At 38.6% G+C, this 70,855-nt stretch overlaps 5 protein-coding genes across 9 annotated transcripts in view; 3 read left to right on the top strand and 2 right to left on the bottom strand.

Moving 5' to 3' along the window:
• Positions 1 to 21,711: 21,711 nt before the first annotated feature.
• LOC131317529 (protein FAR1-RELATED SEQUENCE 5-like) lies at positions 21,712 to 22,458 on the top strand. Its single transcript, XM_058347075.1, has one exon. It carries the CDS (start codon positions 21,712 to 21,714, stop codon positions 22,456 to 22,458), a length of 747 nt encoding a protein of 248 aa, XP_058203058.1.
• Positions 22,459 to 24,843: 2,385 nt separating this feature from the next.
• On the bottom strand, positions 24,844 to 27,039 carry LOC131316121 (uncharacterized). 2 transcript variants are annotated; one of them, XM_058345401.1, is made up of 3 exons: positions 26,217 to 27,039; positions 25,990 to 26,131; positions 24,844 to 25,557 (listed from the first exon to the last, which is right to left on the bottom strand). In XM_058345401.1, exons 1-3 carry the CDS (start codon positions 26,775 to 26,777, stop codon positions 25,541 to 25,543), a joined length of 720 nt encoding a protein of 239 aa, XP_058201384.1. In that variant the 5' UTR covers positions 26,778 to 27,039; the 3' UTR covers positions 24,844 to 25,540. The 2 variants fall into 2 exon arrangements, with proteins under 2 accessions (XP_058201384.1, XP_058201383.1); XM_058345400.1 differs by having other exon boundaries at positions 25,982 to 26,131; positions 26,217 to 27,038.
• Positions 27,040 to 34,049: 7,010 nt separating this feature from the next.
• Positions 34,050 to 41,592, top strand: LOC131315945 (E3 ubiquitin-protein ligase KEG). 2 transcript variants are annotated; one of them, XM_058345192.1, is made up of 5 exons: positions 34,050 to 34,213; positions 35,531 to 35,904; positions 36,039 to 36,130; positions 36,224 to 36,697; positions 40,424 to 41,592. In XM_058345192.1, exons 2-5 carry the CDS (start codon positions 35,539 to 35,541, stop codon positions 41,352 to 41,354), a joined length of 1,863 nt encoding a protein of 620 aa, XP_058201175.1. In that variant the 5' UTR covers positions 34,050 to 34,213; positions 35,531 to 35,538; the 3' UTR covers positions 41,355 to 41,592. The 2 variants fall into 2 exon arrangements, with proteins under 2 accessions (XP_058201175.1, XP_058201176.1); XM_058345193.1 differs by having other exon boundaries at positions 34,053 to 34,213; positions 35,534 to 35,904.
• Positions 41,593 to 54,348: 12,756 nt separating this feature from the next.
• On the top strand, positions 54,349 to 61,597 carry LOC131316483 (adenine phosphoribosyltransferase 5-like). Of its 2 annotated transcripts, none has more exons than XM_058345869.1 (7): positions 54,349 to 54,738; positions 55,375 to 55,485; positions 58,071 to 58,163; positions 58,984 to 59,133; positions 59,982 to 60,040; positions 60,280 to 60,352; positions 61,301 to 61,597. In XM_058345869.1, the coding sequence occupies exons 1-6, from the start codon at positions 54,648 to 54,650 to the stop codon at positions 60,349 to 60,351; spliced, it is 576 nt and encodes a 191-aa protein (XP_058201852.1). In that variant the 5' UTR covers positions 54,349 to 54,647; the 3' UTR covers position 60,352; positions 61,301 to 61,597. The 2 variants fall into 2 exon arrangements, 1 of the variants encoding a protein (XP_058201852.1); XR_009197135.1 differs by having other exon boundaries at positions 54,360 to 54,738; positions 60,280 to 60,423.
• Positions 61,598 to 70,025: 8,428 nt separating this feature from the next.
• The window catches only part of LOC131316360 (protein FAR1-RELATED SEQUENCE 6-like), a 7,511-nt gene continuing 6,681 nt past the window's right edge, over positions 70,026 to 70,855 (bottom strand). For both annotated transcript variants that reach the window (XM_058345694.1, XM_058345695.1), the window contains exon 3: positions 70,026 to 70,855. This exon is cut by the window's right edge and continues 1,472 nt beyond it. In XM_058345694.1, coding sequence (XP_058201677.1) covers positions 70,312 to 70,855 — 544 coding nt within the window. In that variant the 3' untranslated portion in view covers positions 70,026 to 70,311.

Genomic DNA, 70,855 nt, shown 5'->3' on the forward strand with positions numbered 1-70,855 from the left:
GACCATGTTCCACAACATTAGCCTTGGCGGCGTAGGTGCTCCCTACCCTCCTTTCAGCCATCTTATTGTCCTCCTCAATGCGGAGCCTAACAATAAGATCCTCCATAGTCATAGCCTTTCGCTTGTGCTTCAAATACAACTTGAAGTCTTTCCAACCAGGGGGCAACTTTTCTATCATGCATGCCACTTGGAAAGGCTCACACAACAGCATCCCTTCGATAGCAATTTTGTGCAAGATCACTTGGAGTTCTTAGACTTGACTGATCACAGTTTTCGAGTCCACCATCTTGTAGTCCAAAAACCGGCCGACGAAAAATTTTTTTGATCCGGCATCTTCGGTTTTGTACTTTCTGTCTAAGGACTCCCACAGTTCCCTAGCCGACTTCTTTACACAGTACACGCTGTAAAGTGCATCGTGCAAGCAGTTCAGAACATAGTTCTTGCACAAGTAGTCGTTCTCTTTCCAAGTGATTTGGTCCCTCAGGACTTGCATGTCTTGCTCATCTTCAGCAACGACAGGTGCATCCTCACTCAAAAACCTCGCAAGGCTCAGAGTCGTGAGGTAAAACAGCATCTTCTGCTGCCACCTCTTGAAATCCACACCAGTGAATTTCTCGGGTTTCTCCCCGTGGTTCACAGGAACCGCACGCACCGCCATTGGGATTGGAGGATTTTGTGCCAAAATCACGGGAGGTTGCCCATTGTTGCCATTGAGGGTCCCGTTGCCACTTCCATTTCCAGTTTCAGTCGACATCTTTTCTGAAATTAAGATCAAAAACACAAATAAGTGATAAAGATCTTTATTAATCAACCAGAACCCGAAAATTGCTGTGACTGATCGACTAATTAATATAGAAATCAGGATAGTTCCACAAAATCAATAGATATCAGTAGCTTCAGAATCTTGGTTTATAGCCCCGTACTGTGAGATACAAGTTAGTCCAGAAACATGTAACAAAAATATCAATTAAGTCTATTGGTCAAAACAATGAATGTGCACTGATGTATAAACAATAACGGAAAACCTTTTCCTGATACAAATAAAGGCAAAGCTTTGAAAGTCAAAGGTTTTATATCCACGTGTGTTCAATGCACCAAATAAATAGTAATAGTATTTGCCTTTACTCCTAGAAAAACCTTCAACTGTTACAGAAGTTTTTGCAGATTTGAAAAGTCAAATAAAGTATAACTCACTAATATTCAAGTCTATAGCAATGAATATACTGCTTTTAAAAATCAAATGGGGAAAACCGTAACAGTAGTTTTTTTTTTTTTTTTCTGTAACTGGCTAAACCAATTAGATCACAAAAGTTCCACAAATTCAGTAATGAACCAGTAGCATACAATAACTCTCCAATGATGTCAGAAGGAAAACCAAGGAGTATAGTCTAAATAAACACCAAATAAATAATACACTACTGTTACGAAACTGTTCACCCGTGAGCATTATTATTATTATTATTTTTAAAAGCACTACACTGAGAATGTAAAACAATTTAGACACAATTATCGTGCAAAACTAATCAAAAGAAGAGCACGAGATGCAAATCAGTTTTTCACTAGCAAAGAGTAAAAAATCTTAGCCAATGAAAATATTAATCAGAATGGTATCTAAAAGGTTGATGCTAATAAAAATATGGTCACGGTTTCCAAAATCGCAACCTGTTCAAAACCAAACTATACGACAAAGACAGAAAATAGTATGCTAAATTCTCTGTAAAACACACTACTAACCAAACAAGTCAGAGGAATGTCAACTGTAGACACCCCAATCTGGGCTTCCAGATTAGTTTACTTACGGTTTTTGATTCCCCGATGATGAAATGGATCAAGAACACCCCGGGTATGTCGAGTGTTTGAGCTTTGAGTGTTTGAAAAACCCTTGAACCTAACCTAGCCTAAGCCACTTCAAAAACCAAAAACCCTACTGATGTGCGCCAGGGCGCAACCATCCCGCGCCAGGGCGCACCATCGCGCGCTTGACTCACTCCATCGCGCGACAATGCGCCAGGGCGCACCATCGCGCGACACACTCACTCCATCGCGCGACAGTGCGCCAGGGCGCACCATCGCGCGACAGACTCAGACCATCGCGCGATGGTCAAAGCTGTCCCCATCACCTTTATCAGCTGGGTTGCTTAGCCACCAAGCAAACCTCAGCAGGCCTCGTGGACTGGTTGAGCTCCTCTCCTTTCACCAACCAGATTCACCTCCATTCTTCCCTATAAATACCCCCATTCTTCTTCCATTAAAAGGGTTCAAGAATTTCAAAGGTTAAAAAAATCTCAAGAGCATAGCTTGCTCTTTCTCCTCCATTATCAAACATCCAACCACTCAATCAATCCTCAAATCTCAAAGCTCAACACCTTTCAAACTCAAAACCGAAGGTATAGCTTACCTTTGTTCTGTTTTCTGTTCTGATCTCTGAGGGGGGCTGGCAGGGCCAAGGCTGGTAATCAATACCAGTTCTGGTCCTAAAGCTGGCAAGGTTTCAAAAACCGTCGTGGTACGAATCAGCGCGCGACGGACCTACTCACGCGCGCGACTGTTCTAGTCTGTGCTCGCTGGTCCGCGTGGGGATTGGTTCCTACTGTTTTGTGCTTTATTATGTTATAGATCACTGTTGAGCATGATAAAAATCAGTTTACTGCTTTCCTTAGTATAAACAGTTAGTCGTAGTTCAATATGAGTTTCTGCTGTTTTGGAGAACCCAGAAAAGTGTAAACCAAGCACTGGTCTGGTTGCGCCAGGGCGCGGCCATCTCGCGCCAGGGCGCACCATCGCGCGCCGGACTGGCTCCATCGCGCGACAGTGCGCCTGGGCGCATCCTCGCGCGCCAATCTGAAACCATCGCGCGACAGTATGCCTCAGACCAGTGAGTGGCCTTGCACGGGTAGCTTAGTTTTAGGCCATTATGTTGTCCCCACACTGTTTATGGGGTGTTTTATTAATTTGTAGGACTTTAAAACCTTTAAACTGTATATTATGCTGCTATATGAACTGCGTGGTTTGTCCTGGGTGTGCACTGGTCCTTCCAGAGCCCAGATGGTTTGAGAATAAGAGCTGTGGGTTTGAGCTCACCGGCGCGCGCGTGTCTTGGAGTTGTGCGCGCATGAGTAAACAGCATGCAGTGACTCGTTCAGTGCATGCTGGTTTCTTCCTACGCACGTCACTCCAAAACAGGGGCCTCCCAGTTTGTCTAAACTCCCACAGCAGTCTGTTCTCATCCTATACTAATTGTTCATCCATGCATGCTATCTATCACATCCTGCAAACGTGTTACAGTTTTAATCCCCGATTAACTGTTCCCCCGCCCTAATTGGCTAAAAATTGATTAATCAAACAGAATCGCAAACAAACATTTTCGCAAATGCCTAAGTAGAGACCGATCTCCGGATTGGGCGAGAGGGGTGCCATAAAACCCTTCCCCTCTCGTAACCTAGCTCCCGAACCCAGATATGGTTATGACGGACTGGTTCCTTAACTTTTTCAAATCAATCAGCGCGGCAAGTGCTTCGAAATACGGTTCCTTGGGTGTCGGACCTTCAAACCCGAGTGGCGACTCTGTATTTTGCGAGCGCTTGCTTCCCCGCTCGCGCTCCCTCGACCCGGGCATCTCGCGTCTCGGAATCCGGAAATTCCGAAAACGGGCACGCATGCCCACAGTGGCGACTCTGCTGGGGACCGAATCAATATTGGTCTATACTTAGATTTTAATACGCTCGAGAACAATCCCACAAAAGTCTGTCAAAATAGTGAGCTTCGCGCTGCTAAAGAAAGGATTGGTGATTTAACGGGACCTCGTGTCCGGCCATCCAATCTGGGGCTTTTCCGATTGTTCTCTTGTGTAGTTTCTTCTAAGTATTGATCAATAAAGAGAGCCAAATTTGAAAAGGCATTTGCGAATTTGCGATTCTATTCGATTAATCAATTTCTTTAGCATTTTTCATATGCATCGATGTGGGACAAGCCTCGTTGGATCGTTTTGGCAATCCGGCACGGTTTACCGGAGCTCGGGGACCCCGAATGACCAACAACCTTCGACGATGATGAGTCATTCTACCGTTTGACTGTTGCTCTGCGATTACGCGGGCAGCGGGAGGTATATCTTGGCTTTAGTCCGAGGAACCCGTTACAAGCCAAAACCAGCCTTTGCATATACAAAGCATTAGAACTCTCCAAACTAGGACAGGTACCTACAGGGTAAGATTACTTGCATCTAACCCCCATATACTGTCTACGTGTTACTGCTTTCCCTATCGCATGTACTGTACATACGCTATTTTGCATAGGAGCATGCTTAAGGTTGTCTTGTCTTTCAAGTTCGTCATGCGCTGTCTAAGACGTTGTTGGACCCGATGAGGAGTCGTTCATTCTGTCGAATGTTCGTTATCAATCGCAAAGTCCTTAGTTCAATGAGACTTTGAGAAATCAAAATTTACTACATCCTTGGCTCATGCCCGATTAAGGATTCAACCAACAATAAGGAACAACGAAGTAGTGATGCCACGTCATTGGTGCCACCCAGGTTGAAGTGCGAAGTCACTATACACCGCCATGTTCAAGGTTAAGGTGCCATGTCATCACTACCGAGTTGTTCCAAATTCAAAGTTGAACCTTTAAATGGGACTAGTCAAAGATTTAGTCTATTTTGACTTCTTTTAGGATCTGTCGATCTACTCAAGGACACATCGCCGAAAAGAATTCTGAGGATTCCGGCAACGTCTGAAACTCGTGAAGCAAACACGTCTCTGGAACTGTACATACATACATTCTGTTTTGCGTAGGAGCATGCTTAGGGCGGCTTCTAGGTTGTCTCTCTCTTTCGAGTCTGTCTTATGCTTATTAGGACGCTGCTAGACCCGATGAAGAGTCGTGCATCTCGATGGTGCACGTTGTTAATTTTTCAAAGTCCTTAGATCAGCGAGACTTTGAGAAATCAAACCTTATTAAGTCCTTGGCTCATGCCCGATTAAGGATTCAACCGACAATAAGGAACCACAAAGTATTGATGTCGTGACATTGATATCATTCAGGTTACAAGTGCCTTGTCACTTACAACCACCCCGGCCAAAGCACAGCGTTGCTCACGCCACCCCGGTTAAGGTGTCACGCCGTCAATACCGAGTTGTTTCTAATTCAAAGTCGAATTTTCAAATGGGACTAGTCGAAGACTTAGTCTGTTTTGACATCTCTTAGGATCAGTTTGATCCATTCAAAGGATACACCCTCAAAAAGAATTCCGAGGATTCTGGCAGCGTCCGAACATCATGAGACAGACTTGTCTCTAGTTCTAGAGTCTAGGGTTGACACCGACAACGACATGTACATTGCATTTTGCTGTAGGAACACCACTGAGCTTTTGTCTTACTTTGCTGTCCGAAGCTTAAGGCCATTGCATCGTTGGAGAGTACCGAAAAGAAGAGCCAAACCTGCTTGGGAACATTTGCCAGAGCTGTTGCACCTTTGCTTCCAAGGTCATATCACCTGCCTCGTTCATCAATTCAGAATGGCAGTACAAATGGAGCTGGCTGAGCTCAAGAAGGCTGTAGAAGAATTGGGTCACAAGATGGACAAACAGATGATTATGGTCCAGGGACTCGTTGGCCTCATTACCTCCACAGCCCCGCAGCCAGATATGGGGCTAGTCAAAGAACCTTCTCAAGCCTACCACCCTCCGACGGTTGGAATCAACCCGTGCTCAAGAGATATGTTCAAAGACCTGGCTGAGTTTCATGAGGCCAGGACTCACTCGAAGGAGGATGTTGATTCCTTTGTCGAAGCCATTGCCAAAGGGGAGGACATACTTAGTGATGAATTCGGCCCCGAAGGCAAAAGAATGCATCCTATTGATGAGGCAATATGTTGCAACTGCGAAGCAAACAAGGGTTCCGCTTTGGATTCTCAGTTCACTCGCCGAAACCCACCAAGGACTTTCTCACGCTTCTCTACACCTTTGGCCTCAATTTATGAGAAGCTCCTCGATGCTGGTTCCATCAAGCCCCTCAATCCAACTCCTCTACCCAAAAATCCATCACCCAACTTCAAGTATAACCTCTATTGTGCCTACCATCAGATGCCTGGCCATCCTACCAGTGCTTGCTTCCGGCTTCGACATGCCGTTCAAGATCTCGTTGATTGTGGTATCATCACAACCCCACCACCATCAACAGCCGATACCAATCAGGTTCAAAACGCTCAAAGCTTCCGAGCCCGAACCCAACCCCGGAGTTTCTCTGTCTTCGAGGCACCTCTATCTACAGTAATGGAGAAGCTTTTCCAATCCGGGCATCTTAAGCCTTTGACCCCGACTTCCCCACCCAAAGTCTTACCAGCCAACTGCAATGCAAACCATTTCTGTGCCTTCCACCAAATGCCTGGCCATCCCACTGACGCATGCTATCGTCTTCGACATGAGATTCAAGATCTCATTGACAATGGCACAGTTCAAGTTCCACCAAAGCCCAACGTCATTTCCAACTCCTTGCCTCAACACAACTCTGACCCTCTGGTTGGTCAGATATCTATCACCTCCACTCAAATCAACCCGAGCTCCACCATATTCAACCCTAGCCACTATATCGTCCCAGAGAGCCAACCCAAACCAATCGTATCCATCCCGTTCGAACCGGAGATTAACATGATGGCTGTAGGTTGGGCAATTGAGGTCTTCACTGCCGACAACTGGATTGACAGTAATGAGGAACTTACAAAGGAGCAGGCTGACAGGCTGAGGTCCATTGTTCAAAAGAGCACCGAGTAGGTTTGGTCAAAGAAGCTGAGGAAGCCGAAGTGCTGTTGCTTGGGCCTGACACCCGCTGGATCCCACCTCTTTTTGTGGAAGTCAAGGGTAGCTATAAAAGTTGCATTTTCAAACCGCGTCTAGTTTGCATTGGCGTTTTGTCTGAGTCTGACACAGAGTCTTTTGAGTCATCTAAGTCTAGCTCTGAGTCGGAGGTTGTGCCTTTTGGCCCTCCACGTCGTAGCTTTTGTTTCAAATTTTGAGTCTACTGTACTTGGCAACCCCGATGGGCTTTCTTTATGATATGCATTATCTTGCTTCTAAGTACTTCGCTGGCTTTTGAATAAACTGTGTCAACTCCGACGACGAAGGGATAGATTTCGATGGGATCATACCCAAGGAAATGTGTTCCCTCGCTGAAAGGGAAGACAAAAGGCATGCTCAGCCTATTAAAAGGAGAAGTAGTTTCAAATAAACTTGAAAGATGAAGTAGACCTCCAAATGGTTCAAACTGGTTCAACACTGTCCCCAAAGGAGCATTGCGCCCGGTCAAACAAGCATCGATATTTTGACATGGTCTCTCAAATGACATGCCTAACGTAGACCCTGAGATAAAGGAACATCAAATCTTGTTGCTACCGGATGCCAAGCCAAAAAGCAGAAGCTCAAAAGGTCCAGCGCCTCATACATCTTCAAGTTTGTAGGAACAGCGTTCCACCAAGTACAAGTTAGCAAGTTCAAAATTGGTCTGGAACGAGACATGTCAACCGAAGCACACTGAACTCTGCGCTATCAAAGCCGTTTTATCTGAGGCTGTGGCCAGAGATCATCGATCTCGACGACCTCGATGGCAATCAATTTCAAATACCTTGGTCAACATGGATCAATTCAAAAGTCTTTTTCCTGAGAGAAGCTCGTTGGGCTGAAAATCCCAAAGGTGGGCAGTTCCAAGCAAAAGTTAGAGCAGCCTGCTAGACCAAAACCTTTGAAGGTGGTTTAGGCAAAAATGAATAGGCAATATTCAAAAGCTCGCTAGACCGAAAACCCGAATGGGCGGTTCTAGGCAAAAGTTAGAGCGTAAAAGGTGAGGTAAAATACTCGAGTGAACCTCAGCCTGAACTACGTTCTGACCTGATTCCCTAGCTTAGGATACGTAGGCAGTCTCTTTTTGAGACTCGGTCACATTCTATCAATTGGGTCCATGGTTGACATTTTGGTACACATCAAAGGTCGAAGAGGATCGAAGATCAGATCAAGCTGCATTGGAGGAATCAGAAGGGGGAAAACCTTTGTCTTTCAATTTTATTACAAACTGCTTCTTCAATTTACAGGCTGAGCATAAGTCTTAAAATATTTGAAGCATCAAAAACAGAACGAAATGCTAGAGGCCTTAACCGGCTCACAATTTATTCTAAGTTCAGCGAATTCTGGTATAAGCAACCGTAGCGCGTTTGTTCGAAGTGATGCGCGTTGGTCTCAAACCTGCGCACGCTTCTTGCAACAGATAGTAGCAGTTAGCTACTACCCTCGAATGTCATTCCAGGGACTTTTGCCAAGTCTTGTCATACCATGCAAGTCATATGGACTTAATATGATTGCACGGGGGTGTCGGTTTCAGTCCGGGCCTATACGAGTCATTATCTGCGTCTTATGTCCGTTTTTGCGACATTTTTCCAGCTTTTCAATCAACTGTCGTTTCGAGATGCTTTTCTCGGTTTTGTTTGTACAGGTCTTTGTGCCTTTTTGCGTCTTTCGCAAGTGTTAGTTTCACCTGTCTAAGGAATGTTGTGAATTTTTGGCTCATTAATACCCAAAAATTTCATTATGTTCCGTGTGTCTAAGGGTTTGCATTATACCCTGGGGCTCTTTTTCCCTTTTCATTCGAGCTAGGCGAGTCTGTTTATGTGCGCACGTCTGTGTGTCGATTCAAATCACTTGTCAATGCAAATTAGATATTAGTGGTTAGTTTTTGCATTCTCTTCAACACTTGTAAAATAGTGTCAATAAACTGGAAAACGCAATTGTTACATTGCTACCCTAGTATCAGTAATCCGGAAGCAGCGGAATCTCTTGAAGCAGCAAGGGCATGTCGGCCCAAGGCCAAGCAAAGCATATTTCTGGGGCTCGTCTGCCCAAGCATCGAAGAAACGGCACGCAGGCCCAATGCTGTTACCATGTCAATTGGGCACGCCAGCCCGCTCAATGTCTCTCTATCTTGGTGTGCATCTCCAGGGCAAAAGGCAGTAAAGTACTTGGGCTCAGTGGTAGTCCTTAGGCGTCGTTGTCCTCGTAGGAGCCGCCCTTAGCTTGCATCTACATTTTCAATTTGTGCATTTTCTTAGTATGCATCTTTGCATATTGTATATCAAATGTTTAAAGCAGGAAAATTCTATGACGGAATCGCTTCTGTGGGTTAGTGCAAGTATGGGGGAATGACACACGCCACTTTCCGTGTCTCATTTGCCATGGTAACCATCAAGCGCACAACCTCGCTGTCCTGTTCTGTTGGCACTTAGAATGCACTTTGGTGAATCAGAATTCAATCCAATTCAACGGCTCGATCATTCTGCACACTGATCTGCCCGTCTCAAAATCAACGACAGCCGGTCCTGTCCATTTCTCAATAGGCATGATCATTCTGCACACTGATCTGCCCGACTCAAATCAACGACAGCTGGTCCTGTCCATTTCACAACGGCTCGATCATTCTGCCCACGGATCTGCCCGACTCAAATCAACGACAGCCGGTCCTGTCCATTTCACAACGGCTCGATCATTCTGCCCACTGATCTGCCCGACTCAAATCAACGACAGCCGGTCCTGTCCATTTCACAACGGCTCGATCATTCTGCACACTGATCTGCCCGTCTCAAATCAACGACAGCCGGTCCTGTCCATTTCTCAATAGGCATGATCATTCTGCACACTGATCTGCCCGACTCAAATCAACGACAGCCGGTCCTGTCCATTTCACAACGGCTCGATCATTCTGCCCACTGATCTGCCCGACTCAAATCAACGACAGCCGGTCCTGTCCATTTCACAACGGCTCGATCATTCTGCCCACTGATCTGCCCGACTCAAATCAACGACAGCCGGTCCTGTCCATTTCACAACGGCTCGATCATTCTGCACACTGATCTGCCCATCTCAAATCAACGACAGTCGGTCCTGTCCATTTCTCAACGGCATGATCATTCTGCACACTGATCTTCCCGTCTCAAATCAACGACAGCCGGTCCTGTCCATTTCTCAATAGGCATGATCATTCTGCACACTGATCTGCTCGACTCAAATCAACGACAGCCGGTCCTGTCTATTTCACAACGGCTCGATCATTCTGCCCACTGATCTTCCCGTCTCAAATCAACGACAGCCGGTCCTGTCCATTTCTCAACGGCATGATCATTCTGCACACTGATCTTCCCGTCTCAAATCAACGACAGCCGGTCCTGTCCATTTCTCAACGGCATGATCATTCTGCACACTGATCTTCCCGTCTCAAATCAACGATAGCCGGTCCTGTCCATTTCTCAACGGCATGATCATTCTGCACACTGATCTTCCCGTCTCAAATCAACGACAGTCGGTCCTGTCCATTTCTCAACGGCATGATCATTCTGCACACTGATCTTCCCGTCTCAAATCAACGACAGCCGGTCCTGTCCAAATCTCAACGGCATGATCATTCTGCACACTGATCTTCCCGTCTCAAATCAACGACAGCCGGTCCTGTCCAAATCTCAACGGCTCGATCATTCTGCACACTGATCTTCCCCTTTCAAATCAACGACAGCAGGTCTTGTCCAATTTCCAACGGCTTGATAATTTTGCAAAGTGATCTTCCCGTCCATCCAAATCATCGACGACGGTCAGCCATATCGTCCGACTCAATCAACCCGATGGTCAGCCATATCATCAACGACGGTCAGCCATATCGTCCAACTCAATCAACCTGATGGTCAGCCATATCATCAACGACGGTCAGCCATATCGTCCGACTCAATCAACCTGATGGTCAGCCATATCATCAACGACGGTCAGCCATAGCGTCCGACTCAATCAACCTGATGGTCAGCCATATCATCAACGACGGTCAGCCATATCGTCCGACTCAATCAACCTGATGGTCAGCCATATCATCAACGACGGTCAGCCATATCGTCCGACTCAATCAACCTGATGGTCAGCCATATCATCAACGACGGTCAGCCATATCGTCCGACTCAATCAACCTGATGGTCAGCCATATCATCAACGACGGTCAGCCATATCGTCCGACTCAATCAACCCGATGGTCAGCCATATCATCAACGACGGTCAGCCATATCGTCCGACTCAATCAACCTGATGGTCAGCCATATCATCAACGACGGTCAGCCATATCGTCCGACCCAATCAACCTGATGGTCAGCCATATCATCAATGACGGTCAGCCATATCAGTCATTCAACGATGGTCAGCCATATCATCCATGACGGTCAGCCATATCAGTCATTCAACGATGGTCAGCCATATCATCAATGACGGTCAGCCATATCAGTCATTCAACGATGGTCAGCCATATCATCCATGACGGTCATCCATATCAGTCATTCAACGATGGTCAGCCATATCATCCATGACGGTCAGCCATATCAGTCATTCAACGACGGTCAGCCATATCGTCCGACTCAATCAACCCGATGGTCAGCCATATCAGTCATTCAACGATGGTCAGCCATATCATCCATGACGGTCAGCCATATCAGTCATTCAACGATGGTCAGCCATATCATCAATGACGGTCAGCCATATCGGTCATTCAGCGATGGTCAGCCATATCATCCATGACGGTCAGCCATATCGTCTATCTCCACCAAATCAACGGCTTGATCATTCTGCACAATGATCAGCCCGTCTCCTGTCATGTTTGCAACGGTTTGATCATTTATACTGATGATCCTCCCATCCAGACTTCAACGGTTCGATCATTTATACTGATGATCCTTCCATCCTATCTGCAACGGTTTGATCATTTATACTGATGATCTTCCCACCCAGACTTCAACGGTTCGATCGTTTATACTGATGATCCTTCCTGTCAAATCCCCCAACGGCTTGATCTTTCGGTACACTGATCAGCCCATCTCTTGTCAAAGTTCCTCAAATGATCTGATCATTCGGCACATTGATCTCTCTGTCCGCCTTCACGACAGCCGGTCCTGTCAAATCCATAAACAACGACCAGAACATCATTCGATGGTCCTTTCATCTGCAACTGATTGTTCCCTAGGAGAGTCCGTCTTGGCCTGTCCCGAACGACAATCACCCTCAGTCTAGCCGCAAGTGCATCTTCCAGCAGGCTTATTGCTCTGTCTCGGATGGTCTTTGATAAGGAGATTGGCTCTGATTCCTTACAGATGGAATTCAACCTGCCTGACACGACCTACCCGTGTTTGTTGGAATACTTTGTGCTGAGGATAGCTTGATCTCCAGCAACGACGGCCTGTCCCGTCCACATCTGCAACGACAACCTATTCTGTCCAAATTCGATCAACAAGCGGCGATTCACTCGTCCACTTCTACTTCCATCCCCGGCAATGGACAGCCAGTCCATTCCACCAATCAGGTTCCTTAAGTTTACTTGTCTACTTTGCTAGTATGTTCTGCTCTGGATTGCCTTGAGGGGTGTCTAGAATTCTTTGACGTTACTTGTACCAAGTCGATGGTGCTTCAAGTGCCGTCAAAGAGGGGCTACTGTAGACACCCCAATCTGGGCTTCCAGATTAGTTTACTTACGGTTTTTGATTCCCCGATGATGAAATGGATCAAGAACACCCCGGGTATGTCGAGTGTTTGAGCTTTGAGTGTTTGAAAAACCCTTGAACCTAACCTAGCCTAAGCCACTTCAAAAACCAAAAACCCTACTGATGTGCGCCAGGGCGCAACCATCCCGCACCAGGGCGCACCATCGCGCGCTTGACTCACTCCATCGCGCGACAATGCGCCAGGGCGCACCATCGCGCGACACACTCACTCCATCGCGCGACAGTGCGCCAGGGCGCACCATCGCGCGACAGACTCAGACCATCGCGCGATGGTCAAAGCTGTCCCCATCACCTTTATCAGCTGGGTTGCTTAGCCACCAAGCAAACCTCAGCAGGCCTCGTGGACTGGTTGAGCTCCTCTCCTTTCACCAACCAGATTCACCTCCATTCTTCCCTATAAATACCCCCATTCTTCTTCCATTAAAAGGGTTCAAGAATTTCAAAGGTTAAAAAAATCTCAAGAGCATAGCTTGCTCTTTCTCCTCCATTATCAAACATCCAACCACTCAATCAATCCTCAAATCTCAAAGCTCAACACCTTTCAAACTCAAAACCGAAGGTATAGCTTACCTTTGTTCTGTTTTCTGTTCTGATCTCTGAGGGGGGCTGGCAGGGCCAAGGCTGGTAATCAATACTAGTTCTGGTCCTAAAGCTGGCAAGGTTTCAAAAACCGTTGTGGTACGAATCAGCGCGCGACGGACCTACTCACGCGCGCGACTGTTCTAGTCTGTGCTCGCTGGTCCGCGTGGGGATTGGTTCCTACTGTTTTGTGCTTTATTATGTTATAGATCACTGTTGAGCATGATAAAAATCAGTTTACTGCTTTCCTTAGTATAAACTGTTAGTCGTAGTTCAATATGAGTTTCTGCTGTTTTGGAGAACCCAGAAAAGTGTAAACCAAGCACTGGTCTGGTTGCGCCAGGGCGCGGCCATCTCGCGCCAGGGCGCACCATCGCGCGCCGGACTGGCTCCATCGCGCGACAGTGCGCCAGGGCGCACCATCGCGCGACAGTGCGCCTGGGCGCATCCTCGCGCGCCAATCTGAAACCATCGCGCGACAGTATGCCTCAGACCAGTGAGTGGCCTTGCACGGGTAGCTTAGTTTTAGGCCATTATGTTGTCCCCACACTGTTTATGGGGTGTTTTATTAATTTGTAGGACTTTAAAACCTTTAAACTGTATATTATGCTGCTATATGAACTGCGTGGTTTGTCCTGGGTGTGCACTGGTCCTTCCAGAGCCCAGATGGTTTGAGAATAAGAGCTGTGGGTTTGAGCTCACCGGCGCGCGCGTGTCTTGGAGTTGTGCGCGCATGAGTAAACAGCATGCAGTGACTCGTTCAGTGCATGCTGGTTTCTTCCTACGCACGTCACTCCAAAACAGGGGCCTCCCAGTTTGTCTAAACTCCCACAGCAGTCTGTTCTCATCCTATACTAATTGTTCATCCATGCATGCTATCTATCACATCCTGCAAACGTGTTACAGTTTTAATCCCCGATTAACTGTTCCCCCGCCCTAATTAGCTAAAAATTGATTAATCAAACAGAATCGCAAACAAACATTTTCGCAAATGCCTAAGTAGAGACCGATCTCCGGATTGGGCGAGAGGGGTGCCATAAAACCCTTCCCCTCTCGTAACCTAGCTCCCGAACCCAGATATGGTTATGACGGACTGGTTCCTTAACTTTTTCAAATCAATCAGCGCGGCAAGTGCTTCGAAATACGGTTCCTTGGGTGTCGGACCTTCAAACCCGAGTGGCGACTCTGTATTTTGCGAGCGCTTGCTTCCCCGCTCGCGCTCCCTCGACCCGGGCATCTCGCGTCTCGGAATCCGAAAATTCCGAAAACGGGCACGCATGCCCACATCAACATGCAGATTCAAGATAAGTCTAAATCACAATACCACTAGCAAATATATTAGCCAATGAACAGATTGCTCTAACAGATATATAACAAGAGCCAAAGGAAAGTCTAAAGCTTTTTGGAATCAAAACACTGACTTTATGCTTACGGTTTCCAAACCCCACAAACTGTTCTCGGAAAAAGTAAGAAAAACGTATTCTCGCAGAAAGTCAATTTGAAATCCAAAATACAGTTTGAGTGCCCGAAAATATTACGCCACAAATCCGAAACACATACAATTTTGTAAAACCGTATATTTCCCAAAACTGTTTTTAACAATATCCAGAAAACTCAACGTAAACTGTTTGTTTATAAAACCACTATTTTTAACAATATCCAGAAAACTCAACGTAAACTGTTTGTTTTATAAAACCACTATTTTTCCAAAAGAGAGAATTTGTCTTAAGATTGTAGGAAAATAGTGCGGAAAAACAAAAAACGATTTTTCTAATTTCTGAAAATTACAACATGAACATGAATTACAAAATTACAGAATATGAAATGTAGACATAAACTGTAAAAAAGTATTTGCAATTCCAAACCGAGACCCGTTTTGTTCAACGGTGCCCTTAAGACAAATTCGCCGCCTCACCGGTGCTGGAGGTTGTGTCGGTGTTCGTCTCCCAGGGTTGACTCGGTTACCACTCAGCTGCCGGAGCACCGCCGTAGACTGCCGGTCGAACTAACTTGTGTCTGTACTCTCTCTCTCGAAAAGAATAATTGTATTGCAGAAGAATGCTTTGGATTGTTTTCGGTGTGTTGAAACCAAAGGTAGAGGTCCCCTTATATAGCTGAAGGAGGAGCCTCTACCATCAATACGACAATGAATACAAATATTCATGGAGGAGCCAATAATCAATAGGGGAATTGATTTCGCAATTCAATTCTAAAATAAAACTGATACAGTTATTATTCTCAAAATTGAATACATAATCATGGGTAATAACTCTGGGTAATCAACCCAGCTTTGACCATTCAACCGTGCACTGTTGTCGGTCCGAAACCCACTTTGAGAGACAATTTCTCATTCATCTCTCAATGGAATTTGGGCCCACCTCGCGCGGTGTGGGTCCCACCAAATTCTCTTTGGTTAAAATTCCATTTTTCCAACAGAAAGATGAGGAAGGACAAGAGAAGTAACCGTTTGATTTAAACTTAAGGAGGAAACTTCTTCAAGTTTGAATTTTAAGTCGGCCTATAAATACAAGAATCGAAGATATTAAGAACCCCCACTCAATCGCCCAAAGGCTTCTACTTTTTATCTGTACTTTACTTTTCATGCACTAGAATTAGCTTGTAACGTAATCGTCCATTCAACTGTGTTTCCACTGTCGATTGACTTCTACCTTGAAGTGTAATAAAGTCAATTTATTATTCTTCTTCCACCCTCTATTCACTTCACTAAGTTTGCTTCCAGAGAAGTCCTAAAATACGGCAAGGAACCAAACTCAACTATCACAAATATTCACATTCCAGCACACAAACAAATATTTTGTCAATCATCGACATCAAGTAAAACAAACGGTAAACAGCTTGGGCGGCCCAAATGTCGGGGCCGACACTGGCCGCATTTGAGAACTGTCACTTGTAGCCTCTTTTTGGGTCTATCATCATGCAACCTTTTTGCTAGTCTGTCATCATGGGGTGTGGATAGTAAATACGGTTTTGTTAACCCCTGCTTACTAGGCAGATAATAATATACGTATAGTTCCAAATAAGTTCGGATATCAATACATATCTCACAGATATTAGTACACTTTCACAAATATCAATACACCTTTATCGGATATCAATGCACCGTTTTACCTATTATCTTATCCATTTGGGCGGATGTTAAAATAATCTTTGTAAATTTTACACAATGTGGGATGAAATGGATCCCGCTCCGCTCTGATGCCATGTACAAACTTTATATCTATCTTAAACTCAATTAGCAATAAGTAAAGAGGTTCCAACCTATATTAAGGATCACTCATTCTACTCCCAAACAAGATGAGTCTATATTTTCCTTAACAATCATCCATTTTTTCTTCTTTTCTTGGTTTACGGTAGAGTACCAAGTCTCGGTTTTTAATAAACAACTCAGGAGTACTACTTCAAAGGAATTGGAAAATAAAGGTAACCGAACCAAAAGTGGGGAATTGGAAAGTAAAAGGCCATTGTGGTCTTTGTAGAACAAAAATTGTCTTCTCATTTAACTTCTTACATTATTTTCTATAGTAGTGGTTTTAGTTGTTCTCATTTAATAATCTTTTAACATTTGCCCCCAAGGCACACATTAACAAAACAAAAAGCCTTCAAGATGCACATAAAACGTAAAACAAAGTGAAATATGATTGTCAAATCTACGTAATTACTTACTGCTTAACCCATTTTTTTAGCTTATCATAATTTACATGCCCCAAGCATGCATGCCAGAGACCTACAGTCTCATTTTTTCGCGTCTTATCTAAGTAAAACGATTCGACGGCATTATATGGATTGACTCCAGACATCATCCTTCCATAGTATACCTACTGGCTTAAGTCTTTGACACACCTTAATGTCCTATGGGCCAAAAACCACATAATTACCGTTCTAGAGAATTTTACAATGGTGCAGAACTCTTTAGAAGATTAGAGAATAATATAGACTACTGTAAAATGGTCTAGAATTTTGGAGATTGTTCTATATCTTTTTGAAACATTCAAGAAATGAAAGAACCTAAAGAGTTTTCTAAGAGAATTTCGAAGTCGTCTAGAAGATTGTGGAAGACTCTGCAACATGCTAGATTTGTGTAGAGAGTTGAAAAATATCGTGGAGATATGAAGAATGGAAGATATTTTCTAGGACGATTCCAAAAGAATAATGTGAGCCATCTAATAAAAATAATCATAGCCGTCCATTGAGGAGGTTGATGGCTAATAAAAGGAAGGATTTGCTCACAAGGGAGATGAATATCATAAATAACCCTCTTTTTATGGGAGGTTACATATGCTGTACCATGGAAAGCATCCTTATTCGATCGTTAACTGTTAAACATAAAAATCCTTTGGGATTACTCAAATCAGGAAGTATTCAGTCAAGTCTGGTTATCATTCTGCTCATGAGGCCAAGGTTAGGAGAAAGATTCATCGTCCTCCCTCATCTTTCTGTCTCTCAAACAAGGTGTGGAGGAAAGTCTGGTCTATTCCCACTATTCCCAAAGTGCGTCACTTTGTTTGGAAGGTAGCTCGCAATTGGTTGGCCTCTAAAGTGAACCTCTTTAAGAAGAGGTGTGCCCCATCTCCCCTCTGCCCAATATGTGAGAAGGAGAGGGAGTCCATTGAACACATTCTGTTTAGGTGTCCTTGGACAGAAGTTGTGTGGTTTTGGAGCGATTTTTCCTACTAGATCAATGAACAACTGATTACCTCGGCAGATAAATGGGTGGAGGAAATTTTGTGTGGAAGCATGGCCAAAGAATTGATCTCAGAAAAGGAAGGACTCTTATTTCAAATGTACTGGGCTAATTGGAAAGCGAGAAAACAACTGTATCTCTAATAGTAACATTCCTCGTCCTCAGAAAACTATTGGTTTGACTCTTATAGCTAATTCGAATTACCTTCAAGTAGTGTTTAAGGGTTCAAGTGAGGGTGGGAGACATAAGCGAGCAGTGAGGATTGGCAAATGGACTCCCCCACCACCTGGTGTTACTAAATTTAATTGTGATGGAGCATACTCTTTCTCCCACAGCAAAGCTGCCTTTGGTTTTTTAGCCAGAGATAGTGGTGGATCTGCTCTGGTTTGGAGAGTTGGTCGAGTTATTGCCTCGTCGGCCTTGTTCATAAAAGCGTGAGCTCTTCGCATTGCTTGCGGGATGGCAGTGGATATGTGAATCATGGAAGTTGTGTTTGAGTCCGACTGCAAAGTGCTAATTAATTGTACGGGATGGCAGTGGATATGTGAATCACGGAAGCTGTGTTTGAATTCGACTGCAAAGTGCTAATTGATTGTATTAACAATGACAATGCTCAAGGGCCCTGGGATATTAGGGCACTGGTGGATGACATGAAGAGTTGGACCTCTCAGAGGATGTGGAGCTTCTCTTGGGTTAGCAGGGAGCACAACAAAGTCGCCCACTGGTTGGCCTTATCCAGGTTGTATTCCGCCTGGGATGGTTCTTATTGAGGGGATAGACCTTTTTAGTTTTGATTATGCTTCTTTGTAATTATGATTGTCATATCAAAAAAACGGGTGAGCTTCAGAGGCCATAAGGAGACCAAGAATGGAGATCTGTGCCGGTGTCTTGTTCAACTACTTGATACTCACTTTTCCGGATGATCTTGAGGAATTCTGTAACCTCTTCTCCAGTTAGGGCTTTCTTGGTAGCATCATTGTGGGGATCTCACCCATTTTATCCTCGCCTTTCTTCCGGATATCACCTTCCTCCAGTAAATCACTGGCAGTCCTTCGTGAGTGCAGCACGCATCTTTTTGTTTGTTTCGGAGCCGTTTTGGCGGGGCGTACTAAACCCACTACGTATCACACCACCGGGTGGCTCGCCTGAATGCCAAGTCTTTCTCTGCCGCCAACTCGACGAAAGGGCTTCGAAAGGCGTGGGTGGGCATAAAAGGATTGAACGTGCAAAAGGGGATCCCCGCTATGTATGTGAAACATCGGGAATTTCGATACCTTTCCTTAATCCTTTAGTTGCATTGACATCTCTTGTATATTGTAGATTTTTTTTAGTGACATTGAGTCAGGTGGAGCCTTATAGCTGTTTAAGTGCCCTGCTCAATGTGAGAGAAGTTTACAACAAAAATCTTGACATGGAAAGCATGATGAAAGCAAATGAGTTGATCATTGTAGATAAAACAATGAGACTTTATTCTAAATCTTCACTAAAGTAGACGCAAAAATTCACATTGTGAAACTAATTAACTTTGATTTTTTTTACCTTTACATGACAAATTTTCTATGATGCCCCAATGTGGTATTGGGGCATCATGCCCCCATTTAATCTGGGCCTTTAGATCACGTTTTGGATGAATTTCAGTCGTTGGATGAAAACCACTCCCAAAAAGTAGGGTGGTTTTGCCCATTTTTTCAGAAAAAACGTCATTATACTTACCATGAACACTGGTTCTACTTACCACAGTTTATGTTGACACTTACCACAAAATATTGTATACTTACCACAACAAAAGACTACACTTCAACGTTTTTTCCCTTTCTCTCTCTAACTTGTTCTCTAGGTAGCCGGTTTTTGGCAGAAAAATGTACCTTTTTGCAAGAATTTTTTTGATTATTGAAAATTTATAAGTTCACAACACTTTTGTCCTATTTACCCTATCTTTTGTCATTTTTCTAATCATTTGTGTAATAAATTATCAAATATTGGGTGAAAATATGAATTTAATAATACTTAATTTGTAAACAAATTTTTTATAACAAATTTTCAAAACTAGATATTTAAGCCAAAAAATTGCCTTGATTTTAGATTCATGTTGTTAATATATTTTATTAAATTATTTTTAATTAAAAAGTACTTTACAAATATTATTGAGAAAATATTTATTCATTCGTTGTTTTGAACAACTTACAATTAATGTTGTTAATATATTCTATTAAAATTTTACTTTGTGTTTATATGTTTCTTATAACAAATTTTAAAAAATAATAAATATAAACCATATAATTGTAATAATATCCTAATTAAATTTAAATAATTTATTTGAAATGATGTAAGCAATCGTTTAACGTGATATTATAACAATTAGTCGTTATAATTGACATTAGACTATTCAATTAGTGATAGGGTAGCGATTAATCTCTATAATCTACTATAGTAGTCAAAATCATTTGACTGAAAGCTTAATTGATTGATCATATTCAATAAGTGATGATATTGTGATGATTGAGTATTAATATACTTGGCTAAAATGAATTGGTTAATGTAGGTTAATAGTGATCAATGTTATTAGTAGAAATAGTAGTTAACAGTAGTCTTAGTTGCAATCAATAAGTGATTGATACAATTGGCTAATGTAAGAGTAACCACTAACTATTGATCTCTAATGACCCATTCAATACGTCATTTAGTTTTATTAATCATTAAGGTATTATGCTTTAATTATAAGGTAATACAAATTAAGTAGAACTAACTAACATCACATTTATTGTGGTAGTTACCGTATTAACTACCCTCATTATGGTGCATTAGTTATGTTACATAAATTCGGACCAACCTGTCATTAATGTCATACTTACCACAAAATCAGGCTATTTATACCACGCCGGCTGGATTTAGTTACCATCACAATATTCGGTTGTTCACGGTATATGTGTACATATCACAATTCTTGCTGGTACTTACCTTATGTAAAGGCTTTACTTACTTTTGAAAATGATTCACTTATTGTCAAACTTGTGAAATAAATGCTTACCTACCCCATATTATGTCATTAACGATACGAAATTCCTCCCTACCTACCTTAAACTCCTCAAACTTATCCATCTGATTTTTCACTTTTCCACACATATTCCTTCTTGTCTCGGGAAATGAATATTGAAGAACCTCTCTAACTTTCAAGAACAATAAATTGAAGAATTTGACCAAGTAAGTTTATCCTCATTCTGTAGTCTTTATTTAGTTGTTATTCTTAGATATTGAACATAATTTATTATTTTTAGCAAAAAGTTAATGATTATGTTTTTGGTTTGTTGTTGATTTGTCAAGATAAAAATGACCATAATGTATATCAGTTGATTACCACGATATATGAAAATACTTACCACAAACTATGATCGTATTTGAGCAGATTCAGAATTATCTCCATAATGTGTTTTATTTTTACCACTATATATGAAAACACTTACCACCGATTGTGGTCGTATTTTACCAGATTCAGAGAGATGGATGACAGTTTGAAAGGGAAGAATGTAGTGATAGACATTAGTGATGGCACTAGTGATGATGACGGACATAGCGATTATGATGGATATGGTGATGATGATGGACATAGCGATGATGACGGATATGGTGTTGATGACGGACTTGACGATTATCGGTTGGATGAATTAACGGAAGAAGATGTTTATGAAATGGCATTTGATTCGGATGAGGATGGAGAAAGATTCTATAATGCATATGCCAAAGTGAAAGGCTTTAGTGTTTGAAAGGATAATATTCACAAGGACAATGAGGGTATTGTTACTTCAAGGAAATGGGTTTGCTCAAAAGAAGGATATCGAGAAGCTAAGTATATGGAAAGAGAAGATCGAAAAAAAGAGCCAATGGCACTAACTAGAGTTGGATGTCCTTCTATATTTCATCTCAAATTAGATCGAAAATCAAACAAATACGTGGTTGCTAACTTTGTAAGCTTCCACAACCATAACTTGATAGGGCCTATGGGTGTGCCCTTCCTCCGCTCTCACAGGAAGGTTCGTAGTCCTGATAAAGCCTCGGCCAATACGATGCATAAAGTTGGCATTAAAACAAGTCATATTATGGATTTTGCCGCACAACAATCTGGTGGATATGACAAGGTTGGATACACACAAAAACATCTTTATAATCATTTTACAGCTCAACGCAAAATAAAGGTTGCGGATGGGGACGCGGAAGGTGCATTAGCCTATTTATGTGCGAAAGCAGAATATGACCCCTTGTTCTATTACAAGTATGACGTGGATGAGCAAAACCGGTTAAATAATATGTTTTGGAGAGATTCAACATCTCTAACAGACTACCTGTGCTTTGGAGACGTGCTACTATTTGATGCTGCTTATCGAACGAATGCTTATGGGAAGCCTTTTGTGATACTAGCTGGAGTCAATAGTCACTTCCAAATTGCAATATTTGGGTGTGCATTGTTGACTGCTGAGACTGTTGAGACTTATACATGGGTATTGGAAAAGTTTCTTGATCCCATGGGCAATGAAAAAATGCCAGTGTCAGTAATGACAGATGGAGATAAGGCCATGAGGAGAGCAATAAAAACTGTGTTGCCTAATGCTCGTAATCGTTTATGCAAATGACATCTGAAAAAGAATGCTGTGAGTAATGTCCATGTTCCCGGATTCCTGTGTGACTTTGAAAAATGCATGTCAATGCCAACGGAAGAAGAGTTTGAAATTGCATGGACAAATCTTGTGGACAACTATAATCTTCATGAAAACAATTGGGCGATAGAGGTTTACAAAAAATGGCACCTATGGGCTGAGGGGTACTTGCGAGGTATTTTTTTTTGCAGGAGCAAAAAGCACACAACGTGTTGAAGAATGAACGCATTTATGAATCGATTCCTAAAATTACGTTTACGGCTTTTTGAATTTGTACAAGCATATGATAGGGCTCTTGCTAAACTTCGACATAATGAGGCTAAGGCACAAGTAGAGAGTGAGAATAGTACTCCCATTCTTTCTATAGCCATGAAACGCATTGAACAGCATGCAGCTGATACATTTTCTCGGGCCATATTCAAGAAATTTCGCGATGAAATTAAGAAAGAGCAATCATTGTTTCGGGTGGATAAAGTTGAGATTGAAGATTTTCTAGTTTACTACTTATCTCGATATCAACAGAAGGATGCAACGTGGTCAGTATACTATCAGCCAACTGAAGGCATTATGAAATGCTCTTGCTTGAAATTTGAGTCAATTGGATTCCCTTGTTGTCATATGATTTCGGTAATGAAAACGGAGCACTTGAGAGAAATTCCCTCTTATCTGATCTCACAAAGGTGGACAAAAATGGCCAAGTCCTCCTCTCTTCATGGCCGCACATCGATGCCGAAATGGGTAACACAAACGACAAGGTATGGTGCATTGTCAACTGCATGTGTCGAAATGGCTTTTTATGCTTCACACTCAACCAATGCATATGATGAGGCAAGAGAAGAAATCGCAAGGTTGACATTCAAAATGAGAGAGCTGTATATGTTAGATGTTCAAAGCAAGCAAAAAGCGACAGGAGAAGAGAACAATGTCGAGGGGACATCTATGCATTTTGGTATTGGCGATCCCGTCATTATCAAGCGTAAAGGGGGGAGCCAAAATTTGGCAAAGGACTTTATCCCAAAGGTAAGAAAATGTGGCCACTGTAGACTACCTGGTCATACGCGAACGAAATGTCCGAAATTAGTATCAAACAATATGGAGAACATCAACGAGAATGAATCAGATTCGAGCATAGTTCACCCACAATCATTCACTGGGCGGTACTCATCTACATATTACCCACAATCATTTACTGGGCGAGACTCATCTGCATATTACCCACAATCATTCACTGCCAATGGTTGTGAATCTAGTGTCGAACCTAATTTGGTAAGTCTCTTATTATGTAGTCATTTAATAGACTAATATCCATTTGTCCATTCACTAATTATTATAATTTTTAAACTATACAAGCTGCTGGATGGTCAACAAATCCAAATAGTGTTCAGGCTCAGATCCTAGGCAGCAACTTTGGAGGATGGTCAACAATTCCCGGCAACGGTTTTGAAGGGTAAATGTAATCGCATGCAGTTTGAAAATGTAGTATGCAGTTTGAAAATATAATCGTAACCTTTGTTTCATGTAATGTCTTTCATTTGTAATCGTAAAAACATCCAGTATTCGTGGAAACAATGTCCAATTTTTAGTTGAAAACATCTTTCATTCATGGTAAGTAGGTTCTTTTTCATAGTAAGTACCATCAGTAGAGTTTTTTTCCTTCCAAAATCTGTGGTAAGAATATCCAGTTTTAGTTATGTATATCCTGTATTCGTGGTAAGTATGTTCTTTTTCATGGTAAGTACCTCCAGCCACTATTTTTTCCTTCCAAAATCTGTGGTAATATTTTTCCCTTCAAAATCTATGGTAAGAATGTCCAGCTTTAGTTAAGTACATCCTGTATTCGTGGTAAGTACGTTCTTTTTCATGATAAGCTCCTCCAGACACTATTTTTTCCTTCCAAAATCTGTGGTAATATTTTTCCCTTTCAAAATCTATGATAAGAATGTCTAGCTTTAGTTAAGTACGTCCTATATTCGTGGTAAGTATGTTCTTTTTCATGGTAAGTACCTCCAGTCACTATTTTTCCTTCCAAAATCTGTGGTAAGAATGTCCAGTTTTAGTTAAGTACGTTCTGTATCCGTGGTAAGTGTGTTCTTTGTCATGGTAAGCACCTTCAGTAGAGTTTTTTTCCTTCCAAAATCTGTGTTAAGAATGTCCAATTTAGTTATGTACATCCTATATTCATGGTAAGTACGTTATTTGACATGGTAAGCACCTCCAATTTGATGACATGGCCACTAAAATGGCAGGATATCCCTTCATTCACAACAAGCAGGCATAAAATTTCTCAACATTCATCAAAACAAGGAAAGACCTCGACATCATTGAATATGTATAATTATGTATAATATGTCTACCTTGTAAGAATTCCTACCTTTCAGACTGGGTATGGTCAAAGACATATCTTAGCATCAACTGCTTTTCGTTGGAAAGTGTGGCCATTACATCTGCCCTCTTGGGTTCCGCTTCCATGGTAGGCTTCTACAAATTAACAATCACGCATTCTAATGAGAGAACCGTAATAGAATTAAGAATATAATAATTATTCACATCTTGTTACCTTATTGGCATTTCTCTTCAGCGGCTGAGATTTGTCAAACCTATTTGTCTTCAATTTTTTTCCCCACTTATTCTTGCCATCAATTGCAGGAGCCGTACGAGACAAGGCCTCATGAACATTAGCTGCCATCTTTCGTAATTTCTTTGATGAAGCATTCAATTTAGCTTCCTCCTTGCCTTTTTCCTTGTTTGTCTTTAGACGAGATGTCATCTGATCCGATAATGCATTTTCGGTGCATTTTGTTTCTTAGTTTTAAAATGTCCTTCAACATCGGGTTCCTCCAAGGCAGATGGAGTGTCTTTCTTGTTAATGCCTCTATTAGTCGCAGAATATTTACGTTTACTATCTTTCTCATGCATAGCGGCCAATGTCTCTTCTAAGAGGCTCGACATTCTCTCTACCATACTAGTTAGATTTTTAACCTGGTCATTCTCCATTGATTTATCATGGTCAACCTCCCTTCCTTGATTCATCATTCTCTCTCTCTTGCCAATTCTATCTTCAATAATGACTTTGACCTATTATGAAAAATGGGAAAGAACCATCTCTCATAGCATCAACTACAATCAAACAACATCAAAACGAACAGCAGCAACACAACAGTCAAAACAGCTTCAGCAGTAACAATAGAACTGATCCTCACGGAAAAAGAGCAATATAATAGACTGCACTCAATCTCAAGTGCTGGACATAACATCTTGACAGGTAAACGGCAACCACATGAGATTATTCAGTCCATTTCCACATGACAGGCACATTTCTAGAACTGATCCTCACGGAAAAAGAGCAATATAATAGTATGAGTAGCCAAAAAACACCAACAGTAGGTAGCTGCTACCACTACAACAACAGTCAACAGCAGCAAATAGCAAATAACAGTAACAGGAAGCAATAGTAGCAGCAAAAAAGATTCATCATTGGTTAACAGCAGCTACACATTACCTTTTCACCTTTTCGTTTTCTTATCTTATTGAACCAACAAGCTCTCTCCCTTATGTCTTTATCTCCCCAAGCTGAGAGGCGGGGTGAAGGTCGCATACCACATCGGGAAGTGAAATATTCGGCTGGCGTGCAATGCTCTAAGTAAAACAACTGTAGGAAAATCAAAGATTGACATACATAATCAATTCAACATTCAAAAAAACTTTGACTTAATAAACAAAGTTAAGAGATGTACCATTAGGAACAATAGACATCCCCGAATCACTTTGCGTCCTTTCTGATACTTTTGAATCCCTTCGGCTAAAAACTTAAGAACAAATTGGCTCCAGTCCAACTCCCGTACAGAGGACAAGTCTTTTAATGCATGGAGAAAATGCTTATTGACTCCAAATTCTGATGTTGGACATAGAATAGTCCCCATTATGTACAACACAAATGAAACCTTGAAGTCATTGTCGTCCTTTTTGTTGTTCATCAAATAATTGTGTAAATGATCAAAAGATATAGAACCTTGGTCACGTACTTTATGCCTCAAACACAATTCATGAATTTCGGTATATTCCCCTTCAAGGATCACCCTCTGGCCACCACATGGCAATCCTAAAATGTGGTTCACATCTAGTGGTGTAATTATGCAATCTTTGCCATGCACATGCAAGCAAAGAGACACAGGATCGAAATGTTGCACCAACCACTCACAAAGAGTTCGATTTAACTTCGTACATTTCAGTTGTAAGATACCTCCAAACCCCATAGCTTTTACACTCTCTACTTGATGCGGATCAAGTTTTTGCATCCTATCTTAAGCCGCCTTAAGTTGAGTCCTTGATATAAAGGTGTTCTAAATACAAAATCAACAACTCTAATCAATTTCACGAGAGCAATAAAAACTGAAAAGCATATGAATGAACATAGATACTATTACCACCTTCGGACCCTTCGGAAGATCAAGCTTAATTTTGTGCTCTTTGTATTTCTCGGTACTCATGATAGATTTTTTCTTGTACTTTCGCTTAGTATGGTCTCCTAAAGCTTTCCACTTTTCAGAAATTTCCTCCATTGACTACAACTATTGAAAGAGTACAAATTCTAGCTTGAGAAGTTCAAAATCCATATAAGTGTAAACACGGAAATACCAATATAGCAAAAATTAAATAGTTACCATTGGCTTTAACAGATCATTATCCTTTGACTTGCATTGTTCTTGGCTACAACCAACAAATTACAAATCAAACTACAATATCACAAATCTATGCCATTGCATTAATAGATTCACAAAGCTGCAAAATGACATACTAGAAAAATATCCATGCATTACGAGGGTGCTTCGGAACTTCATTATGGCATTTTTCATCCATTTCTTTCAACTCTTCATTATGGCAATCTACAGCTACCACATTCCCCTTAGTTTTCTTTTTTGGTGGAGCCATAACACTACAAAACAGTACAAAAGATTGCACAAAAAATATAAAACTGTAAAAGAGAACAAAGTGATTTTTCTTTTGCTTCAGACCAATGCAAGCGCATCATTCACTAGAGAACAAAGTGATTTTTCTTTTGTTCAGATCACATCAGAGAGTCACTTATTGATCACTATATGAACTTATCACTACCTGACTCCTTTTCAAAAAATTTCCAAATAAAGAAACTCAACTTTCTTTCCAAGTTAAGGAAATTTCTCAACCAACCAATTAACAAATGCACGCACAGTCCAGCCCTAAAACCTTACAATAAAAATGACAACCATTGATTTGATAACCATTTACTGGGCACAAAGGCTTTAATGCCGAGACTACTTGCACAAAATAAAACTACAGAACCCTGTAGCTGTTGGGTATTCAATGCCGAACTTGGATTCACTATTTGCTAGCTGTTGGGTATTGAGAATGCCCCAAAAGTTTCTATTTTCACAAAACCCTAAATCTGTCCTGATTTTCACAAAACCCTAAATCTGCCCTGATTTTCACAAAACCCTAAATCTTCCCCCATTTTCCCAAGCAACCCACGCCATGTGTGTGTTCGGCCGAGAGAGAAAGAGGGCGGCAAACACAATGTGTGTGTGCCGTGTGTGTGTTTTGGCCAGAGAGAGGGAGAGGGCAGGTACCTTGAGTGATGCTGTGGAGAAGCGTCCAAGAATGCTGTGGAGGAGTTGCTATGGAGGGACTGTTATGGCGGAGTCCTGCTCTGGCATGAGAAGAGATGCTGTGGGCGTGAGAAGAAGAGAAGACGCAGAAGATAGAGAGAGAGTGAGAGTCAGAGGAGTAACCGGTTTATAAGGTTAAGAGGAGAGAAAGGGGGGAATTGATCAAGGGCTGAGATTGAATAACAAGATCCAACGGTTTAAAAACAAAGGGGGGCATGATGCCCCAAAACCGGATTGGGGCATGGGAGCCGGATGCTTTACATGAAGGTGCGAATTCTTGTAAAGATAAAAGGAATTTTTCAAACACTTCTAGAGGTGGCCGATTTTGCCGGATGTTTTCGTGTTCTTAAGGATTTGAGAGAGAAGGGGTAGGGGTGCCTAAAAAAGGCACTACTAGGGAAAGAAATGATGGAGAAAGAAGGCACATATTGTGGGTGCGATCAATTTGGAAAGTGCCAAAATCACTTTCCAGGGAGAATTGGGAATACCGAATGACAGAAAGAAGTTATTCACAGCTCCGCGCAATTTTAACTGTTCATTTCGACAATCAATTATCTGGATTTAAAAAAAACTATTCGTGCGAAGAGTTAAACTCTTCTAGCAAATAATTTTTTTCAAAATCTAGACCATCCAAAACACATTTAAACGCGTGCAATTGAGCGTCGTAAATTATTTTCACGGTCCCGCCGTTAAAAAGTTTTTCTCATACCGAATACACAAAGCAACTCCTTTCATTATTCAAGAGGCAACCAAAAGAGGAATTTCTATTCGCAGCATCACCACGATTGAAGGAAGAAACAGTGTCTTAAAACTTGTTTTCGTAAGCTTTATTCAATGGAGTTTTTATTTTTGCGTGTTTATGTTATTGTACTTCATGAGCGGCTAGACTCTTAAACTAGGGTTGAGGATGAAACCCTATTAACAACTATTTTTTATATATTCATGAGAATTGATTTGTCCCAATTATGATTAAATTGTTCTTACTCCAAATTAATTTTTTAGAGATAAATTTTGGATATGAGTTCAATCATGTTTTTCTCATGATTTACAATTGTCCTTAGCATTGAATGCTAGTTTTCATTGTTCAATCATGTTTTTCTCATGATTTACAATTGTCTTTAGCATTGAATGCTAGTTTTTATTGTTACCTGTAAAACTGGATATTTGTTGTGATTTGTTAAAAGCGGATACAATTAATGATTTGATTTTATACTTGCAAGCGGAAAGGAACACACATTAGACATTTTAATGAACTTTTATGATGATATTTTTTATGGTAACAGAATTAGCTTTTAGAATATCATGAATTTTTTTTGGGTAAGTCAATGATTGTGAATACATGTTGACAGGAGTTAATGGGAGTGGATTTCAAAATTTTAGTATTTCTCCTTTGATTAAAAAAACCTTTAATTTTTTCGTGTTTGATAATTGAATTCATTGTTTACTTATTTTTACTGTTTGCTTTAGTTTTAGTTCCATAAAGCAAATCACAAATTTTGTCAACTAAGTTAGGGTTCAATCAATTTAGGTTAATTTAGTTTTCCTATAAAAATCACAAGTCATAAGGTTCGACCTCGCTCTTGTATTACTATACTATTGGTATGATTTGCTTGTGAATACAATAAAATTTCACAACAATAGTAAACATGCTATGTATATTATATAAAAAAATGAAGTTTAAAAAAAAAAAAACTAATATATCGTGTTTTAGAAAACGAAAAGTATTTCTTGTATAGCTAAACAAAGGGTGATAGCTTTTACACTTCTTTTTTATATTTGCACTTTTTTTTTTTTATCTTTTTTGAAGAAAAAATTTAAAATATTTTTCATGAAGTTGGTTTTTACCCATGATGGATAATGCCATAAATTTACATGAATATTACTAAAAAGAAGCGCAAAAATTATCTCTCATAATTATTTAGGGCATTTATTGACTCATTTGCTTTTTTAAAAGACAAAATATTTGTATTTAAATACTCCAACAAAGTATTTTTTATTCGGGCCAAACGGGCATGCTCGTTTATTACCCAAAAAATACATAATATTTCATGCAATGAACAAAGAAGCAATTGTTTATAAATACTTGTTATCTACTAGGTTTCATATTCGAATTTTACGGAAGCAAAACATTTCAAATTTTAGAGCCACTGAAGATATTCTCGATCGTTAAGTTCAGAATCTCAGAATTAGTTGGAGTGCACGTAAGTTTAAATTACGAAAATTTCATTTAAATGCATTACAATTGTTCGGGTAACTTTTGGAATTTGGTGGGCCCATGCATCTGACATCATTCATCCCCTCTCCTCCTCCATCTCATCGACTCGTTCGTTTTGAGATTTTGGATTTAGATTTGTAAGTAATGAGTATATGGAGAAATAGAATAATGATTAAAAATAACAGTAATGATTGGAAAGGGATAGAGAAAAAAATAAAAATAATAACTGAAAAAAAAACAGGATAATGACTAGAATCCAAAAAATCCAAAACCCTTAAACAAACGGGGTCGAGTCGAGATTCTAATCAAAGTGCAAATCTCCTCTCTCTCTCTCTCATGAATCTCTCTTTCTTGTACACAAGGTTCACCTGGACTCGGCACGATCGAAATTCATCCTCCCACCTTCTTGAAAAAATTCGTCGATATTTCAGCTCCTTCTCTGCACGCCTTGCTCTATCCTTCTTTCAACAGGTAAGTTTTTTGTCTGTTGATTTTCACGTCATTTACGTATTTAATCGTTTCTTCTCCGTTCGGTGTATATACCTGGCTGCTGAGAAATTGAGGAGGAGAAGAAGAAAATAGAATAAGGAAATCATGTGTTCGTCTCGACGAGAGGAACCGAAAAATTAAAAAATTATGACTTTTAAGTATTTTGAAAAAAATCCAAAAAATTGACTTTTTGAGCTTTTTTTTTGAATATTTTTCAAAATACTTGTATAAAAGTTATAATTTTTTACTTTTTTGATTCTTCTTGTTAAGACAAATCTATATTACATAAAAATTTGCCGTAAAACTAACAAACGTAAAAAAAAAAAGTTGAATAAAGATAAAATCAAAGTGGACCCCTCAAGTAGGGGTGTAAACTAACCGAGCCAAACCGAGTTTCGACGAGCTCAAGCTCGGTCGTAAACGAGCCAAAAACTCGAGCTCAAGCTCGGCTCAAGGCTTAATCGAACCGAGCCCTTTAACGAGCCGAACTTAGTCATTTAATAAATGAGCATCTTTAATCGAATCAAGCCTCTCTTAACAAGCCGGGCTTTTGTCGAACGAGCCGAGAACTCGGCTCGTTTAGTAAACGAGCCAAAAACTGGAGTTCGAGCTCGGCTTGTTTACTGAACGAGCTGAGCCGAGTCAAGCCTTGACGAGCCGAACCAAGCCAAGCTCGCAAGCTGCTCGGTTCGTTTACAACTCTACCCACAAGGCCGGAATGGCCCCTCCGTCCGTATGGCACGTGGGTTGTAGAACCCTAAAAGAAGGCAAATTATGGGGGAAGGTAAGGAGAATTTTATTACCAGAGGAGTTCTCCAGCGGCCCGGCTATCCTTATTTAAGGAGAAAAGCAGCAGCACCATCTCGGCCTACAGGCTAATCACGCACCAGCAGTATTTCGGCTTACACGAGCAGCGGCAGAGAAGAAGGGGAAACAAAAAAAAACTACTCGGTAGGAAATTTCTACGTTTCGTAAGCTTTAATTTTGAATATGCGTTTTTTAACTCTGCGAGCGGCCGCTGAGCTTTTAAATTAGGATTGAGGATGAAGCCCCATTAACGATTACTACTATTATTATATTTATATATTCATGAGATATGATGTGTCCCAAATATGTGGTTTGATTATGATTGAAATGTTATTACTACAAATCAATTGTTACAGGTAAGTTCTAGATATGAGTTCAATCATGTTTTTCTTATGATTTAGAATTGTCTTTTGAATGCTGGTTTCTCATTGTTAACTTTAAAATTGGACATCAAACCCAGGAAGAAGAAAACCTTGACGGCCCTTTTTCCGTTGCCTAGGTTACACCTTGGGAATACTTCAGAAGGGAATTTTGCTCTGCTTCCCCCAATCTTCACTTTATGCCACGCTGACTCCTCTTTGGTCACAAGGCGACTCCTCTTTGGTCACAAGGCGTATTGTGATTCGTTGAGAGGGGATACAATTAATAATTTGATTTTATACTTGCGAGCAGAGAGGAACATACAGTAGATTTTTAAATGAACTTTTACAATGATATTTTTCATGCTAATAGAATTAGCTTTCAGATTATCATGAAGAAATTATGAGAACGTCAATAATCATGAATATAGAATGGTATGAGTTAATGAGCGTGGATTACGAAATTTTAGTATTTTTCCTTTGATTAAAAAGAAACTTCAATTTCCTCGTCTTTGATAGTTTAGTTCATTGTTTACTTATTTTTACTATTTGCTTCAATTTTACTTCTATAAAACAATTCACAACTATTGTTAACTAGGTTATGGTTCAATCAATTTAGGTTTATTTAGCTTTCTTAGGCCATCCACAGTGGTATAATCAAAAAAGGATAACCAAAAGTTGACACATCAGCTTTTGATTATTCACTTAAGAGGTTGTTAAGCTTAACAATGTTAAGCTTCACTATGGTCACTTCTAGTCCATAATCAAAATATGGGGTCCGCTACAATTTCATTCTCTCTCCCTCCTGTTTTCCGTCATTCATTTCCCTCAATTTACGTTTTTTATAAGTTAAAATATATCGATTCCCCTTCTTAATTTTGAAAAAAAAATCGGCGACTTCCTTGCCTCCTATTATGATTTTTTCCTTCTTTTTTTTTTTCGGGAGTGGGTAGTAGAAACAGGAAAGAAGAGTGAAACACCTTAATCCGGCGACGATGGATTGAATTATAGATGATTGAGAGATATGAGTTTCACTTTTGGAGGAAAAGAAAGAGAAATAGTTTGTTGGTGAAGTGAAAAAAATATAGAGTAGCGAAAAAACTTGGCTACATAAAAATTTTATTCTTCAATTTTATTTTTTTAACCAAAAAAAAAACAGAGTGGGCGAAGAAGGGAAGAAGAAAATACTAGTTGAAACACGTGTGTATACAAATTTTGGAACTAGTTAACTTATGTGGTGTATGATCCACAAATTTTGATTATTGAAAAATGTTGTTAGTTTTGGTTATCCAAAGCCCAAAATTTAATTATTTCTAAGGATGTTGCTAAGTTTGATTATACCATTGTGAGTAATCTTTTGCACAACATTGTTAACTTTAAAAACAATTGGCATTTGATTATACCACTGTGGATGACCTTATAAAACATCACAAGTCCGTGTGGGTTTGTCCTTGTACTTGCATAACTATACTTCGTACGATTTGTGTGTTTGCGAGTACTTTAAAATTTCACAACATAGATCATGCCATAAATTCACATGAATATTACTAGAAAGAAGTGCAAAAATTATCTCTCATAATTTAGGGCATTTATTGACTCCTTTTCTTTTTTACTTAAAAGACAAAATATCTGAATTTAAATACCCGTCTTTCCAAACGTGCATGCCCATTTATTACCCAAAAAATATACTGACTAGTATTTCATACAATGAACAAAGAAGCAAATGCTTATAAATATTTTGTCTCCTATGAGGTTTCATATCCAAATTTTACGGAAGCAAAGCATTTCAAATTTTAGGGCCACTTGACGATATTCTCGATCGTTAATTTCAAAATCTCAGAATTAGTCGAAGTGCTAATTTCAGAATCTCAGAATTAGTCGAAGTGCACGTAAGTAGTTTAGATTACGGATATTTCATTTAAATGGATTGTGGTAATTTCTTTTTTTTGGTAAACCAATTGTGGTAATTTCATTACGATTGTGTAACTTTTGGAATTTGGTGGGCCCCTACATCTCACATCATTCATCCCCTCTCCTCCTCCGTCTCATCGAGATTCTAATCAAAAGTGCAAATTTTCTCTCTCTCATGAATCTCTTTCTTGTACACAAGGTTCACCTGGACTCGGCACGATCAAAATTCATCCGCCCACCTTTTTGAAAAAATTCGTCGATATTTCAGCTCCTTCCCTGCACACCTTGCTCTATCCTTCTTTCTACCGGTAAGTATTTTGTCTGTTGATTTTCACGTCATTTACGTATTTGATCGTTTCTTCTCTGTTCGTTGTATATGCCTGGCTGCTGAGAAATTGAGAAGGAGTAGAAGAAAGTAGAAAAAGAAATCATGGGTCGATGTTTAAATTTTATTTACTTTTCATCTGTGATTAGGATTTGCTGTAGATTTCATTGATGATTTGATGTCGATTTACTTGTCGATGTGTTGAGTACCAAAGCCTAATTTCTTACTGAGTGGAAGAAAGTAATACTAGAAGATTAGAATTTATGATGATCGTTTTGTATTAGAGCATCTCCACTCCTTCACCAACTCAAACTCAAATTTGAGTAAAAATCACCCAAAACCCACCTCCACTCCTTACTGATCTAGTGATCTTATATGATGAATAGCATCAGTGATAAATAGCATCAGCACATGAGGGAAGGGGAAGAAAAAGAAAGAAGGGTCCTTCTGGAGTATGCTATATGAAATCAGCAATTAGAACCTCTTTTTTACTTCACTTTTGTGGAAATGTTTTTGTCGAGATTCTTACCGGGAGTCTACAGGGACGGACCGAGGAGCAGATGACCCTGGGTGACCGCCCTACCCAAGTTTTAAATTATTTTCAGAATTAGTAATTATAGTACTTTTCTGTTCAAACCTCGGAATTATATAGGTTTGCCCGCTCAATGTCTTCTAAAACAATTTGACACAAGGCATCATCCTAGTTTTGTTTTTTGGAAAAATTTGATAATTGTCCTCCTAAGAAAGTACGCATCTGTGAAATTTTGACACTAGATTCAATATTGTATCTTTTGAAATGGATATAGATGCACTTGTATGCATCTATAATTATATCTTCATAAATGTATCAGTGATCGAAAATATGACGATAAGTTATTTGATTCTATTATTTGATAGTATCTTGTAATATGCATTGTTAGAAATTGATATTGCCTTTGATATGTGAAAAAAGAAATTAATATTTTGCTGTGAGCTTTAGTTTACCTTTGGCACAGCTTCAGGGATTATGATCTTCCGGTGTATTCTTCTCTTGCACATGCTCAAACATTAATTGCAAATTGAATGACATCTATGAAAAGCAAAGCAAAATATAGGGAAGTAGTATTACATAAATCTCTTGTAAATTGACAAGTGCTTACCAAAGTGGAGAAGGAAGACCATCAATGTCCGCCAAAACAGTATTATTGTAGTTTTGAAGTATATGGTCTAGGATTATTTTCCTATTCATAGTAAATTTTGGTGTTGACTTTGGTATTTACGTTTTCTGGGTACGGGCTGTTTGATGGTGGTACTTTTGTAGTAGCAAGGATGGCTGGAAAAATTGTTACCAATCGATCGACTGGTTCTTTTGACTTTGAGCTTGTTGAGGGTGATCCTGATCAACTAAGGACGGTTGTAGCATCACCTAACCAGATTAGTCCATGGATTGACCCTGCAACAATAAAACTGAGACACAGAATTGGGAGGGGTCCTTTTGGTGATGTATGGTTAGCAACTCAGCATCAGGCCACTGAAGATTATGAGGAGTATCATGAAGTGGTTGTCAAGATGATGCCTCCTATTAAGGAAGATAACATTAAGGTTGTACTAGATAAGTTCAATGACTTGTTTTCTAAATGTCAAGGCCTGAAAGGTGTTTGCTGGCTGCATGGTATTTCAATAATTAGTGGAAAGGTACGTCTTTTATTCGAGTTTGTTTATAACTGTGACGTACTTCCACCCTTTTTGTTTCTCTTTTTTTATATGGTGCGTCGGAAATTGTGTCTAATTATTTGGTTATCTGAATCTATTTATGCACATCCTTCTAGGTAAGCATCATCATGAAATTCTACGAGGGATCAGTTGGTGACAAAATGGGTCGCCTTAAAGGGGGCAAGCTTTCATTGCACAACATTCTGAGGTGATGTTTGTCTCATGAAGATATGAAAACATTGCTTTAATGGTTTCATGAACTAACGAGGGTGTAATTGTCACTTCATGGTGATGTCTGCAGGTATGGTATAGAGTTGGCTCAGGGAATTATGGAACTGCACTCAAAAGATATCCTAGTTCTTAACCTCAAGCCTTCTAATTTCCTTTTGACTGAAAATGATGGGGCCGTGCTTGGAGATCTTGGGATTCCTTATGTGTTGCTTGGAATTCCATTGCCAAATTCAGATATGGCTCGAAGACTTGGTACCCCAAACTATATGGCTCCAGAACAATGGAAACCAGAAGTAAGAGGTCCGATATCCTTTGAGTCTGATTCTTGGGGGTTTGGTTGCAGCATTGTGGAGATGTTCACTGGAATTCAGCCTTGGTGCGGGAAGTCTGTAGATGAGATATATAACTTAGTTGTTAAAAAACAAGAGAAGCCACAAATACCCAGTGGCCTTCCTCCTGCAGTGGAGAATGTCATACTCGGATGTTTTGAGTTTGACTTCCGTAGTCGTCCTGTGATGGCAGACGTCCTACATGCATTCAAAAGGTATCTCTTTCATTCTTTATGCATCCGTTATAGTGCTCATTTGAAAGCATCTTTCATTAGTCCATGGTTTTGGATTGACGAACTGAAATATAGTCAATTGTTCCAAGTGAACACGTACCATGTTACCTGAACTCAACAAGCTTTTTTCTCAACTGTGTTCCATTCCCCATCAGATCCTTAGTTAAGTTGAAGGTAGTCATTTCCTTATCACCTCAACCTAAGTTTTCATTGGCCTATCTCTATTCCTTTTACTACCCTCTATGTGTTCTAATCATCCTTTATAGGTGCATTAATCGGCACATGAACGTACATGATTGAAAAAAAGCACATGAACATACCATACCATCTCAAACGGCGTTCCTCATCTTATCTTCAACCCATGGCACTTCTACCTATTTGATTTATTTCTCATTCTACACTTTCCTGAAACACTTCCATTTCGACTAGAGTCATTTTCTAAGCAGTTTTGTAACAACCTACATTTTGTATCATACATCATGCCATGTTTCAGTAAAAGTGCAATACTATGTTTCCTTCAACTTTCTAATTGTTTCATGTTTCCCTAATCATGTAACGCTCCATACGCTCTTCTCTAATTCATCCATCTTGCACTAATTCTCTGGGCCCTCCTCAATCTCTCCATCTTATGGAAAATTGGCTCTACATTTTCACGATATTGTCACTCTTAGGTATCTAAAAATCTTCAAGATGTAGTCTTATATTCATCCTTAATTATAGATTTCTAAGGTTGTAATCCAGATGTTATATCTTTGTCCGGCCTAACATGAAACCATTTCGATTCTTTAGTAACTGTTCACAATTTTAGCTTCAATAAGTTTTTGGTAAATAATTCATTTATAGAACCAAAAAATGCCTATCTAAAAGAAAGAACCAAAAGCCGAATGAATCTTATACATAATAGAATGGTTTAGATCGATCTTAACTGTATGATTATGTCATCATTTTAACGTCAAATTAGTTGACACATGACTAAAAATTAAGGAAATTACCAACGGCAAAGAGTCCCTATAAACGATTTCATTTGTATTTCAGAAAACGGAAGGGTAGTTATCGCCAAACGCCGAAGTAGTTCTGATTAAAACGGTAACCTTGAGAATCCAGAAAAGGGGAAAGGGCATTACACAAGTCCTCAAGAACAGCCTAACAGCTTAAAACCTCACCCCAGGAAAAACAGAACGAACTCACAAAGCTATAAAAGAGCCTCTACGTCGTCAAACCAGAACCAGAATTTGAGCACACAAAAGAAAACCATAACCAGAAGCGTCAAGGCAATACTACATCTCAAAAATTCTGGGATGAAGCCAATTTGGACTATGAACCGTAAAAGGGCTCAACAGTCTTGGTTACATACCCGGATATGAAAGAGAGAGAGAGAACCCAAACGAATGGAGCGGGAAAAGTACTATTCTTTAATTAGCCGTAGTCCTAAACAAGCCCCAAGACTCAAAATGGAGTATTCTCAGCTGAAGGGGGAAGCCTTTTCGAGAGGACATGCTAACTCTCACATCCTTCACAATTTTCAGCACCACCTCACCCCTATCCAGTCTTTTGTTCTGACTTGTTCTGCTACTTTTTCCACCCAAATGTGGTACACAGCCCCAGAGAAAGAGAGCCTGAGAACTGATTTAGCGTCAACATTACTCATTATCTTTTTTTCGTTTTTAAAAGCATGTCGTCTGCAAGTAATGTATTATGTATGTCAGCAGATTTCTTTTTAAGTTTCCTATTTAGTCATCCATAACTAATGCAAAGAGGTAAGAACCTAATGATGATCCTTTGTTAGAGACCTACTTTAGTTGGAAATTCAAATGTTTTTCTCATATTGTTCCCGCAGTTGTCACAAGTCCATCTTACGCTATTCCTCAGTCAGTAAACGTCATATGGAGGTCTTTTTTTCTTTGCTCTCCACTTTACCATCGGTCGCCTAAGTAAACAAATAGATTTCATTGTAAAGCTCCCAGGAATTAAGGAAAAGTGATCTTTTTGTTTAAGTTCTTTATTTAATAATTAATAGTACTTGTGTGGTAGAGCAGTCTTTTGATGTTGGTTGCCCTTGGTTTTTGTTTCATCTTGGATTGCCAATCTTTTTCCTCTTTTGCTTTTATAGACGTTTTTTGATATTTCGTCCTTTTCAGTTGTAACATCACCCTCCCTCCGTCCCTAATTGTTGGTCCCCTATTCTATTTTGAGATGTTTTAAAATTTTAAGTCTTTCTTAGAAAGTCAAAAGCATAATAGTAGGTTTCCCAAACTATCCTTGCAAATAGGTATGACTATATTCCAAATGAGTTGAGTAAGGGCACTAAAGGAAATGACACCTTGAGATTTAGTATGCCTGCTTAAAATTTAGAATTCTCAAAGAAGACCAACATTAAGGAACAGACAACGTAATTATTGCCATAATACTTTGAGACAGTGTAGGAGCAACTTAGAGTAGCCGGCACTTAAGAGTCTACCATTAGAGCATCCACAATGACCTTAACTAAAATTGGATGGCCAAAAAATGTCACATAACCTTTTGATTATCCATTTAAGGGTTTCTAGGGTTACCAATGTAGAGGTCCACAATGGCATAATCAAAATTGGATATCCAAAACTGGTCACATCACCTTTTCAAACTGCAAAAAATTAAAAATTGTTAACATAGAAAATAGTTTTTTAAAAAATAGTTTTTAAACTAATAAAACCTGTTTATTAGATATAAAAAATATTTTAAACAATTTTTGAAATCACGTTTTCGGGGGGAAAAAAAGTTTCCATTTTGAAGAATAACTGAATAACTATTTTTTAAACTGGATTTTATTTATTTTTTTGGAAAAAAGAAGTTTTTGAAACTATTTATTACAAGTTAAAAAAACGTTTTTTGAAAAAGAAAAATAGAATTTTTTTTGTGTAAAGAAAGTTATTTAATAAACAGTTTTATGTAAATACAATTTTAAGAAAAAAAAGTGTTTTTGAAAAAAACAGTTTTTTACAATTGTTTTTTGAAAACATTGTTGAGAGAGAGAGAGAAGGTTTTTGTGTAATGATTGGTGAGAGAGAGAGCGAGAGAGAAGGTTTTTGTGTACAGAAAGTCTGAGAATCCCGAACGAATTCCCGACGCCGCGCCGGGCCCATTCCGGCCACCCGACGGCCAATCGGAGCCGACCAAAAATTCTAAAAAAAATGTAGACAAAAAAATGGAGTGTTTGGATCGGCCACCTACACACATCGGATGCTGTTGATTCCCGCGATGACCCACTCGGTTTTTTTTTTTAGAATTTTTGGTCGGCTCCGATAGGCCATCCGGTGGCCGGAATGGGCCCGGCGCGGCGTCAGGAATTCGGTCGGGAACTGTTGTCTTGCTTTTTTGTGTAATGATAGGTGTACTTGATTGAGAAGATGTGGGTCAACTAAATTTGGTTATTGGCAAATGTTGGTTATCCAAGGGCCAAAATTTGGTTAGGTTCTAAGTTTGGTTGTTCCAATGTGAAAACTTTTTTGAACAAATATTGCTAACCTTAGCAACCTTTTGGTTTTGGTTGGCCATTATGGATGCTCTTATGAGAATTGAGAGTCTACCATTATATTTATGCTGCATTAGTTGTAGAAACTAGGCTTCTGAAAAAATCTACTAAGACAAACTTTACTTCGTATTTTATTGGACAAACTGCAAATAATATTTTCAATCCTTGTCGTTCGTTTATAATTGCTTGCAAACTTGCAGCTCACAAGATGCAGTGCTTCGTGATGGAGTCTGGACAGGTGTCACAAGTAGAACGCTTGTAGACAAATCAAGTGGCAGTGGATATACAGAGTGGTTTCTCTCAAAGGATCATCTCCTAGTGGGTGACACGGTACGGTCCAGAAAGCCACCGAACTTGTGCAAACTTGAAAATATGGGTATTCCGGAAGGAATTGTTGTGGGTTTGGATTGTGACCCTGATCCAACTGGGTTTGTTCTAGTGAGGGTCCATGGCATCCATGACCCAATAAGAGTCCACGTATCCACACTAGAGCGGGTCACCTTTGGTCTTGCACCAGGCGATTGGGTACGTTTGAAGGAGGAAGACAAAAAACACTCTCCTGTGGGTATTCTTCATTCCATCCGTCGAGATGGAAATTTGGCTGTCGGATTTATAGGAGGGGAGACCCTTTGGAAGGGTAATTCTTCGGAGCTTCAAATGGCAGAATCGTATTGTGTGGGCCAGTTTTTGAGGTTGAAACCAAATGTGTTTAGCCCTAGGTTTGAGTGGCCACGGAAACATGGCGGCGAATGGGCCACCGGAAGAATCCACCAGATTTTACCAAACGGGTGTCTGGTTGTCAAATTTCCTGGGATATTGACATTTGGCAACGAAAATGACAATTTCCTAGCAGATCCCGCCGAAGTGGAAGCAGTTTCATTTAATTTTTGTGCAGGTGTTATTAAGAAGTACCAACATCTCGAAGATTTTCACTGGGCTGTAAGGCCACTTCTTGTTGCATTAGGGCTATTTACTGCCATGACAGTTGGTCTTTTTGTTGGGAAGAAAATGGGAAGGTCAAAGGTGAAGAAGCGAAATCATGCCATGATACCATGTGACGTTCAACATGCGGATGGACAGAATGGTGGGAATGCAGGTTGGCGCCGTCCGAAGATGCCAAATATGTTTTGAGAAACTACTTCTCGGTAGTGTCACCAAACTCCAGGTCACTTTTCCAAAATCTACTCACTTCTAGTGAAAGTCACTAGTGTTAAAATCAAGATTTGTTGACCTTTTAGGTTAGGGAATTTGATGAAACTGTTTCTGCTTCAGTAAGGACTCATATTCTGAATGTCTGTAAATAGATGGATTTGCTGTTGATTTAAGTACTGCTTAGTGCTTATATATGCTCCATACTCCTATTTAGCGACTCTGGTCTTGTACATATGTGTTTCTGCTCTGTCTAATGCTCTTTTTTACTACCAGTGATATATGAAACCTGAATGTGTTATGGCTCAAGTCTCCCAGACAGCCAAAAGTAGAAAAGGTAAAAATGAAAATGCAAAAAATAGGTATCCAAACACTAGAATTGGAGAACCAACCTTGGTGAAGGTGGTTGTCTTATGTCCCCCTAATGGAGGCCTGAGTTCGAGCCCCACAAGGGGCGGGTTTGGGGTTTAAGGCTATGGACTGCCTCCAAACCACTATTGACCAACACCCTGCTTATGCATAAAGTGTGACAAAAAAACAAAACACTAGAATTGGATGAGAACTGTTGTAGTTTCTGGTAATGGAGTAATTTGTTGTAGTTTCTTCTTTTCTTCCACTTTAGTAAAATGTTTTTAATGTTTTTTTTTTTTATTTTGGGTTTTGGTGTCCCGAAATATACCGAACTGTTTTGGGATCTGTGCATGAGCTTGAGCGTAAGAGTGTCTTTTGAAAACACTTTTGGGGATCTAACGGCTAAATAAGTCACTTGGCTTATTTTTTTATACTTATTCAAATTTTTTTCACACTTGTTAGTTTTTTGTCAATTTTTTGAGGATTATTGCTTTTTCATGATGAGAGGAATCTCAAAAGTAAAAAATTACGATTGAAATCCAATTTTTTTGGAATAAAGACGAAAAAATTGGCTTATTGGTTTATTTTTGTTTTTATTCAAAAAAATTAGGTTTCGATCGTAATTTTTTACTTTTTAGATTTCTTTTGTCATGACGAAGCAATAATTCCCAAAAAATTGACGAAAAACTAACAAATACAAAAAAAATTTGAATAAAGATAAAAAAATAAGCCACTTGGCTTATTTAGCCGAACGGGTAAGCAAGGGATGTTGTCTAGTCTCGGGGCCAACACCAAACATTTGGAGATCGAAGCGGGGTCATAATATGGGGCCACAGCATCCACTATTCATAGGTTAAATAGTAGGTTAGGAGTAAGTCTGTAAACGAGCTGAGTCGAGCTTTGTCGAGCTTGGCTTGTTTACTAAACGAGTCAAAAATTTGAGCTCAAGCTTGGCTCGAGCCTTAACGAGCCGAGCTTAGTCATTTACTAAATAAGCATCTTTAATCGAGCATAGCCTTCCTTAACAAGCCGAACTTTTGTCGAATGAGCCGAGCTGGTCGTTTACTAAACGAGCCGAAAACTATTAGTTGATTCCAATAAAGAGTTGTTTTTCTTAAGGAAATTGATTTTGGCACTCCCCAATGGACTAATATAGAGCTGTTGGGACAAAAATATAAGTTGCTGGAATTTAAAATAAAAATGGTTGTGGGGCATTTGTTTACACCCAAAAATCATAGGGCCCTGTTTAATGGGTCATGAGAGGATGGGCCCAACAGCATACTGGATATTCATCAAAGTTATTTGGGCCTAAATCTTTTGGGCCGGGTCCTCCTTGGCAGAATAATATTTAGGCCGTTGATACGAAGTCATTTAAGTCCCTGAGCAATAGGAGCAGCCCCTTGAGAGTTTTAGGGGTATTTTGACCTAATAAGTCAAATGACCTTTTTTTTTCCTTAATTAAAAAAATTTCACATTTGTTAGTTTTTCGTCAAATTTTTATAGATTATTGCTTCGTCATAACAAAAAGAATCTAAAAAGTAAAAAATTACGATCGAAATCCAATTTGTCTTTATTCAAAAAAAAATTGGGTTTCGATCGTAATTTTTGTCTTTCCAGTTTTCATAACTTTACTTGTTCCTTTTCATTCAAAGACTCCTAATTCCGATATAGAGAGTTCTAGTTCTAGTTCTAGTTCATTTCCTTTTTTTTTCTTTTCATGTATCTTGTCACTTTCTTCACGGCTAGCTTTTGTTTATTTCTTGTTTCACTATTGTTATTCACTGAATTATTAAGTCATTCACGAGTAAGGAGTCATCGAACCAACTCTCAAAGCCTTTCTTAAAGGGTGATGACTAGAATATTCAAACAGTATCTCACAAATTAACTTTGGGTTCTACTTCCAAGAGATAAAAAAAATAAAAATTAAGCATTGAAAACAGAAAAGTATCCTAATAAAGCAATTTTGGCTACCATCCAAATTTGAAGGGTGAGAATCAAAATTTAAAAGAAGAGAGATAGTGTACTGTTTGAGATATGTGCTAGAGCCTAGAGCATACACAAAAAGAAGTATCAACTCCTTTTTACTACTGTACTATATTTTTGAAGTGTCTGGTCCTATGATCAAGACAAAAGTAGTAAATCAAAGCAAGCACAAGTTACTCAACTGTATTTTGCCTCGTTAGAGGAGTTCCTTCTTTTTTTGCAGATTGATTCCTTGCACAAAGAGTATGGTTGAACACATGCATCATGAGTGAGAATTGATTTTCATGTTCTCCTCCTTATTTTCTGCACTTCTTTTTTTGTTTTTGTGCATGTGAATTTACTACATTATCCCTTGATGTGGGAAAAAGCGAACTATTGAAAGGGTAAAATGGTAATTTTACGTGAGCAGAAACAAAGAAAAGAGTGCGAATGGTAAAAAAATGTAGTGTAAAAATCAATCTATGATGTTTTGGTTTGCCTCCTTCCTTAATAAAATTCCATCATTTTTGAAAAAAAAAAGAAGAAGACAAAGGGCCATAACTACAGGGCAACCCAGGCCCTGGAGATCAGCTACGCACGTCTCTGGGGCTCTTGCAACCTGATCGTATCAGACTTCACAAATTCACCAATCTTATGCTATTTGTTATATTTCTTAGAATATTCCAACCTAAAATTAATTGATAATAGGTGGAGTAGCCTTTAGATTTTATTAACCAAGTTTAAGTGGCTTAAATGATTGTTGTGTGATAAAGTTTAACACTCCTCCTCACGTACAGCCCGGATGTATGTGGATGTACGAATTGAGGAGAGCAGGAGATTTGAATCGAGCGCTGGAGACTAGACCACGTGAGATGAGATTACCAAAGACCTAGCTCTAATATTATGTTAGATTTTTTAGAGGGTTCCAACCCAAAACTAATTGACAATAGGTGAAGTAGCATTTAGATTTTATTAATCAAGCTTAGGTGGCTAAGATATATAAAAGTCTTCGGCACCCGAGTCAAATCTCATGGTCTCCGCAATTCGTACCTCCACGTGCATCCGGACTGCACGTGAGGGAGAGTATTAGACTTTATCCCACATCGCTCATCCTAACCACCCAAGCTTAGTTAATAAAATCTAGAGGTTATTCCACCTATTTTCAATCGGTTTTATGTTGGAACCCTCCAAAAAAAAATCTAACAAAATCACGGAATTGAAAATCCTGTAGTGCAACGGCCGATAATTCTGGTTGTTCATTTTGACACCGACAACTAGGATTTAATCCAAGTTTTTATTGATCCGAGCCGTCTATTGTCGAAATGGACAGCCGAATTGACTACTTTATAGCCCGCCCTACAGGATACCCTTGTCCAATCACATCGCAGTTTGGGAAGAAATAAGTTAGGCTTATGATGATCACCACACTCGTGGTTCTTTACTGTATTTGAAAAAAAATAAAAAAAATTGAAGCCATACGCTAAAAGTAAATAAAAAGGAAAGAACGAACGAACGAAGGAGAGGGAGAAGAGGACAAAGAGCCGCCATGATTAACCAAATCTATCTGTACTTATCACCTAATCAGAAACCATTGTCTCCCAAATGCTTAATTCCAAATCAGCTTGTCTCTGTCACCCGTTAACTAAAGTAATCCCATGCTGCTAAACAACTCCCCTAATTATCTCTCTTATCGAATCTTTCCAACGACAGACCGAATAATAACCCCCTCGTCACAAGTGACTTAATCAAATCGAATCTACTGGTAGTACTGTTTTGATAATAATACTATACTTTAATCCCAGGATAAAGCAGGGGGATTAATTTAGTTTAATTAGGGAGAGAGATCAGTTTAATGAATCTTTTTTGTGGATATCATGACATGCATGGAGTTTATCACCATCTATAAAAAGTACTACTAGACAAAGTAGATAAGACTAGTCGAAACTGATGACGATGAGGGGATAAGTTTCATTATTAGTATGGTTTAGGAGTACGAGGAGGTCCATGATATGTTGGAAAATTAAATACTACGTAGTAGTAGTATTTAAAGTCGTTCGAAGCACTTAGAACCCCTATCATCGTACGATAATTCAAACATATCTTAGTATTTTAAAGTGGTTCGAAGCACTTAGGACTTAGGAGTACCCCTATAATGCGTTATGCATGTGACCCTGAGCACATTTTACGTCCGAATTTGTATAGGAAGAGGAAATGACACCATAGCGCATTAATGCACTACAAGACTGTTAATTGATCTGATATCAATAGTCACGTGATCGAATAACGTTCATCTCTAAAAAATGGATGATTAATTTGACGTAGAGAATAAACCGCAAGACAAATGTATATGTATGTGTGTGTATCAATCATATGAGTGTTGATTTCTAATTTACTTATATTCATTAGTAAATAAAGTCCTCATCAACTTGTTTAAATCATCAACTTGTTTAAAACGAACCATTTGAATGTGACGATGCGATCTCAAGTGGTCCAAATGGAGTGCACTACAACCCAATAAGGCGTTTCATGCACTACAGGACTCAGGTCTACCTTGGCGTCCTAAGCATTTATACACATAAAAAGAAATAGAAATATTATCCACATGATAAGTATATATCATGCTCGATATATAAGTGGGCCAGGACTAAATTTCACAATCTCATTCAATACTCATGAGTACAAATTTTTTGTTATTTTCTGGATTCTACTTGATAAATTTTTATGTTATATTTAAGGAACAACTTTTTAACAAGATATGGGGGTGAGAGAGGATATAAAAATAAAAAATAAAAAATTATACGTTATTGCATGATTTGTACGACAAAAGCTGAAAAGCATAAGGGGTCATGTTTGATACTTAGGGGAGATTTTGTAACCCTTTCATATTAGATATCATCGCACTCATTTTCAGGCGATTAAACAAGCCTTTTAATTAATCAACCATGGAAATTTTCAAATTTCCTTAAACTTCTTGATTGACAAATTAGGGTTCAAACTCGGTTTGAATTATCTCCACTCATCTATAACTTTATGTAAAAACTTTTTTACCGTAATAAAACGTGTACCATTCTCGTGTGAGGTAGTTCTGAGAATTTAAGGTTATTGTTCAGATTATTAGGAATTGTTGCAGTAGTTGAGATTTTTTATAGTTCAAAACTGATCATGCTTCCAATGAGTTTCTTGCCAAAAAAAAAAAAAAAAACAAGAATTTGAAGATAACTGGATGTATATATATATAGAACTTTTCTCCAACCAATTTTATCGTTTTTTTTTCTTCAGCTAAACAAATTATCCTTTGTCCCCAAAGATTGTCCGTTCTGCAGACGAGAACTTACAAAAATACAATTTGGCTAAGAAAAATTCAAACTTTCTTCGTGATATATATATTAAAAGAACTCATTAACTTCTACTAATTAGCAGCAACAAGTTTGAATTTTTCTTGATAAAAAATATATTATTTGTACGTTTTTGTATTGCAGACGAGACAGTTTTTTGGATGGCTGTTGTAAGTTTTTGAAACTTTCAAAGTCACAACATGTGGTCATTGAATTTCTCCCCTAAATTCATCAACAATATCATTTTCAACAAGATTTTCTGAGAAATCCAACCAAGATGTTCATATCCCAGACAGGGGGAATGCTGCCTAGCGCATCCATGCAAAGCGATGTCAAGCGATCGATTCGGCTGTTCATTTCGATACGGACGCCTCGAATTTAATATAAGCGCATACAAAACTGATCGTGCTTCCAATGAGTTTCTTGCCAAAAAAAAAAAACAAGAATTTGTAGATAACTGGATATATATATATAGAACTTTTCATCCAACCAATTTTATCGTTTTTTTTTCTTCCGCTAAACAAATGATATCCTTTGTCCCCAAAGATTCCCCGTTTTGCAGACGAGAACTTACAAAAATACAATTTGGCAAAGAAAAATTCAAACTTTCTATATATATATATATATATATATATATATATATATTAAAAGAACTCATTAACTTCTACTAATTAACAGCAACAAGTTTGAATTTTTCTTGATAAAAAATATATTATTTGTACGTTTTTATATAGTAGACTAGACAGTTTTTTGGATGGATGTTGTAAGTTTTTGAAACTTTCAAGTCTTCGCTAACATGTGGTCATTGAATTTCTCCCCTAAATTCATCAACAATATCATTTTCAACAAGATTTTCTGAGAAATCCAACCAAGATGTTCATATACCGGACAGGGGGAATGCTGCCTAGCGCATCCATGCAAAGCGATATCAAGCGATCGATTCGGCTGTTCATTTCGATACGAACGGCTCGAATTTAATATAAACGCATACAAATCGGAGTCATTGATTGCTCGAAAAATATTCAAACCGTCGATTATCAAAATGAACAGCGAAATTGACAGTTCTGCACCCGCTTTGCAGGAGTGCTGGCTGCATCCCCATTCACCAATAGCTACAAAAAAAACATATGGTTTAGAATATTCCACCAATACAATGGTGGGCTACAGCGCTTGCGATTAAAACTCTTTTACCCTTTTGACTTTTGCTTGTGGGGGCAAAAAGCGTGAAGATCTTAGCATGATCTTTCCCGAACACCAATCTCAACGGCGGAGATCTTACCCTTCCAGTACGGATATCGATCTCATCCGTCCAATCGCGCCGTACTATTCCAACATACTGTAAGATAGTAACGTTGGATATCGTAAATCTAGGCGACACATGTCTTAATGATAGATGTTATGATGGTCTTTTCTTTTTATAGTACACCCGCGTGCACATGAACAGTTCTCTTAATAGTGATGTTCCACTTGCTGCTCAGGCACGTTGATGTACCTTTTAGGTTTCATTCCAACTGGAGAGGGGTTTACTCAGTGGTCACGTAATGCGAGGGCGGGTGCAAATGTGAGAGCGCAAGCGAGAGCAAAGATTATTTTGAAGAATTAGTATGTGACTAATTAAGGGTTGAAAAATTCAGACCCGGGATGCTATCGAATAGCTTCCTGCTGAGTGGGTGCAGAGCGGTCAATATGACCGTTCATCTCGCCACGAATGACTCGGATTGAATCTGAATGCTGAGAAATCACATACATATCTGAATCGTCCATTACTCGGTTAAGATTCGAGCTGTTGATTACCAAGATGAGCGTTTACACTGCTCTACAGGGACATGTTTGGCAGCATCTCCCATTCTGAATTTAAACTCGAAATTGGTTGGACAATATGCATGTTCGAGTTTCCTTATCTTTATTGGAGCTGAACATATTCCTAATATCACACATACATTATAGGTTCTTAGCTCTGCTCGACATAGGAGTGATGGGTTCTAAAAAATAGTAATTTGATGTGACGAGACAATATTTCACAGCGGAAGGTGACGGGCTATCGGGCACCACACCTGCATTTCCATTCTAAGGGGGGGGGTAAAAATTTGGAGAGTGATCGTAACGCCCCAGTATGAGAATGTGACGGCTGAATTTGGGTTTTACTATACGCATTTGGGTTTTAATGCGTTTTCGTCATTCGTATCTACCGTGGGGTCCAGTTAATAAAAGTACCCCTAAAAATACACCGATGGTCCCTGAGGTTTTCAAAGAGTACAATAACACCCCTTGCAAGTTGCAGCCTGTCGGTTAAATAGTTGCTACTTGCTAGCTGTAATCCCCCTGCTTTTGAAACTATTGTTAAGGGGTGTTTGGAAGCTTATTTTTTGCGTTTTCATTTTATCTTTTTCAGCTTCTGACTGTTTGGGTGTTGTTCCCCAAAACTCATTCTGGGACGATGAGTTTTTTGTTTTGATTCTGGGACGATGAGTTTTCTGTTTTGATGTTTAGAGAAGAGAGAAGTGAGAAGTAGGAGGAGAGGAGTTTTTTTGACTTTTCTTACACATTTTTTTGTATATTACTAAAAGGCTTGTTTGATTTTTGACACCTAGAATTACTACTCTAATATTAAGACCCAATCCAAGTATGGCTTGAGGGGTTTTTGCTTGACTTCCAGATTTTTTTTTTGGCTTTTCTCATTTGTAATGTGTTTTTAAAACTTGGTTTACATATTTTTACTCTCTTGATTTTCCTCGTTTAGACAGATAAAAAGACAATGAATTTTTTGAGAAAATAAAAAAGAGTACCCTAAAGACAATGTAACTAAAATTGTAGCTTTTGCTTTCCTTTTTTCATCCGTATTTTAAATTTACAAATTGGATTTACTTCTTCGATTGCTTCTTATGGACACTAACTATAAAAACAATAGATTGTAACAAAATATAAAGAAAAAAATCTTAACGACGAGAGGACTAAAATTCTTTTTTTTTTGTCCATTTTTTAGTGTTTAAAACACTCCTCCAAGTGTTTTCACTTTTTAGTTGCTTCCGTCGAGCTAGCTAAAGCAAAAGTACCATTTTTTTACCAAAAACTACAGAAATAGTATAGTACTACTCATGGAAAAAAAAATCAAAGCTTGCAAAACTTTTCCTCTTTGATGGATTGTTTTAAACGGACTTTGGATCGGTGTTGTGCAATGAGGTGTATAACACTATGCTGCACACCTCCAAGCCTTTGGATCATGCATCCGACGGCTCGGATCTCATATTGGCAACTAACGATCGAGAACTGTTCATTGTTGAGATAAGTTCCGAGCCGTCGGATGCACGATCCAACGGCTCAGAGGTGCGCAGTATGGTATTGCGCACATCACTGCATAACACCATCCCACATTTGGTTTTAAACCTCTTCTAGTTTTTTTTTTTTTTTTGTTGACCTTTCATCCTTTTTCAAATTTTCTAGCCTTTTTTTTCTTTTTCTTTTTTACCTTGGTTGCGTTCTATAAATTTGGTCCAATTTTTTACCTAGTATTTTTTAATTCTCTTTTTTTGTGTATTTGAATTTAAAATTTAATTGGTAAGAGAACAAAATATGATTAAAAAAATAAACTAGTACATTTGCACTTTCGAGATAATGAGGCTTTTATCTAGAAGTAAGAAAAACCGTGGATTCAAATGCAATACTCCAAGGAAAATCCCTCGTAAGTTACGCGAACCCCACCCCCAGGGAGGCCGCTGGAGTAGTTGCTCCCCAAGCAATACTCCAAGGGATTCGGCTCCCATCCAGTTTCCCATTCGGTATGGGTTGTTTGTGGGCTCTTTTCGGACCCAAAAATAATAATAATAATTGGTCACTTTTCAGAGTTTTATTTAGAACAGTGATCGCGTCAAAAATCAAGTTGATTGGATACTGTTTGATATAATTTCAAAAAGTATTAAGCTTCAGATAACAATGTCAAATGAGTTGCAATATTGTGTTGTAGGGTATTTGAACCTTAATGCATTTCAAAATCATCCCAAACGGTATCCGATCAACTTAATTTTCGACGTGGTCAATTTTCTTGATGAGCTTTGAAAAATGAATGATTTCAATCGTTGCCGTGGAAAGGTCCACAAAACGGTCCAAACTGGAGGGAGATTGGATGGGAATCAACCTCTACTCCAAGGACATACTCTCTCCGTTCTAATTTAAGTGTCCACAATGGTTATGCGTGTCATTTTCAATTGTTTATATATCTCAATGCATATTGCTAAAAATATGCAATATGAATCTTATATGATAGATTTCTATTATTTCTATAAGACAATGATTTTAAAAATATAAAATATAATATATATTGAGATATATAAACCATTAAAAATGACATGCAGAACCATAGTGGACACTTAAATTGGGACGAAGGGAGTACATCGCTTATTACTCCATAGATTACTCGCACACCACGAGAATGTCTGGTGGGAGGCCGCTGGAGTGGGAAGCATCTATCTGTAGAGTGGGGCAGATCGCTTATCTCTGTAATTGACGGCTCGGATCTTAACCGAGCAATGAATAGTTCAAATTTGAATGTAATTTGTTTGTGCTCAAGTTCTATCCGAATCGTTCATGCCGAGATGAACGGCCGGATCGACCACTCTGCACCCTCTCAACAAGGAGCTAGTCAGCAGCATCTCCGAGTCCGCCGGAGTGTTTCTGTAGCAGTACAAGTACTACCATATAATCTCTTATAAGTAGAGTAAATTATCTCAATATCGAGATTATAATCTCCTACAAGTACAGTAAATTATCTCAATGCATATTGCTAAAATATATGCATATGGATGATAGATTTTCTATTATTTTCTATAAGACAATGATTTTAAAAACATAAAATATAATATATATTGAGAGATATAAATCATTAAAAATAACATGCAAAATCATAGTGGACACTTAAATTGAGACGAAGGGAGTACATCACTTATTACTCCATAAAATTACGCGCACACCATGAGAATGTGTGGTGGGAGGCCGCTGGAGTGGGAAGCATCTCTCTGTAGAGTGGGGCAGATCGCTTATCTTTGTAATTGACGGCTCGGATTTTAACCGAGCAATGAATAGTTTAAATTTGAATATAATTTGTTTGCGCTCAAGTTCTATCCGAATTGTTCGTGCCGAGATGAACGATCGAATCGACCGCTCTGCACCCTCTCAACAAGGAACTAGTCAGCAGCACCTCCGAGTCCGACGGAGTGTTTCTGTAGTAGTACAAGTACTACCATATAATCTCTTACAAGTACAGTAAATTATCTCAAGAGTATATCGAGTCGCAGAGAATCTGCACCCTTCAAAAAGGGTTAGACAAAAACTGGTAATAGATCTTGTATGTGGGCAGAGTGTACGGGCCGATGGCGCAGATGCTTCTGACACGGCGCATGTTTGCCACGTGGCCGACTGAATCACCAGTACAATCGTTCCACGTAGACCCGGAGAAAAGCCAAAGCAGCGCCCCCTCGGGACCACACTGGAAAATCTCCAGAAGTGGTCCTGCCACTTGATTCTCTGTTTAATCAGTCAGCCGTCAATTTTTTGTAGAAAGACCAAAGGGCCCTTACCTCGTTCAAATCAAAGGTTGGGACAGTGAAAATGCTCCGGTGCAATCCTACCGACGGCACTATTGTACACGGAGCAGTGGAGTAATTTTTTTTAACAATACTGAATTCCATCGACTAAAATAAATACTAGTAATACTTATTTTTTAAATAAGTAGTTTTTTTTTATTATTAAAAGTGATGTATTATGACAGAATGTTTTATCTCGTAAAACGAAAAATAAGTATTTAAAAAAATAAAATCCTGATTTGAAACATATTTGTGAAATCTAAAATGGATGCAAAAAAAATAAAATAAATCATTAGTAACTTGGTATTAAGTTTTCGCTATGCTGGGTATTTAGCAAGCACAAGGACAGACCCCCTCAAAGCCATGAAACGACACCGTTTGTATGGGTAGTAGAATCTGTCATTCCTTTGGAGTGCTGTTAAATACAACTGCGAATTTGCTACATGTAGCCGATTTATAAAAGGAAATTTTTGGATTCCTTCTTATGAAATGATTACATATAACAAATTCGCAGTTGCAAATAGCCGGATCCTTCCTTTGGGACTTCAGAGTTCCCAATTCTCTAATGCCACTTTTTTTTTTCTTTCTAGAAAGTGAAAATGTTTATTACTGTACTAATCAGCAGGCTAAACACCTAGACAACTGTCATGTGCAGCCCGATAGCAGAAGGCGGATCCTCTAATGCCACTCTTAATTAAACTCACAACACACAAAGGAACGTTTAAGTACCAAATAGTCACGTACTATAACCCTGATATGAGAAGGGGAATCCTTCGATGCCACTCTTAATCATCATTCTAAGATTTTGTTCTTAATTTTGCTTTCACGAATTTTAGTATAGTTTGGAATTTGCAATCTAATGCGTTCTTGTAAACTTATAAGTTTGAAACTTATTTCGATATGTTTTTACCTTTCGTATCCCTTTGTTTAGATTTTTTTTATAATTTTTAGAATTAATTATTTGTCTCGACAAGACGAATCAAAAAAATTATAAAAATATGGACCGATAATATAAAATTCAAATAAGATGGCGTTTTAAACAAATAAAATAGTTATTTGATACTTTTTCCATCTTTAGTGAACTTTTTTTGTTTTCTGTCATAATTTTGTAGTTTTTAGACTTCTCTTGTCGAGACTAATGATTAATCCAAAAAATATAACGCAGATTTATCAAAACTTCGGAAAAAAATGAACAAAACAAAGAAGAAAAATAAATTTAGTAGAATGGAACAATGTTTTTATGCCCGTACTCCTGCATGCATAGATGTGGACTAAGGCTCCATTCCGGTTTCTTAGAAAAGGAAGGCAATTTCAAACTCAAAAATTATGTGTTTATGCAAATAATTTTTTTATCAATATGAATCTTATTGAATAGATTTTATTGAGATTTTTTAAAGGGTGCAAAAAAAATTTAAAACTTATGTTTTATTTTTATTTATTTATTCTTAAAATTACTTCTTTTTTTTGTAAATATTTAAAAAGAAAACGAAACGACACCTAAACCAGTAATTAACTTTACCAACTCCCAAAATCCAAATCCAGTACGAGATTATCCGAACACTATTTTATAATCTCCTTGACGAAGCTCCAAAAAAATGAACTCTGAAAAAACGCACCTATATAAATTGACAGCTATAAAGAGCAAAAGTGTCGTCCACGCGCCTTAGGGATGATCTGTTCATGCATCCACTCTTCGAGAATCTTGACTCTATCCCTGACCTGACCCTGTCTCTCTCTCTCTCTCTCTCATCTCTCTCGTCTGGCCACCAGGAAATTGTTTAATTAATGTCTATATCGATCCCACCTAGAAAATCACAGAACAGATCTTTCTTACCTTTATTGCTCCTCCTACTACTTACCTTGCCTGACTTCTGGAGGGAAAAATACAAATACCATCACACCATACCATACCCTGTTTCACTTCGAAACCCAAACCCACTGAATTTTGGAGAGAGAAATTTAAGAGAGAGAGAGAGAGAGAGTTTTACACAGTAACTCAAACCAAGCAAGACCCAACACTTCCAAACCAGTTCTAGAGAGAGAGAGAGAAGATGTTTGCAGCAGAGAATGGACTCAGGGGAGACCCAAGGCTTCAAGGCATCTCTGAAGCCATTAGAGTCGTCCCTCACTTCCCCAAAAAAGGTTTCTTTTTCTTTTTCTTTTTTTGTTATTTCCTTTCATTATGCTCGCATACACCACACATTATTGGGGACAGGAAATGATTTTTCATTTTTGCCCTCCACGTTCTTGTGCATGTATTTCCAAAGGGAAAAATATGTTTTCAATCCACTATTTTGTAAACGCACTTCATAATTTCTCTTTTACTGCTTTTGTAATAACAAGATTTTTTAAAATCGGGTGTCCGGTCTGCGCAATTCGGCTAGTTCTGGGCCACTGATGTTAACGACCGGTCAAACCTCGGAGGCCCTTGCAATGTTTTGGCTTTTGTAGGATTCAAAGTTTTGCGTTATGACAAATTTTTGGTGTGCATTTGAGAAATCATTGGTTTGTGTTTTGAAAAGTGTTTTGAAAAATAGTAGGGATAATAAGTAGAGAGAGGTAGAGAGAGAAATGTTGGAAGCAGGGGAAATCTAGAGGAAATTTTTTGAAAATTCTTTTTGAAAAGGAAAAAGAACAAGGCATTGTTGTTTTGAAAAATTTTGTTGCACGCAACTTTAGGTAGTACTAGATAATAATTTTTGGAGTGTATAGTTTGGGAAATAGAGTGGCAAAATTAATTGCCTTTGCGAAAAATTAAAATATTTCTGTATTTTCCAGGAATAATGTTTCAAGACATAACGACTCTGTTGCTGAACCACAAGGCATTCAAGGACACTGTCGACATTTTTGTCGATAGGTACAGGGACATGGACATCTCTGTTGTTGCTGGTGATTTTCCTCTTTCTCCCTGTTTTTTGTCGTCATTTCCTTCATAATTTTCCTTGTTTCATCTGAGCCAGACTAAGCCCACCGCTCAACATTCACCGCTCTCAACATTCACTGCTCAACATTCCACCGTCACTCTTTTGCGGAAGAGTTTTTTTAAAATTCAGACTGTAACACTTTTGGACGGTGAGATTGAGAGCGGTGATGTTGAGCTGTGGGCGTAGACGTAGACTTTCTGTTTCATCAAGGCATTTATAATTATTTCGTGCGCGTGTGTGCTGTTTTTGGTTTACCCATTGGTTAGCTATTGAAAGATTGTACTTTTTTTTATGTGTGACTACTATATATATTTGCTGATTTTCATGCATCCTATTTGTTGATTTTCATGCATCTTTTTCTGATAGAGTGAAATTAATAGAAAATGCAAGAAAGAGAAAAAGCTGATACTTATCTAGCGTTTCAGTAGTATGAAATTACTAAAAAGTGTTAGAAAATGAATATTCCTATACAACTCATTGAAGCATGATGACATTAACGTTCGTTTTCTTGTTAAAAAAACCTAAAAAAAAAATTCTTACGAATGTTGTCAAATCTTATGAGACTCTCGGTATATCCGTAGTGTTTATATGTTGAAGGGTAATTTGGTAATTACCCTTTAACATTCTTATGCTCTCTTCTTTTAACCAAGCACATAGAAGAATATCCGTGGTGTTTATACGTTGAAGGGTAATTTGGTAATACCCTTTAACATTCTTATGCTCTCTTCTTTTAAGCAAACACATAGAAGAATATCAACGAGGCATTTTTATTTTTATTTTCCTCATAACATGGAGTGGCATTGAGAGCAACAAGGGTTTGCCTGTGCCTGAAGGCACGGCGCAACATGAGATCTAATTAGTGGCAATTGTGCAATTAATATTGTTTGAGAGAGAGAGAGGAAGAGCCGTAGGATTTATAGAGCAAATCAATGGTTAAGATTTATAGAGAGATAAGATTCTAAAACCGTTCTCCCTTATTATGTAGATGTGGGGCTTAGTAGACAACCTCACCTTTCAAAGATAATTGCAAATTTTTTATTGATGTGCTTTTGGAGATTTGGTCTATGAGTTCCCTGATTCCCCTTTTTTGTATGGGCATTGGAACAATTTGACCTTTTATATTCCAATTATTTTGACTGGAAGGTATTTTTTGTTAGGCTAATATTAACAATCGACGTGTGAGGCCCTAAACGGTTTAGGCCTTAGGGCCTCAGAGCATATATTGTTGATGTTAGGTGGTTCTTTTTACATGCATTAACTGACTTCAAATAAATCCTCTTGACTAATGCTTTTTTCCCTTTTTAGTGATTGAGAGGTTAATCACTAAGGTTAGTATACCAACAGCTTTTTGGTGAATCTGTCAATCTCTAGTGCTTCCGTTGTTGTCAATCGACTTGCCAATAAAATATAGCCCATATTTCCCACTAGTTTTGATAAGATGATGTTTTTTTTTTTGAGAGAGGGCAAGAAGGTAATTTCACCTACCAAACTCACTTAAGCAATTGCTGACTAGGGAGAGGTAGAGTGAACCCTTTAAACACACACACAAACCCAAACTTGTAGCTGATACTTGTAAAAAAATGATACTTGTAAAAAAATGATGATGTTGACTTATAGCCGTTATAGGTAACAGAAGTTTGTTTGGTCCACGAGGTTTGAATGTGCGAATAGGATCCTTGTTTATTTTTTGAAACTCGTCGATGACATTAACTATGCCTAAAATTATGTTAATTGGAAATCGGCTGATATATTCAAAAACACGTTTATCTTTGAGAAAAGTATTTGTAGCATTCGACCTGTGTACCTTTTTTCTCAATATACCTTTTTTTCTTGAAAAGCTCAATGGAGGAAAATGATCCATGTAGCCAACCCCAAGTGATTGGGACACAAGACTCGATTTGGTTTGGTTAGATGTGTTCCCAAAGTATAGAAAAGTTCAAAGAGGACTAACCACACCATAGCTTTGAATTTCGTTGTGGTGGCACCCCTTTTTTTTTTTTTTTTTGTGGTGGCACCCTTGGGGCGCTCGAACTTCGAGTGATGGTACCTCCTCTTTTCCTCTCTCTCAAATAGGACTGCCCATGCATTATTGGTCAACATAGGACTACAATTTACAGGCCGACAGGGAAGGTAGTGGAATTTTGATACATGTATTTTTCATTTATCGGCCGACAGTTATGTTACCCAACACATGGCCATAGAACTGATACCAATATGTATCTTGTACTGCTATTTAAAAGACTTGCTACATCCATTAATTTCTACTTTCAGCTTAGAAGGATAGTTTTAGATCTACGTGTGTTCCCTATACCATTTGTCGTCTTACTTCATTTCCTTCGCGTGCCTTCATTTCTATGTTTAAATGGCTTCTTTCTTTGTTGATAATGTCTTGTAAGACTGGAAGTTACTACTGATATATATAGCTTGTTGAACTAAACTTTGTATTTCTGAATTAGTGATCTTTTGGTTAAACAAGTAAATTTCTTCTTTCATTTTTCTATTTTCTTTGGCTTGTTTCAGTGATTTCTCACGTTATCTGCTCATCTGTAGGAATTGAAGCTAGAGGATTCATGTTTGGTCCATCTATCGCCTTAGCAATCGGTGCGAAGTTTGTTCCATTACGTAAACCTGGAAAATTGCCAGGTATGTTGATTTCTTGTTGAAATCTGAAGTGCGGTGCATTGAAGTTCATCTTTTTGTCATTTTTCAAAACGAAGGTTCATTCTGCTTAGGTTTTTTCTTTTGATCCTCTCATCCAGCTGACGTTGATTTTGGAAAATGGTTGAAGGAAATCTTAATATCGTGGAAAAATAGCATGGATTTGAGTGCAGAGAGAAATTACAGAATTGGTTTTAAGGATTCAAGAAATAGTAGATCATTCTCTTTGTTCTTGTTGATCAGCTTTTGTGCCAATATCTTGTAGCAAGTGACCTTTCCCAGTTTCCCTTGTGTCTTAGAAAGATATTCCTCATCCCAATACGTCAGGTGGACTCTTTTGTGGCTGGCTGGTGAGAGTATGTGTACAAGTGTTGAATTCATCAAATTTCGACCCCAAGGACACAAAGACATGACAAGAATATCCATATTTTGTATCATGTTTTATTTACAAGGTGCTTTATGGCATTTCGAGCATAATATAGGACTTCTTGGCATAGTTAATGATAAATTTTAAAAGATGCATTCTAGTCTAGTGTACAGCTAAACATTTAGGACAAGGTTACCCTACCGGCCTACCCTTGTCCATGTGGCAAGAATCCGTCAGGGTATATCATTCATCTTAGAAGTGTACATGTAATATAGGTCCAAACCTAGTGCTTGACGGCCTGTGGTCCTGGAGTCTATCAAATCTTTGGTTACTGATAATTAAAAATTCTCATTGGGAAAGTGGAAGGTTTTTCCATCTCCAGTTTTGTGGGAATTTCTGCATTTTTTACCTTGAACATTAAGTATGATGAATCTGCAGGTGAAAGAATTTCAGAATCGTATGTGCTTGAGTATGGTACTGACTGTCTAGAGATGCATGTGGGTGCTGTTCAGCCTGGGGAAAGGGCAGTGGTGATCGATGATTTAGTAGCTACGGGAGGGACTCTCTCTGCAGCAATAAGACTTTTAGGTAAGTTGAGGTCCTTTCACATATCTTCATCTTTCTCATGTATTTTTTCTCCCAATATGTACTTTGCTTAGGCCATATGGGCCCCCTGCTTGTGGATGGCAGGATTGGTCCCCTTAAGGATTAGTTGAGGTGCGCATAAGCTGGTTTGGACACCCGGATATATTAAAATGCTAGTACTATTTTAGTGAAGAAAATAATCTCGAGGATGGGTAAAAGGATGATTCATCATTCATCTAGAACCTTAACTGCAAAAACCAAAACAAAGCAAACCACAACTTGACACCCAAAGCTCGAGAAACTTAAAACCTACTCTCTTTTATTAGGATGATTATTAGGAACGTTCCAAGATTGACAAGGGACTAATTGGAATGGGTGTTCCTTCACACTTCACCAAGAGCCCAAGAGCAAAGACATATGATCTTTTGCCGTGTTAGTGAAAATCCTAGCATTTCTTTCAAGCCACAAATGATAAATCACAGCAGCTTGCACAAAAAAAATGACTTCTTTGGGGCATATTGGACAGCCTATGTCAAATCCTTCGACCATTTCATAGCTCTCCTCTTAATCTGGCATTTATGTAGAAAATTTTCCCAGATGAATGCACAGTACACATAGTCAAAGAACAGATGCTCATGAGTTTCTTCTTCCTGATTGCGTAGCATTCCCCGGGTCTCGAGTCTATCCCTAGTACTCTATTTACCCAGCAACAGAGCGATGGGATAATATGCTATTTCAAAGGCTGGCCTGGTGTTCTAAGCTCAAAACAGTATACTTAATTATCTTTCTTTTTTATTTGTTCTGTATTCGTCAGTATTGAACTCAAAACAAACTGTGTAATCATTTTACAGAACGTATGGATGCTAAGGTGGTCGAATGTGGATGTGTCATTGGGTTGCCAGAGGTCAAGGTAACGTTTCTCATTGCTTTTCAATCTCATAACCTCCTGCAGCCTTCATGTTATTACATCTCTCATGTACAGTCTTAGTGAGTTGATATCGCTCTTAAGAGCATAGTATTTCCTATCTATCGGAGAATATGTGGATTTTGTTCCTCTGTTCATTTTTGTTCTTTTGATCACAGTCATCTTGATTTTGTACCCTAAGTTCCCCATCTATGACTTACATCCTGCCATTTGACCTCTTTCAGGGACAAAACAGACTAAATGGAAAGCCGCTATATATTCTTGTGGAGCCACGGGAATTAGAAGATTGTTGTTAAGGTACAATACCATTGTTCTCGAAGTTTGTTGTTAAGGTACAATACCACGGGAATTAGAAGATTGTTGTTAAGGTACAATACCATTGCAATTTTAGCAGTTTGTCACTACATATGCCCATAGAGTTCAGTGTTTTGTCAAAGATTTTTTTTCACATTCTCCGGAGGATAAATCTTGGACCCCCGTATCTTAAAAATCTCAAATAGAAGTAGGGGATATTGTTTCTCACTTTTCCACAAGAGGGACTCAATTACTCAAGTTCCTCGTGAATTTAATTCTTTCACGAAGTCGAATAAATCCAGTTGTTGCACAATGTCGCATTCCTTCGTCCTTCCGACTTGGCCATGCCTGTTAAAGTTTTAGTTGATTATTTAATTAATAAGTTTGCCCCTACTATATATCAATTCAAACATTTATTTAGGAGGAAATGAGTTGGACCACACAATAGTTAAAATGTAGTTTGTTTTGGCTATACTGGGACCTAGTTGTTAATGCTTAATTCTTACCCTTCCTAGAGTTGCCGATTTAGCGAAAACATTACTACATGCAGGTGCTGTCAATATGTTACATATGTTCCTGATATATGAGAATTGGAAGTGGAATAAGAACATAACTTGAATTATTCGGCTGGTGTGTATGATCATTTGAACAATTTTACATAGCGAATTCCATCTTATTAGGGCTGACTTTTGGGTTTGTTCTACAATATTTGAATTCGATCGAACACAATGTCTTAGGGACTTTAATAATTTCACTATATTTCAAATCTCCGGATCCAACAAATGTGGATTACAAACAGCGATTTGAAATCCGTTAGTACATCCAAACGGAAATATTTGGAATCTACCCTTCGTAGTCAAAATAGCTCCTTTCGGCATTGGCCTGTGTGGAGTTAATCTCTTTAATTCAATCGTATGGTAATTGTTCTGCGTTTATTTTTCATGGTTTCAGGTCTGCAGGTGCTTAGGCTGAATTCTGTGTAGAAAAGTGGTGCCAAGGCCATGAAATCCTGGTGTCTCTCTTCATAGTTGATCTCACAAGTCCCCGCTTTCTGACTCCGTTTTCCCGGCGTTCTTGTTCCTATTCTTTTTTCGTTTCGTAACTTTTCCTGTCAGACACTTGAATCTTTCAGACACTTCGATGCTCCATGAAGAATTTAACAAAACATGATTAGAGAAAAGAATGTGATATGGGATGTATCGCAGAGTGTAGTTGAGCTGTTTGGAAAATGGCAAATTGAATTACTAAGGCTCTGTTTGGGTGCGTGGGTTGTGAAGGGAAATGAAAAGTTGAATCTCAACTGCATTTTTGAGTCTCATCAGAGGCAAAAAAAAGTGAGAAGAGTATGGCCAAGTGGTTGTTTTAAAGGGGCTTTAGTGTCTGTCGGGAAGGTCTCCCATTCAAGTTGATGGAGTAATCTTTTTTTGATATTGATATCGATATCGTACTCTGGCTTTTCCGTGAACGACTATTAACCCTATATCTTAAAAAATTAAGGGCTTATGTCCAAAAAATCCATTTCAAGCCTATTTGCCACAATTCCCTACAAGAGAATATTAATGTGCTTATGCGTCGATTTAATCTTGTTTGGCTCAAAATATAAAAATTCGCCAAAGACGATTGTACATCTTATGTATTTCTGTATTTTTTGATGGTTTAGTTTGCACTATTTAATGCGAATTGGTGCATCTATGGCGGGTTAATAGAGTTTGAAGAGATAAGGTAGTTGTTGAACACCCTAGTAAAAATTTCCGGAGCTGCCACCCTGGTAAAAATTTCCTGAGCTGCCACCCTAGAAAAAATTTCCTGAGCTGCAACCGTAAGAAATTCATGCCAATGTATAGAGTTTTCAAAGTCTAGTATAACGAGATTTACAGCTGCTTTGGAGTTCCGCTGCCTGTGTACTGGATTTTTCAATTTGTGGAATTCATGCTCCAACAAACCTGCAGTTGTTATCGTTGTGACATTTTTACTTTTGGTTGCACATGTTTCAAATAACAAAATAACTTCTTTACGGAGCTTTCTGTAAACTAAACAGAGGCCCAATCGTGCATGTTCAAAGTGTTTTTGGACGGTCCGGATTGAAAATTAATTTTTGCTGATAAAAATTAGTAGCTGTTACCGGTCAAAGTTGAAAGCAATTTTGACCATTGATTGCGCGGATGGACGAGCGAGATTAGGAATGGCAATGGGGCGGGGCGGGTTTTGGCATAACCCGACCCAAAAATTATGGCCCGGTCCTGACCCGACCTTGCCCTGGTTATTCATGGGTGTCGATCCCCGTTCCCGTCCTGTTCGGGGGTCGGGTTTACCTGTCCCGCCCCATGAAAAATAAGGAAACAAATTAAAACTAAAGGCAAAAAAGAAGAAAATGGTTATGTATATAAGGTGTTATTTTAGTATAATGATGAAATATAAAGGAAAAAATAGGTTTTTTTAGAATAATGAGAAAAATAGTGGGGTATAAATATATATTTTTAAGTTTAATGATAAAAGTATTAGATTAAAAATATAATTTTGTATGGACAAAATATTTCGGGGCAAGGTAACATCAACCTGAACCCGCCCCGCCTTGATCGTTTTTTTTTTTTTTTTTTAATATTCCCCCCCCCCCCCCCCCGGTATCCTAAAATTTGATGAAAACCCGCCCCGTTCGGGGCCGGGTAGGGACGAGTTTGGGGCGGGGTGAATTGCCATCTCTTAGCGAGATTGTGCGGAGCCGTGAAAAATTTATTCACAATTCCTCCGTGAATAAATTTCTCTCTTCAAAAAATATGAATGCTAAGTGAAGTTTTGTTTTGGATGAGGGGAAGCCACCCTACCCTTGTACATCGCATCGTGCTAAAGAGATGTATAATGACTCTCAGAGATGCTTCTCGAGCTTAATTCAATTTGAACATTGCAAACTCGGCTTCGTTTGCAATTTGCCACATTAGCATATGCCATATGGGAATGGGAGCCATTACTTTAATGATCGAAAACGTTTCCCTCTGTACAACACGTCAAAAATAATACCAATGTCGAAATTCATGTTTATCGTCTGTCGATGATTAGTGCATGATCAGTACACATTTGTCTTATGGGTGAGTTGGAAAAGAGCTGTGCTACTGGTACAGCATGTGTTGTATAGACAGCACGCACAACGCTCTTTTGGGCCCGTCTCGGGTCCAAAAAAGATATCGTGACAGGGGTTTATGAAATGTTCATATTTGCTAAATTACTAGTCTAAATTTTGAAGCGAAATTGGACGTTTTGTAAACACCCTTAATGATAGCAGATGGAGTTGATTTTTTACGGAGACCTCAAAAAAAAATACTATTTTGAACAAGATGAACGGCTCCGATTATCTTTTTTAGACCCAAAAGTGGGCTGTGCGCACTGTTTGTGCAGCAAATGCTATACCAGTAGCATTTCTGGATGGAAATACTGTGGCCTAATTCTCAAAGTTCTTCATTTACATCGTCTAGCTTATAGTCTTGATCGTTCCAAGTCATGTGCACCTAGCCAATCGAAAAGAAACATTTTCTGGAATCTTATACAGGACATCAGAGTATTCTTGATATAAATTTCATGGCATGCATGAGGGTTTTTTTAATTTTTTTTCCCCATTAAGATTTGCTTCTTATTGTTAAAGCATCCAACTCAAAACCAAATGGCAATGAATGGAGGGGCCGCTCAGGCTTATATACTAGTTTTGAAAGTCGTAATTAACCAATGAGAGACAAGCTCTAACATTCCCTCGCGCGTGCGACCCTAGACCCGCACGTGAAGAGGTAAACAAATGATCCATAACATAGGAATCTCAACGATTAACGAAACAAAGTGCGCTTAAGGCACAAACAATGGGTCAACCAATCAAAAGAGTTTTGTTCAAAAGCCTCCGAAAAGCCTAGCTCTGATACCATGTTAAATCATCAAACTCAAAACCAATTGGTAATGAGTGGAGAGGCCGCCCAGACTCATATACTAGTCTTGGAGGTCGTAATCTATATAATAAAACAGAGTTGTGTTTGAATCCAAAAGACAACCAACGCGCTAGATTTATCCCTCTTTGTGCATAAATCTGGACCCTTCATTCTACATTCCTTTTAGGTTTTATAAGTTTTACATGTTTCCTATATGGGAGAAGACTGAACATATCCCCTTTCCTTTTTCAATTGATTATTTTGAATCCTTGGATTTATATACATAAATCCTATGGCTGAGAAACCTTCCTATTTCATGAATTTTTTTTACTTCTAAGAATTAAATAATATATATCATGGTTGAATTGACATTAGTATGGTAAAATCATTAAGGAGATAAAGTAAATAGAAAGGAACCATCTCCTAATACGGTAGAATCATAAATCAAGACCGCTGGCTGAATTGCCATTAACGCGGAGAATCATGTCTAACGTATCTTATTTGTTACCTTATTCAACAAAAAATTACGAAGCATTCCTTACATTCTAATGGTGGGGTCAACGATATTATATAGTAAATAGAATTCATGAATTTTCACGTCTTTCCTTAAAAGGACTTTATATCCAAATTGGCCATTGCAAATGTAGGAAATAGATTATAGATGAAAATTTTGCGCATTGATCTTAAATTATACTCCTAATTAGGAATTGTTTTAAATAGAGCAATATGGTAATGGAGACAAATGTTCAATAATTGATCCCAAAATTTAGCCTACAATTTGAATTTCCTCCAATTCTCCTAAAAAATGATAACTTTTGAAAGCTCATAAAGAAGTATTGCCCTATAGCATAGCCATATTATCGATTATTCATGTTGTTATTTTGGTAATCAACACAATTTTCTTATCGTTTTCGTGTTTGTTTTTCCAATGTTTAGGTGTTTTGTGATCTCACAGCAACTGAAAATTTTATTGTGGTTGCAGGTTTGAGTTTATTTTACTCTTTCTTTAGAAGTTTTTCCCTTTCAACAGATAGCTCCCTTTTTTTGTATTGGTGTAACTTTGTTGTTTTAATTTGTTTCCCCTTAAGTAGTCTGTTTTTAAGTTTTTACTGGAATCATAAAGGCCAATTGAGTCACTTCTACGAGCTTCCAGATCTAGGTATTTTAAATCAATTCACTCCCTTCATGATTCAATCTGCAAGTTTGGATTTCGGGTCTTTTGAGTTTTTAGAAATTATGAACTCAAATTGGGAATGAGAATTTAGAGTTATTTTTTTGTGTATTATTATTATTATTGGTTAATGATCATGGTTAGGTTTTACAAAAGTGTAGTATCATGTTGTACGGATATGTAAGGTTATCTAGCGAATGTGATTTCGTATATGCTACTATGAAAATGGATTCCTTTGGTGTTTCAAATTAGTAGTATAAATACAAAATCACAATCGAGTTTTTCTTTAGCTTTCTTTAGCTCAATTTATAATTTTTATATCTTTTATTGTAATATCCTACTTTTAAGTTATGTTGGTTTTAAGTTCTGATTTCATGGGTTTTTTATTTTATTTTTTTGCAGCTATTGTGATGCTGAAATCTAAACCATTAAGGCCATTCCCGTGAGTACTGTGCATTAGAAGGTAGTTTCGCTCAATTCATTCTCTTTATAGTATAAGCTACAAGTTGGGGTACCGAATTTGGATTTTTTGAGTTCTAAATTGGCCTAACACAATTCTAAATTAATGGGGCTGATTTCCGAAATTGATTTTAACGCTTATTGTGGTTGCTGATGGCTACTCTCATGATTTTTTTGCTTTGAAATTAAAGGATAACAATGGTTGGAGTGGGTGCAAGTCGATCTTAGTAAAACTGGCCATGGCCAAAGGAAAGAGGGGTTTGCAAAAGTGCATTATCTTATTGTGGTGTTGTTGCAAAATTGTTTCGTGAATGTGCTTCTTTAGTTAGGGTACACTCTACTGCTACATTGATGATTAATTCTTGGTAAATTCAAATTTGAAATTGTAATTTCATAATAAATTCGATTCGACCATGAGATTTTCATTTTTGATCGACTTAAATTTTGGCCTGGATGTAGTACTCGTCAAACTCTACAATATCAACGGTTCGGATCCAATTTTTGGTATAAGAGATGGATTTGTTAGATTTAAGGAAGAAAAAGAATCAAAGGAGAGGATGAGGGCATATTGGTCTTTTAAAACAATAGAGGGTAATGTGCATACTTTTGAACCATAGGGGGTATATCCGCACATGGCGCAAACTATAGGGGGTCAAAGTGGATTTTGCCCCCTTTTTTTTTAACCTAGATACCTCTTTAATTTGAGTTTACCTTGTCCTTGATATAATGCAATTCAGGAATAAACTAGCCTTCGAGGTATTCGTTGTGTTTGGTTCACAATTTTATATTGAAAATTTTGAGTTAAAATGTAAAAACATGTGATTGGATGAGTTATTTCTGAAATAAGTGAAACCCTTTTACTTGGTAATACCAGAAAAGAAACAAAAAAACTGACGGATAAAGACTGGGCTGGCATGGACTTGACGTCACCCGTTCCTCTCTCCCTCTTCAATACAGAGAACGAATCTCTGAACAGACTTTTTTTTTTTCCTTTTTACAGATTTCTAATCTACCGAAGTAGGAGCCAAAAGAATGCTACACACATACAATCTATGCACAGATTGTGCATAGATTTCGTTGTGGGGTCCATCACGGGTCTTATACAAATCATCCGAGCCGTTCATTAAATGTAAAACATTTTTTCAATGGTCTCCGTAAAAAATAAGCTCAATCCAACACCTATAGATACTTCATCCAACCATCTAACTTTTCATTCAGATTTTCGGATAATGAAAAGTTATAGTGTTGGATCGAGTACCTATAGGTATCGGATTGAGCTCATTTTTTATGGGAACCCTTAAAAAAATGTTTTACATTTAATGAACGGCTCGGATGATTTATGTGGGACCCGTGGTGGGCTCCACAATAAAATCTATGCACAAATTGTGTGTGTATAGACTGAAAAGCTGGGAAAAGGAGGGAGATGGGTGGGAGTGGTGGCGGCCATTTGAATTGCACATGGTTGTAGTCAGATGTTCAAGTCAAATGCCGGCCTTTGCAAACACTTTTTGGCTCCACCAACTTTTTGGCATTCAAAAATTACTTTCTAAAACAAAATCTCAAAATGGTGAACCGAACACAGTCATTGTGCTTTGTTGAATAATCAAGTTGGTGTGTTGGTACGGAATGGTTTGTATTTCGTACTAAATATCATCAGTTTGAGTTTTGTATTGGCAGGATTAATTGAATTATAATGGTTGTGTCTACTGTCTAAATGTAACAGTTGACTCGAGTATTGGCCTACACTGGAGCATCTTTTTTACCTCTCCCCTGCTTTCACTCGTTGGAGTTAGATTATGTATATTGTATGGTTTTACGTTAACTTGTTATTCCCTCCCAAGTAGTTTGTCCTGTAATTTATTTGACTACCAAAGCCAAACAGGAGAGTATTCGTTTCTTCTTGCAGATCGATGTATAGTCTCAAACAGATGCTGAACTTTTGACTCGCAAATTGAGCAGCGGATGAAGTTCGTCTCTATAGAAATGTGATCAACTCTAAGAGGCAAGTTAGCTGTATTCTTTGCTCTTGAGCCTTGAGGAAGAAAGCTTTTCCAACGGCTGAAATTTGTGTGGTTTGTGTAGACACGAAGTGGGTACAAATACAAAATATGTTAGGATCAAAGAGAGAGTGTGTAACACAAGACACAAGTAATATTATTCGAACACTGGTTCAAACTAGCTTGATCTCTACAAAAGGGAGAACCCTCCTTTTACAGGCGTAAGGAGAGAATACTGACACTGATGTTTACATCATGACTTACGTACAAACATTAACTTGCCTGACTAATTACATCCTTGTAATAGTACTCTATATAATTAGGCTTTACTGTTACAAGTGTTGTGTATAATTAGACTTTCACCCCTTCTGAAAAGACCACCGATTAATACTTTTTACAATAATACACAACACTTGTAACAGTAAAGCCTAATTATATGGAGTACTATTACAAGGATGTAATTAGTCAAGCAAGTTAATGTTTGTACGTAAGCCATGATGTAAACATCGGTGTCAGTATTCCCTCCTTACGCCTATAAAAGGAGGGTTCTTCCTTTGTAAAAATCAAGCTAGTTTGAACCAGTGTTCGAATAATATTACTTGTGTCTTGTGTTACACACTCTCTATTTGATCCAAACCTACTTTGTGAAATCAAATCAAGACAAACGTCTTGGTTCTGCTGCATAAGAGGTACTTTTGAGTCATTGAAAGTTTCATTTTAATACGACTTATGTGCATTTGTAAGGTGGAAGTGGATTGGGTATGGTTTTAAAAGTTGGATGTAACTAAAACCTCTTGTCTATTCGCAAACTTACGCAGAAGCATATCATAGATTTTTTTGTGATCTATTAATTTGAATGACAACTCGGTTCTATATATTGGTGCGCACGTTGGCAGCATTAGCCACAGTAAAAACCTGAGTGCTGTTGAGGCTGGGATGTTTTTTATGTGCAATTACACTTGTACAGTGATTGTTCAGGTGTCAATGTAGTTTTACTGTTTTATTTACCTTTCCTTGTCTCCTTGACATTGCCCGGTTCGGCTAAATAAGTCAACTGACTTTTTTTTTGCATTATTTAAATTTTTTTCGTATTTGTTAGTTTTACGACGATTTTTTGGGGATAATTGTATCGTCATGACAAGAGGAATCTAAAAAGTAAAAAATTACTGTCGAAACTTAATTTTTTTGAATAAAGACAAAAATAAGCTAATAAATCAATTTTTTCGTCTTTATTAAAAAAAAATTGGAATTCGATCATAATTTTTTACTTTTTAGATTCATCTCTTCATGACGATTCAATAATCCTCTAAAAAATTGACGAAAAACTAACGGATACGAAAAAAAATTTGAATAAGGACAAAAATAAACCAGTTGGCTTATTTAGCTGAACGGGACAACTAGGAGATTACGACCGATCAAAAAAAAGAGAGCAGGAGTTTATGTATTATTTCACTGTTTGTTTTGTTAAATAAACACGCCCTACAAGCTTATCCCATATATGAAGTATTGGGTTATTTAAGCTAGCTTGACTCAAACTGAACGAGTTTAGAATTTGTGTTTTTGCTTGTTTATTCAAGTTTTTTGTTTGAGTGTGGCTTGTTTATTAGTACTTAAATTTGAGGAGATCTGAAACAAACTCTTAACAAGCCGAACATAGTTAAATTTGAGTAGTTTGGTTTCATATTAGAGGCTGGTCTTCCTCTTGTTGCTTTTGGCTGGTTCGTCCTCTTTCTTTTGGTTCTCCAAAGGCAAGTGCAATGAGCGTCAGCGCAACATCTAGTATTTTGGTATCACTAAATAACCAAAAAATGCTAAGGTACAAAGTCGAAATTTTGTCTCATTTGCTATACGATCAGTTGCTATCGGCTCATGTCGCCTGCTTGCGTATTGCAGCGCAGGTGGATCTTGCTCAGGATCAATGCGCAGCTGGCTCATTCGTAGTAAATGATGGCCAAGTATTTTATCAGTTGCGTATTACCACTTCACGAGCATTGCCAGAATGGTTTCTTAACCCAGATTTTTTTCTTGCTGAAAACATGACACGATCCAAAACACTTACGGTGCTTCCAGGAAAAACCCAGCAAACTCCTCTCTTTTTTTGAAGGCGTTATTTTTTTCAAACTCTGGAAACGTGACAATCAATATTGACTCAAAAACAAGTTTGAAGCAATTAGCAGAAGACAACCACAAGTTCACAACAAACAAAACACATTTCCCTTTTGCCCAAAATTAAAAATAGGAGTATCGGACAATCCAGGTTGCACGATTTTCATTTGCTTCGAAGTGTTGTGAGAGAATACATAGTAGGTCTCTTTACCTTTAGTTTCCATGTTCCGCAGCTAGCACAACAAATCTGAAGGGATCAGGGCACACATGTCTACCATTTCCCACCACTATATACATGCGAGAGAGCGATATAGAATGTAACCATCAAAATAAGCTGTCAGCCTCTACAATACTAAACTTGTGCAACAACTCCTCCAACCCTTGCAAAGCAGCCTTATAATGTTGCTGAGATTGTGCCCCTTGTTCCACAACTTGAATAACACGTTTATACAAATGATTAGACCACTGCAGTGGATCGTTCGCATCAATATCATCAACGGTGTCATAATCAAGAGGATATCTCCGCTTAAAATCCTTACACCATCGCGGTAGAATGTACTGCGAAGGAATTTCTTCCACACCATTATAGGTGAGGACATTCAACGCGTGTCTGCATAGATAACCCTTAAAGTTAAACAGACTGCAGATACAACGGATGTCCACTTGAGTTGTCTCATATAAAACTTCGTAATTCCTCACCTCCTTGTCTCTCCCCTCAACTTCAACTCGTTCCTTGACAACATATGTTATGATTGGCCCATTGACATTCACCTGCCTTGTGTTGAAGCAGGAGTACATTCCCTCCACTTCAGATAGAAACTTCTTGAAAATTTCTTTAGTATACACCTGGGAAAGCTGAAGCTCAAAC

The sequence above is a fragment of the Rhododendron vialii genome, chromosome 2a, assembly GCF_030253575.1.
Source record: "Rhododendron vialii isolate Sample 1 chromosome 2a, ASM3025357v1".
NCBI classification, from domain to species: Eukaryota; Viridiplantae; Streptophyta; class Magnoliopsida; order Ericales; family Ericaceae; genus Rhododendron; species Rhododendron vialii.

Bases quoted from the DNA above. Each gene is read 5' to 3' on its own strand.
- LOC131317529 (XM_058347075.1), top strand. From the start codon at position 21,712: ATGGCACTAACTAGAGTTGGATGTCCTTCTATATTTCATCTCAAATTA.
- LOC131315945 (XM_058345192.1), top strand. From the start codon at position 35,539: ATGGCTGGAAAAATTGTTACCAATCGATCGACTGGTTCTTTTGACTTT. The intron at 35,905-36,038 runs GTACGTCTTTTA...ACATCCTTCTAG, and splicing joins TTTCAATAATTAGTGGAAAG to GTAAGCATCATCATGAAATT. The intron at 36,131-36,223 runs GTGATGTTTGTC...TGATGTCTGCAG, and splicing joins TCATTGCACAACATTCTGAG to GTATGGTATAGAGTTGGCTC.
- LOC131316483 (XM_058345869.1), top strand. From the start codon at position 54,648: ATGTTTGCAGCAGAGAATGGACTCAGGGGAGACCCAAGGCTTCAAGGC. The intron at 58,164-58,983 runs GTATGTTGATTT...ATGAATCTGCAG, and splicing joins TAAACCTGGAAAATTGCCAG to GTGAAAGAATTTCAGAATCG. The intron at 60,041-60,279 runs GTAACGTTTCTC...GACCTCTTTCAG, and splicing joins TTGGGTTGCCAGAGGTCAAG to GGACAAAACAGACTAAATGG.
- LOC131316121 (XM_058345400.1), bottom strand. From the start codon at position 26,777: ATGCAAAAACTTGATCCGCATCAAGTAGAGAGTGTAAAAGCTATGGGG. The intron at 26,132-26,216 runs GTACATCTCTTA...ATTTTCCTACAG, and splicing joins GATGTCTATTGTTCCTAATG to TTGTTTTACTTAGAGCATTG. The intron at 25,558-25,981 runs GTAATGTGTAGC...TTTTCATAATAG, and splicing joins GAAAACGAAAAGGTGAAAAG to GTCAAAGTCATTATTGAAGA.